Source organism: Protopterus annectens, chromosome 3.part0, assembly GCF_019279795.1.
Source record: "Protopterus annectens isolate FY-2018-M chromosome 3.part0, PAN1.0, whole genome shotgun sequence".
NCBI classification, from domain to species: Eukaryota; Metazoa; Chordata; order Ceratodontiformes; family Protopteridae; genus Protopterus; species Protopterus annectens.
The window spans coordinates 1,374,619,674-1,374,691,762 of record NC_056731.1 but is presented as its reverse complement, the minus strand read 5'-3'; positions in this window follow the sequence as shown (position 1 = coordinate 1,374,691,762).

Here is a 72,089-nt window from a genome sequence, read left to right as displayed (position 1 = left end):
TGAGGTTTAGCTCACTAGAACACGTGGCCCGCAGTGACTTGGATTTTTTTAGGGGGAGCATTTCCATCAATTCTGAGTTGGACATGGTTTTTTAAGTCAGGCAGAGTTCACCTCTGAGTAAGCGATATGACACTGAGTACAGCCAGAGTTTTGTCAGTCGGGCTGCATAGGATATATGTTTGAGGCCAGTAATCCTCTTGGTGAGGTACTTTTGTGGTCTTTCCAGCGGTTGGAAGTGTCTTGTGAGGTACATTCCAAATGGGGCATTGTACTCTATGATCAGTCTGATGAGTGACGAGTAGAGGGGCACTATAACCTCTTTATTTCTAGATGCAAATCCTTTAGTAATTAGATGGGCCACATAGAAGGATTTCCTAACTACTTTGGCAATATGATTGTCAAAGGAGAGATTACTATCTACCTGGATCCCCAGATTTCTTATTTCCTCTTCTGTATTAAGGGGGCTGACACCTATGTGGTAATTTGTGGGTGTTTTGTTTTTCCCAAACGGGATGACTATGCATTTTTTGGCATTTAGCTTGAGGCCATGACTTTGACACCAGGTGTCCATCTCAGTAAGGCCCTTTTGGAGGATGTCCGTGTCAGCTGGAGAGTCAATTATGGCTCCCAGTTTGCAGTCATCGGGTTAGTCATAGTCCTCCTGTGTTTGGCTGTACTTCTGAGAAGTATATGCCGAACAGTAGGGGTCCCAGGACAGACCCTTGCAGGACACCACTTGTGGCTGGTTTAGAGTCGGACCTGGAGCCCACTATTCTTACCGTGTGAGTTCTGTCTATAAGCCAGTTGGCAACCCATCTCGTGACGTAGGGGTTTATGTTCAGACTGGTGAGTTTTTCTGTAATACCTGAGTGGGGAATGGTGTCAAAAGCCTTGGCGAGGTCAAGGTAGGCTGTGTCAACCACCTTTCCCTCGTCTACGGCCTTGGTGACTGTCTCAAAGAAGTCAACCATGTTTAGTAGGCATGATCTGCCCTTAACAAAGCCGAACTTGGTTGGGTCAAGTGTTTGGAGGTTTCCAATGTCTTTGTTAATGAGTTCTATAATGATGCGCTCCATAGCCTTGCAGACCAGACTAGTCAGGCTTATGGGGTGATAGTTACCAGGGTCAGTTGTGGTCCCCCCTTTGTGGAGAGGAATAACCATTGTTGTGCGCCATTCTATGGGCATGTAGCCTGTGGAGAGGCTGAGATTGAACAGCGTGTTTAGGTGGGGGGTTAGTTCATTTGTGCAAGACGCAGCCTGGGACACCATCTGGTCCCAATTACGCTGTGTTTTTGGCTTTTGAAAGGGCTGTTTTCACCTGTGCGTCTGTGATTTCTGGGACACTACACTTTTCCAGTATTGTGGGCCCTTTTGGGAGTGAGAGGGAGGGTGAAGTTTGTACTGAATCTATCTGCCAGGATGTTGGCAATATCAGTAGGTTCAGTATATTTTGTTCAATTTTGCACTAGTTCAGTGCATATCTGCGAGTTGCCACTTAGATTCTTAACATAGCTAAAGAAGGTTTTGTGGTTATTTTTTGAATCCTTGGCTATTTTTCTTTCAAAGTTAGCCTTGGATGATTTTATGAGGGACCTTAGTTTCTTAATGGTACTGATCAGGGATATCTTTCCTCCTTGGGATTTGCTTTTTTTCTGAACTAGTTTCCTCCTTCTGTTGTATAGCCTGCTTGTGGCAGGGGTCCACCAAACTGGTTTCCTTCTCTTAGAGGAGTGAGTCTTGGTTTTTCTAGGGATGGCACGATCCATGCATCCTTGTAGGTGCTCATAGAGTGCATTTGTAAAGGTTTCTGCATCTTGGGCACCGTTATCCTTTAGCGTGGGGGCTGTGAAACTTACCATCTCTGTCTTAAAGAAGGTGAAGTTTGCTTTAGAAATGTTTTTTACTGTGGTTTCCTTAGTTGGAGTGGTGGGGGGGGGGGTGGACATCCAGAGTGATTAATTTATGGTCTGATCTAGCCAGTGACGGGTTGACCTCCGGTGTGGAACACCTGTCGCCCATTTTGGTGATGACCAGGTCCAATATGTTTTCACCTCTGGTAGGGGAGTTTACCAGCTGATCCAGGGTATTTGAATTGATGAATTCCAGGAAGTGCTGGGCCTGGTAGTTTGTACTCCAGTAGTTTTCCCAGTTAATGGTAGGGTAATTGAAATCATCGAATATCAGGGTGTTCGGTAGGACCTTCATGTTTTCCAGTTTCTCCAGAAAGGTGGAGTGGTGGTCCTGGGTCATGGAGGGTGATCTGTAGCAGGCCACAATTTGCATTGCAGATTTGCCCGATGTTAGTTGCACAAGGATGATCTCAGAGGTATCATGCTACGCCACTAACCTGGAGGTGTAGGTATCCTTGATGAATATGGATACACCCCCTCCTTTTGTGCTTCGGTCCATGTTCTGTGGCTGAAGCGTGCATTATGAGTTGTAGCCCGGTAGTGCTGGGGTGCTTTCTGGAGCCTTGAACCAAGTTTTAGTTACTGCACAGATGTCAATGTTCTCCATATTGAGGAGTGCTTTGAGTGCGTGCATTTTGAGATTTAAACTCCTAGAGTTGAGTAGCATAACCCCCAATTTTTTGTTAATTGTACTGTTTATGGAGGTGGGTTTGACTTTTGAGCCTTGCCTAGAAAAGGCACTATGGGGGCAGCAACAGCTTTAGCCAGTATTCAAAAGCCTAGGAGTGATAGGTGCAAGCTGTCTCTTGTGAAACAATGCGGCTTGTCGAGCATATCATCCCAGGCTGACAGACATTGGATCCCCTTTGAATGACACCGGAAGCTTAGCCAATTGTTGAAATTGATCATTTTTTTCTTTATACTGAGGTATCATTCTTGGTGAGGGCAGGATGCTACCCAGGGTCAGGGTCATACCAGCCTGGACTACATGATCAGAGAACTTTTCCATGTCTCTTTTCATGTAGTCCAAGGAGGTGCGTCTCAGGTCATTCACACCAACATGAACAATGACAGAGTCATATTTGTACTTGTTCTGGAGTGACCAGAGTGCTTGTGTTATGTGGCTGATTCTGGCTCCCGACAGGCAACTAACAGTAACCTTCTACTTGTTCAGCCTAGTGAGTGGGACATCAGTGTGCCTGACTATACAGTCACCTATTACTAGTGTGTTAGGTATGTTATTTCGCCTTAAGGGCTGTGATTGTGCAGCACACTGATTTTGTGTTTTATGTGTTGTCTGGTTTGTGATGGGAGGTGCAGGTTGTTTGGGTGTCTGCTTTGGAGGTCTCTGATGCTTTAGAAGGTTTTTATTTAGAGCCTCTGAGTATGATTTTGTGTATTTATGTGTATTTTTTGTCAGTGCTGTTTTAGTAGGTCTATGTGTGGCTGGAGGTGTGGTGCAAGTGTTAACCTTCTCCTCTTGACTGTCTGTTCCAGTCTTGGGTGAAGACAGCTTAGCCTCCAGTTTGGCTGTATAATTGCATCTCTCGCATATGTTAGTGTTTTGTGGTAGGAGTATAGGGTTGTCTGTGTACATGAAGCAGTTGTAACATTGCCTCAGGATACCCAGATTCACCAGCTGGACTGGAGAGTACACCTGAAATTGCCCTTTGATCATGACTGAATAGTAGGTGAGCTGCTTAGTCGCTTGGTTGGTGAGGGGTGAATAAAGAGCCTTTCCCTGCTGGGCAATCAAGTGTCAGGGTATATTAATGCTTGCTATTAGGTCTGAGCAAGTGCTGGGCTGTAGGATGCTTTTTGAGTGCTCAGGTTGAGAGTTACACTAGTTTCAAGGGAAAAACTGAAGAGGAGACTTAGTGGATCCGGGAATAATTTAACCGTAGATAACTGGCGTTGCCCGGCGCGTAAAACCGTGCAAATGCAGTTTTTATAGTAGGGAAATGAAAGAGATAGAAATGATCTTAAAATAGCCAACAAACTACTAACTTCTGGACTGGAACCACTCCTCCAGGGACAGATAGGCTGCTCAAAGCTCCCCTCTCTCACAGGTGAACAGAGAAACTTCCTTCTATCCAAGTAAGGTATGGGCAACTCAGAAACTAGTATCACAGCCCTGAATTCAGCACTAGCCTGAAAACTGGACTATACTGGCTTAGAAAGGAAGGAAACAAGAATTTTTTTAGTTTTTTTTTTTGAAAAGATAAGGCAAAAACAGTAACAAAAATACACTTAAAACAGCTTTAAACGACTACAAATGATCAGAAATGGCTATCACACTTTAGTGTGTAGCCTACAACAGTTAAACAAATTATTTAAACAAAAAATGACTTTTTAAAAGTGCAGGCAGTCAAAGAAGTACAATATGTGAAAAAAAACAAGTTGTAAATCACAATAAATGCTGGAAAATCTGGGTTTAGGTGGAAAACAGTTAAGTACAGCAAGAAAGTACAGAAAACTGATACTTAATCACTCCAAAGTCTCTCTTCTAAGCTAGAAGTCTTGTATCAGTTTAAGGCTTTCTAGTGCTACCCAGTAGGTTAGTTACAGGAAAGATGGGAAACAAGCGCAGATGTGGTCTTTTAAACTAAAAAGTTGAAAGAGATGGACAAACTGTCCAAATGGTCAATAAACTACCATTTCTGGGCCAAGAACCACTCCTCTCATGTTAGACAAGCTACCAAGTGCTTACCACTCCCACTGATAAGCTAGAAGGCTTTCCACCAACACAGAAAGGCTTGCGGGGCTCAGAACATTACCAACAGTTCTGGATACAGCAACTCTGTATCTGGATTAGGCTAGGTGGGAAATAAGTGCAAGTGCGGTTTTTAAACCAAAAAGTTAAAAGAGATGGAAAAAAACTGCCCAAATGGCCAGTAGCTACAATTTCTGGGCCAGGAACCACTCCTCTTGTGGTAGATAGGCTACCTAATGCTTACCAATCCCACTGATAAGCTAGAAGGCTTCACTCCAACACAGAAATGCTTGGGGGGCTCAGAAACTTACAAGGAGTCCTGGAATACAGCAAATCTGTACCTGGACTAGACTAGTTACAGGAAAGGTGGGGAACAAGTACAAAAATAGGCTTTTAAGCCAGCAAGTTGAAAGAGATGGAAAACTGCCCAAACGACCAAATAAACTACAATTTCCTGGCCAAAACTCACTCTTCCCATGGAGGACAGGCTACCTAGTGCTTATCACTCCCACTGATAAGCTAGAAGGCTTCTCTCCAACACAGAAAGGCTTGGGGGAGGGGGCTCAGAAGCTTACTAACAATCCTGGATACAGCAACTCTGTACCCAGACTAAGCTAGTTATAGGGAAGGCAGGAAACAGGCGCAAGTGCGTTTTTCAAACCAGAAAATTGAAAGAGATGACAGCCAATAGCTACAATTTCTGGGCCAGGGGCGACTCCTCTTGTGGTAGATAGGCTACCTGATGCTTACCACTCCCACTGATAAGCTAGAAGGCTTTCCTCCAACACAAAAAGGCTTGGGGAGCTCAGAAGCTTACAAAGAGTCCTGGATACAGCAACTGTTTTCCTGGACTAGACTAGTAACAGGAAAAGCAGGAAACAACCGTAAACACAGGCTTTTAAATCAGAAGGTTGAAAGAGATGGAAAAGCTTGCCAAACGGCCAATAAACTATAATTTCTGGGCCAGAAACCACTCCACCTGTGGTAGATAGGTTACCTAGTGCTCACCACTCCCACTAATAAGCTAGAAGGCTTCTGTCCAACACAGAAGGGCTTGGGGGACTCAGAAGCTTACCAACAGTCCTGGATACAGCAAATCTGTACCTGGACTACACTAGTTACAGGAAAGGTGGGGACCAAATGCAAAACAGGCTTTTAAACCAGAAAGTAGAAATAGATGGAAAATTGCCCAAATGGCCAATGAACTACAATTTCTGGACCAAAACCCACTCTTCCCATGGTAGATAGGCTACCTAGGGCTTACCACTCCCACTGATAAGCTAGAAGGCTTCCCTGCAATATAGAAAGGCTTGGGGGGCTCAGAAGCTTACCAACAGTCCTGGATACAGCAAGTCTGTATTTCAACTAGACTAGTTATAGGAAAGGCAGGAAACAAGCTTAGATTTTTATTTTCTTTTTTTCTTCTTTTTTACAGAAAAGCAGCTAAAACAGCAGTAAATACAATTCAAATTGCAGTGCAGGCCAGCACACCCGAGTGTGTAGCAATACTATGGCAAATACAGTTCAAATAAATGCAATTAAATTAACAAATGACTAAAAAAACAAGTGCAGAAGGCAGTAAATTATAAGGCTACTAACAAGCAGTAATAAGTGCAGAGTAAGAGCGACTGAACAGATAGCACGCAAAACAGCAACTAAGACAGTTACAGTAAGAGCAGCTGAATAATATATATATATATATATATATATATATATATATATATATATATATCTATATATAAAACTTATTTATTTATTTATTTATATTTTTTGAGGGAGGGAACAGAGCAAGATTAAGATGCTACAGGGGCTGTCCTTCCCAAATGCTATTTTTGTACACAGTAGGAGTGCCTGAAATCAGAATATGATCTCACTGCACTCAGTTGAGTGAGCAAATAAGATGGGCCCAGAAAGAGAATTCAGATACAAATCTACGAGTGGGACGGGCAATTTCAAAGCCACCAACATTAACACCAAAACAAGAACAGGGACGGTGGGTGGGGAACTAACTGTAGAGAGTCAGCCACAACTTCAGTTGAGTTAATATTCAGTGAGAAACACAAACAAATAAATTAAATACAGTACCATATGAAAAAGAGCAAATAAAAGTGTACTTAAATTCACTTATATGTCCAGCTGATTTCAGGTAGATCTTAGCTGGCCAAAGCTCAGAATATTAAGCAGAGATAACGTAAAATGTACCACTTATATAAGGCAGGACAGAATATCAGTGATGAGGTGAAACATCCAAACCCAACTATATATACCAACTCCAATATCACTGTACAGCTGTACAGTGGGGAAGAGAGTATTTACACATCTACTAATAATTTTGATGGAATGAATTTCCACAAGATGATTCCTTTGAAATATTAGTGTTTGCCAGTCAGTTCTCAGACAGATGACCTCTTGGGACATGTATTTTTTGCAAACTGAAGTATATCCCTTCACATACACACACACTTACTTGGCAACACTGAGAGTAGAACCCCTGTCTAGGTCTTTATTGCTACTAATGTGTTTGGCTTTAATTGCACACATGACACACCTTTTAGGATGAGGTGTGTCCTGAGTTTCTTGTTAAGTGAAGAAAATCACCATGCCTTGTACAGTATTGTAATGGGGGATGTACTGGTTGTTAATGAACAATACATACTATGACATACTGTCATATACACATTGACAAATACATAACAGTCAAAGCCACATCTGAGAGACCTGGGTTTATCAGTGCTAACTACCTTGTCAGTGAGTCCATTCTGTTACAGATAATTTGCACACAGCACATGCATCATTGGGTTGGATAGTGTAATCAGTTACCTGTATGGTTTATGGTGACAGTGGTCCTCATACAGTGGACCTTGGGACATGTACTGAGGGTACCATGGTGTAAAGACAGTATACCCAGCACCCACACCCCACATTGGATATTTTACTCACTGAAACCCATGAAAATCCTCTGACATACCCACAATCACACATTGACCAGGACTGCAATACAACCCCTTATCTATCTAATTAGTGCTACTACAGGGATATACATTTATTGCACATGCCACAGGGATAGTAGGGTGAGGGTTTGTCATGGCTCTCCTAATGTCAGCAACAACACTATCCCTTATAATGTATGGCAAGGAGTATTGTATTTGGAGAATGTAGCCTTAGAATGCTGTATCCTACAAATATACACACAAGCACACATACACACACTTGCCAGGGCTCAGAGGGTAACCCAATCCTATCTACCCATGTGTACAACAGTGTTATGTTGGTACTGCAAGCTCCAGGTAGCCCATAGGGTGAAGAGTGTAAAAAGGTACATTTAATGTCCATTACAGCAGCAGCCATTTCTAACTATGGCAATGAGGGGTGTAGTGGATGAGAAGGTCCTCAGGGTATTATCAACTACAACTTTGCAAACACACAGACACTGTTATTCTCAGTAATGCACACTAACACATTTGTCAGTACTGGAGTCCATAAGTGCAGGTGTTCCTAGGTGTGTACCAGGATAATGTCCATGGAGAGATGAGAAGAGTAGGGGATGTGGGTACAGTGGTATCATGCCATCTGACATTTGTCAGCAGGCCATCTATCAACTGATGCCACTTGAGTGATCCACAGGGTGACAGTTAAATGCAACATCCAATCATCTGGTTGTCTCTTGCAGAGGGCCAGTGAGGTGCTCCAACTGACATGTATGCAACATATATTGCATAACATGGCCTGTGTCTGGGTTCTAGACCAGTACCCAAGCATGGTCTGTTAACTGTGGTAGTCTAGTTGAGGTATCCATGACATGTGATGCATACAGGGTGGGGTTTTCTAGTTTTGGCATTCATAACACAGCTGGGCAGACATGTCAGTGTCAGTCAAGCATAGATTGCCTGTACGCAGCCAAGATGGATACATGCCATTTGAGCATCTGTACAGAGGACAGACAGAAATCAGCTAGCTCACAAGTTATGCATTAGGATGAATGTTTTGACAGATAAGACATCTGACACTGATAGGTTTGCCATTACTACATGACAGTAGCCCTCAATGACATGTCTTATACACATAGTGGTCTACAGTTAATATCCACATATCAGAACAATATCCAGTAGCAAATACTTAACAACACACAGCTCACACACCAAGAATGTGATAGGCAGTACTCAGAGTCCAGATTTGCATGCAGGGGTGTATGGTTCCAGTACTATAATCTGCAATCTACTCTTACTTGGGAAAGCACTGTTAACAGAAGTAACGTAATAATACAATACATGCAAGTGTGACTGCATATAACCTGGGATACTACCCATGTATGAAACACATACAAAGAGAAAAGATTGCTGTCCTAGCCATATGTATTCAGGTGTCCCATACAGTATACTCACATGCCTTGCTAATATAATGACAGCACATAGAAGCATGTTATGTACATGGAATTAAATACACTTATTAAATATGTCTTTACCCTGCTATTTTATCAGTCTGGAATGTAATCACTGGTTTCCAAGGCTAAGCTATGCTTAGCAGTAATAAGTATTGCTTAAATGTGAATGCTAAGCAGATGTGCGCAGTGGTAAGCCAAGCCTACACAGTGTAAGCGTATTTTCGTTTAACTGTACATTAGCACCGCTTACCGTCACGCAAACCTGCTTAAAGCTGCTCAAAACTGCCTTAACCACTCTGTATCAAACAGTCCTTGTTCTGCCTAGCAACAAAATAAACAGCCCTTGCAAGTCTTGAATCCAGGACCCTGTACACTATAGTCACAGCAGTTAACCACTAAGCCATCACAACTGTGAAGATGTTGGTTGTTTTTTCAAATATATGTCAGTACACATACTGAATAGTAGTGAACAACTGCTTTGAATTTTACAATTGTTTAGTACTTGTTAGTGAAAATAGTGTTGAATCAGTATGTTCTTATATCTAAATATACACATATCAGATAAATAAGGTGCGATACATCTGGGAAGGTATATACAACACTCATGTTTACATATAAGGATATGGATAACACTGTCATGCCAGATTTTAAATAATGTAGAATAGCCATATCCACACAAACCCTGTTAAACCAACATTACTTCAGATGTAGAACACCAATACTTCCATTCTGTCCCCATGTCTGGAACATCCCCCTCCTGTTTGTTGGCCTGTCTCCACAGTGTATGTTGTAAGAGGTATTTCCAGCTACCCTCTGTGATGCTATTTGTCAAACACCCACATGAAGTCCTGCTAGAGTGAAGGAAAATGGCCAACACCCTCATGAAGTGCTTAGATATAGGAGTGTTTTTCCATGCAAATGGCTATAGGAATGATACCACAGCTGTTCCACATGCAATTAACAAGTAGGGGACTGCAATTCATACACAGGCCATCAGCTGATCATGAGCATTACTTACAAAACTCAAGCTCCTGCCTATGCAAAACAGATGTACTTTTCCGCATCCACCAGAGAGGGAGAAAGAGAGAGAGAGAGAGACAGAGACAAAGTAAAAAAGGAAGGGAGTAAGAGAGTAATAACCAAGCATGTCTGTGTATGATCCATGGGCGGAGAGTGGTATCTGGGTATTATAACGGTTGCCTATATTGTTTACTAATCCATACTGTGACACAGGAATTGCACATGGCTGTACACATTTATGGCTGAGGATTGTCTACAACAACCTCTACAGTGTTTGAAAACTGTTGGCCTTGTAATGTGGACAATGGGACATATAGGTCCTCAATATAATGATGTAGCAAAACCCACACTGCAATGGATCCTGTCATTACACAAACACCCACACAGGATACTGATGTCACACACACAAACACACACTTACCAGTACTGAGTTTCAAACCCCTACCTGACTATATATTGCTATTAGTGTTATGCAGTTATTGCACGTGCTATGGAGCTTATATGCTGGAAACTGTCCAAAGGTATCTTTGAAGGTGAGTAACATCAGCAATAGTGCTAAAGAAGTGGTAAGGGAAGTGTAGTAAGTGTGAATGTCCACAAAAGAATGTGTTAATGAAGACACACACACACTCTATCAGGGAAACACACACATTATCACAGTTGGCAGAATCAGGTTTAGAACTCCTACCTAACTAGCTTGCTACACTACAGTATTACCCAGTTATCGCAAGCGCCACAGAGCTTATATGGCTGAAGCATGGCCAAAGGGTTATTTCAAGGTGAATGACATGAGTAGACGTGCTAAAGTAGGGCAATGGGAGGTGTAGTAAGTGTGAATGGCTTCAAAATCATTAATCTCCACACACACACACACACACACACACACACACACACACACACACACACACACACACACACACACACACACACACACACACACACACACACACACACACACACACACTGCAGCACACACAGACACACACACACAAACAGACACACACACACACACACACACACACACACACACACACACACACACACACACACACACACACACACACTTGCCAGTACTGAGATGCATAACTTCATTGCTTCACAGGTGTGTAGTAGGTGAATGGGCCTGAAGGCTGTACAAGGCTAGGCAAAGGGAACACTTTGGCATCAGGCCACATGATAATAGTCTCCAGTGTGGCTCAAGGGTGTAGACCCTGGAGTGGTCCCCACAAGTGGGTATTGTATTCACCATCTACTCATCTGGGTTACTATTGTGGGTGGCCAGTGATGTGCAGTGCTTCCCATGTATGTGATCTATATTCCATAACATGGACAGTGTCTGGGTTGTGCACATGTCCCACATGCATGTTCTTTGATGTGTGGAAGTGTACTTGAGGTCTCTGGGGCATGTTGTGTGGACAGATTATCTTCTGATGTAGCATTCCTGACCTCATTTGGTGAGACCTAGCTATAGAACTGAGGTCATGCTTGCACCTACTTTGACAGCATGCTACAGGTATTCAGTGGAGTTAGTGACATCTGTCCATACAGGGCATGTGCATAAGGCATGGTATTCCCTTTGTGGGTTACATTTGCAGACTCTACAGTTGTTGCAGGTGACCAGTGGGGAAAATAGCAAAAGGGCCACTGTAAGCATTTATTTGCCTACTGCAGGGATGGAACAGGGTGCCATGTCCTTTTACTTGCTTGATAACACACAGTCAGGAGATGTAACACATCACATTACTTTCTGATGTCAGCGGCACTGTTGTGGTCAACAGTCATGTAGTCCACTGCAATCACACCGTGGTTACTATCTCTGAAGCAATATGCAGGAAACTACCAATAAAGCGGTTGTTGCCTAGTCAAGTGTGTTTGTGTATGAGACATGGGTGGAGAGTATTCTCTGAGTAATAGAAGGGTTGCCTATATTGTTCACCAATCCATAATGTCACATGTAGGGCTATGGATGGTCTACACCAGCCTCTCTGGTGTTTGACATCTGTTGTTCTTGTAAGGTGGACATTGTGACATATACTAGGTCCCCAACATAATAATTTAGCAAAACCCACCGCACAATGCATCCTGTTATTACACAATCACAACAACCTCCACACAGGATACTGATGACAGACACATACTTGCCAGTGCTGATATTCAAACCCCTACCTAGCTATGTATTGCTACTATAGTGTACCGCATTTATCGCACACACCACGGAGCTTATAGGATAGATGCTGTCCTAAGGTACTTCTAAGGTGAGGAATATCACCAGCCCTTGTAAATACTGGCATTGGGTGATGTAATGGGTGGGAGATCCCAAAAATAATTTTACCCTAAACACACATTTACATTTGCCAGGGGTGAGGTTCAAACCTCTAACAATCTTTATGGACCATTATGTTATGCATTTACCACATGCACCACTGACTGACTTGGTTTAGGGTTGGCAACAGGTATGTCTAAGGTGGATGATATCTGCAGGGCTGCTAAAGCCAGGCTCCGAGATGTGTACTGGGAGTAAATGGGGCCAAAATCTTTGAGGTGCACTCCTACATATGTACACAAACAAACACTTGCCACAGATGAGATTTAAACCCATACCTGTGTAGTTACTGCTACTACATTGTTCCACATTTATGGCATTCACCATGGAGCGTACATGTTGGAGAGCTCTCTGCAGGTATCTTTGAAGATGACTAACATCAGCAGCAGTGCTAAATGAGGGGTAAGGGGAGAGTAGTAAGTGTGAATGTCCATAATATCAGTTATTACCAAGGACACACACACTCTCATACACACAGTTGCCATGTCTGGAATTAGAACTCCTACCTAACTAGTATGTTACACTATAGCATTATGCAGTTATCGCACGCACCACAGAGCTTATAGGGCTGGCCCTTCTCCAAAGGGGTATTTCAAGGTGACTGACATCAGCAGGCTTATTAAAGTAGGGCAATGGGAGGTGTAGTGACTGTGAATGGCCTCAAAATCATTAATCTCTACACACGCATAGTTTCACAGTTGCCATGCCTGGGATGAGAACTCCTTTCTAACTAGCATGTTACACTATAGCATTACACAGTTATCACATGTGCCACGGAGCTTATAGGGCTGTTTCTTTGTCCAAAGGGGTATTTCAAGGTGACTGACATCAGCAGGCTTGCTAAAGTAGGCCAATGGGAGATGTAGTGACTGTGAATGGCCTCAAAATCATTAATCTCCCCACATATTTTCACAGTTGCCATCTCTGGGATTAGAGCTCCTACCTAATTAGTATGTTACACTATAGCATTGCGCAGTTATAGCATGCTCCATGGAGCTTATAGGGTTGGCTCTTAACCAAAGGGGTAGTTCAAGGTGACTGACACACACACACACACACACACACACACACACACACACACACACACACACACACACACACACACACACACACACACACAGTTTCACAGTTGACATGTTTGGGATTAGAACTCCTACCTAACTAGTATGTTACACTATCACATTACATAGTTATCACAAGTGCCATGGAGCTTATGTGGCTGAGACTTGGCCAGAGGGTTATTTCAAGGTGACTGACATCAGCATGGGTGCTGACATGGGCAATGGGAAGTGCAGTGTGTGTCAATGGGCCATAAACCATTTCTCTGGAAACACACACACAGCACTCAGTCACACACAACTTTACATTTGACAGGACTGGGTATACAAATGCTAGATGAATACTGTTTTGTACTGTCATGTTACACAATTATCACAAGCACCACATACGCTATAGGGCTGAGGGCTACCAAAAGCAAATGTGTACAGTGATTGACATTGGCACTTCATGTGATATTGGCCAATTGGATGTGTGGTGGGTGGGACAGGCCTCATGATGGAAATCTCTTTTTTACTGTCTGTCTCTCTCTCTTCCCCACATCTCTATGTGTATGTTTGACCTATTATAGTGTGCTGGTCTTGGATATGTGTGAGGTATTCCTATCCAAAGTGTGTGCAAAGCATGAATGGTGTGCAGTGTGGTGTGTGTTCACAGACATCTGCAACTGACAGATATGTATAGTCCACTGTTGTTGTCAGACATGGGCTTCATTTCTCTAAGTGTAGGAGCATGCCTAGTATGACCTTCTGTATTTCTTTGTCAGACATGGGCTTCATTTCTGTAAGTGTAGGTACATGCCCAGTATAACCTTCTATATTGAGTGTATGAATCCATTCCAGGTAGGTTGTACTCCAGTGCAGGATTTTGTGTTCTACACCTACAGCTGGCAACCTGTTTCTGCAGGATATATGTAGATTGGTTGACAATATGGAGTCACAAAGGTGAAAGATAGTGGGATACTGTATCTATTGTGTCTGTGCTGCTTGTGTTACATGGATGGTATTAGCAGAGATATTCAGACATATGTACTGTTTTACACTGTGATGTATTATGTCATCAACTACTGACAGATATGCTTATTTGTTCACAGTTATTTCCTGGGAAATACAAGATGAATGAAGCTGTGTCCAGTATTGTGGTCTGCAGACTACATATTCTTCCACACTCATGCCATTCTAGAGGGGTAGCTGCAGACACTTGCTGATGGGTCTGTGTAAATGGTCCAGCACCTTGGTACTGTGGTGGCTGAGGATCCCCTGCTTGTACATCTATTGACATAACAGAATGGCCATATCCTGCTGTGGCCATACCTCTCAGCTGTACAGATTCACCCAGGTGACCCAGAGCCAGGGCTTATATAGCTGGTCAATTCCCCCTCACATTGTGATTTAGAAGCAGGTTTGTAGTCCCCCATTACTGGGTTTGCAGGCAGGAGTAGTATGGGCACACATCAGAGTTTCAGACATCACATACTCCATGGCGTCCATGCTTCTACACCCCCCCACTCTGTTATTCTATCCTCTTCCTAACATTATTTGAGCGATATATGAGAAGTATCCCTATAGTTGCCCCTTCATCCCAGTGGTATTTAGGGGTTGGTCCACAGGTCAGGCAGTAGGACATGGTGGGCATGCTACTGGGATTGGTCGACATGGCCTTGCATTTGTTTTCTGTGGACTGTGTTATGTTGTTAGTTGGGACCCCATGAGATAACATACATTGGCAGTATGGGTGAGGCACAGGCCTTTGACAGAGGACTGTAGGGCATTTGGTAGTGATGCAGGCCATCTGTAGCAGGCCAGTGCATTCTGTCACTCCTACAGTCCCAGGCTGCGAGCCACTGGATTCCCCTGGGGTGACAGGGTAATTGTGCGAGGTCTTAATGGCAATAGTTTCTGTCCATATTAATTTACTTTATTTATTTATTTATTTTATTTATTTTACATTTGTTTACCGGGCTAGTCCAACTGGATATATTTCCATTTTCAGCAGAGGCCCGGGGAGAAATGCTCCACATTAAAGTTAATACAAACAAGTCATTACATAAAGAAAGCAAGTAGTTAGTAAGAATACAAACAGAAATAAGATTCAATCTAAAATATACTAGTAGGAAATTTATACTAGGAAGGACATTTACTTTTATTTACAGTATAAGAATAGGGGAGTTATACTTTAGTAAAACATTCATGAAGAGTATAATTGCATAAGCAATTATAAACCATACAACCATACAACGTTCTAAATTAATTTGTGTCAGAGGCTAATTAACAAAGGTGTTTTTGAGATAGTCTTCTGAAGGGAGTGAGTAAACAGAGGTAAGAGAGGGTGTATAAGATTAGTCGGGATTGATGCATGGGCATAGCCAGAGTGTTTTTAGATGTTGTTTGAGCTTTTGTTTAAAGAGGAACGGTGATGATGTAATAGTTAGAGTGGTAGGTAGTAGAGTCCAGTATTTACCTATGGTGTTGGAGAATAGAGAATCACCTGCAATGTTATTGGACTTAGCTTCACAAGAAGTTTATTAGAGGAGCATAGTGAATTTAGATTAGAATAGGGAGAAATAAGGTCAGAAAGTATAGGGGTATTTTTTGGTTGGTGAAATATCCTGTGAACAAAGGTAAGTTGGGAGAGTAATAGTGTATTTTTCAGTTCTAGCCAGTTTAGTTGTAGTAGATTCTGGCAGTGGTGAGTTCTAGATGGGTTTCCAGTAGCAAATCTAGCAATGATATTGTATGCATTTGCTAGTTTAGTAAGGTTATTTTTCTTTAAGCTAGTGTATATGGGTGAGGCATAAAGAAGAGTAGAAGTAAGATGAGAGTGAGCGAGTGTAATTTTGGCCTGTGGAGTTAGAAAGGTTTTAATTCTATATAAGAAGCTAAGTTTTCTGTTTACGGTTTTAATAGTATTATTAATGTGGTTATCAAAGGTGAGGTTATTGTCAATTATAATACCTAACAGTTTAGTGGTAGAGTCAGGGACTATATGTGTACCATTATTGGAAGTAATAGTGAAGTCTAAGAGGGGGGACTTACTATTAGGTCTAAAAAGCAGGAGTTTGGTTTTATTGGCATTCAAAAGTAGGCAGCGTTTCAAGAACCATGCCTCAACTGTGCTAAATATGTTCTGTGTTAGGGTTTGTAGTTCAGAGGAGGTATTTGCAGAGCATATGAGTGTTGAGTCGTCTGCATATTGAATACATGTAGCTTGAGGTATTGCTACATGTAAGTCATTTATGAATAAAGAGAAAAGGAGAGGACCTAGGATGGAACCTTGTGGTACTCCAAGAGAGACTGGCAGAAGGGATGAAAGTGTATTTTCCCAGAGAACAGCCTGTTGCCTGTTACTAAGGTAGGAAGTAAACCATTGAACAGCTTTGGTATCTATAGAGAGAGATTTAAGGGTTTTTAAGAGCATATGGTGGTTTACCATGACAAAGGCTTTTGACAGGTCTATGAAGAGTGCAGATGATAGGATACTATTACTGCGGTTTCTATTGATACACTCGGTAAAGGATAGGAGAGCTGTGGTAGTGCTATGAAATGACCTAAAGCCATGTTGGCAGTTGGCTAGTAAGTTATATTGAGTTAAGTGGTGCTTTAGCTGATGATGAATACATTTCTCCATAATTTTTGCTAAGGGTGATAGGAGTGCTATAGGTCTGTAGTTAGAATACTCGTTTGAGCTGCCTCCTTTATGTAATGGGATTATGTGGGAAATTTTCCAGATAGCAGGGATGGTTCCTTCATTGATGGTTCTGTTTATAAGGAGAGATATAGGATAAGCTACTGCTTCTGCTGCTTTTTGTAGGTATTCAGATGGTAACTGATCTGCAGATGGGGTACAGGGTTTGAGTTTTTGGATGAGTTTTAGGATATAGGAAGTAGAGATAGGTTGTAGTTGAAATATGGGGAGATTGGCAGGTATAGAGGTTGGGGGGGTAAGATTTGTCTATAGTAAGTTGACTTGCTAATGAATTAATGGTGTCTGTGAAAAAGGAATTAAAGGCATTGGCAGTTTGGTATGAGGTATTCATTTCGGCCCCTGAGGGGGAAGGTGTACTAGAGTGGCCTGGGTGTAGGAGCGAATTTAAGGTTGACCAGAACCTTTTGGGGTTGTTATGATGAGTTTGCTGTAGTTTACAGTAATAGTTCTTTTTATCTGTAAAAGCAGCTTTTTTGTGTTATTTCTTAACTGTCTAAAGGTTTGATGGTCTGAAATAGTTTTTGTAGTTCTCCATTTAGCCCAAGATTTATTCCTAAGTAGTATTTTATGTCTTGTCTCTTTGGACAGCCAGGGGGCAGGTTTAGATTTAACTCTGACAGATCGTTTTGGAGCATGTTGGTCAAGGATTGATAGGAATTTGGTATTGAAGTAATTGATAGCATCTTCAAGGGTTAGGGTTTTTAGAAGATTCCAGTTACAGGCTTTTAGTTCATTTTGGAATAGTAATGGGTTAAAGTGTTTATTGCTGCGTGAGACCCTGTAGGTAGGGGTGTAATTAATGTCACTTTTTTGTCTTGTGATGTAAGTTAAGGAATGATCACTTACATCATCAAGCAAAGTTCCTACTGTATATGTTTGTTGCAGTTTGTTAGTAAGAATCCAGTCTAAAATACTTTCTTTGTTATTGGGTTTATTGATTCTTGTGGGATTATTGATTGTCTGAGTAAAGCCATGAAGATTTATATGAGATGAAGGATTATTTGTATTGACAGTGGACCAATCACAATTAAAGTCACCTAAAATGATAGTTTCTTGTGGGTAAGAAGAAGATATACAACTAAGGATATTCTCAATTTTAGTGTAATTATTGCCAGGAGGTAGGTAGATACAGATGATATATATTGATTTATTAGGGTTTAGTTGTAGTTTAGAAATGAGGATTTCAGCTTTATCATCATTTAATGGGTTGATAGGATGTGAGGAGATTTTTAGTTCATTTTTAAACAGAAGTGCTACTCCTCCACCCTTACATTTTAAGCGGTCAATTCTCAAAATGTTATATCCAGGGGGAAGTATTGCATTGTCTTTAGTACCAGGTTTCAGCCATGTTTCAGTAAGACAGAGAATGTCAAAGGAGTGAGTATCCAGGAGGGCATGGAGATGGGCAATCTTATTATTAATACTTTGGATATTGAGATGTCCAATGAGTAAGGCATTAGGAACAGTGGTTAATGTAGGTGGGATAGAATGTGAGATATTAGAAGTTATGTCAGTAGAGTTATTAGTTGGTCCTGGGTTAGGGTGGATGTCACCATCACTAAGGATTGGTATTTTTAGTTCTAGTGATGGTTTGCATGAAAAGTTGGTTAGGTATTTTAGCCTCCTTATGTTTGGATTGTTGAAGTTAATGTGTGTATGTCTATGGTATTTGGGTAGTAAGTAGTTGGGGTTGCTTATAATGTTTGCATGAGTAAAAGTATAACTAGGATTTTGGAAGGCTGTTTGTCTAGCAGGTAGTAAAGTGGAAATAATTAGTTCTTTCATTTCATAAGAGGTAAGGAGATAGCTGAAGGTTAAGCATAGAGAGCATATGTATGTGAATATTAGTTTAGTTAGTATAGTTTTAGATATGAGCGACATATTGCTAAGAAGAGTTTTAAGTCCTAGGAGGTAGGGTTAGTATGTAAAAAGCAAGTTAAAGTATAGGATAGGTAATAGTTTTCCTGAGTAGAGTAGATAAGAGCATAAGTGAAAGGTAGATGTTAGGAGAAAGGGTAATGATAGAGTAAAATTAAGAGGGATGGGTGGGGTTATAGTAATTAAGAGAGAGATAATAGATAAGGTAGTTAAGGAGGGACGAGAAGGAGTTATATTAATAAGCAGTTACAGGGGATAGGATGGCTCAGGGAGGGGGTGTGGTTAGGGAAGTATAAGTGTAAGGACACTGGGGGTGGGCGGGATATGGGGGTAGGGTAGGGGGGCGTAGCGGGGCAGAACTAATCAGTAGATTGTGTGGAGCCAATCAGACCTTCCAGAGAGCTTGTCTCCGAAGTATATCAGGCAGATAAGGAGCACCTTATTGTGGAAGATTTATGAGAGTAAATTTAGGCAAACCAGTTTGCTTTAAAGGTAATAAAAAACAGTTTACTTATAATCTGTGAATCAGTGACTGCTATATTCGCTTAATAGATAAAACTTGGTTACAAAAAATAAGGTTAATTTAACAGAGATGAAGAACAAACCTTAATCCATTGTTCTGGATGCTGGCAAGGTGCTGCTTTACAGCTAGGGACACACCTGCATGGGACACCTCTTCAGCATGCTGCATTCTGTGAGTATTCCCATACAGAAGTGGTCATACTGCACTCATCCCCAACAGCAGGAATATGACCTGTGATAAACCTGTGGCTGATGATGGGGTGAGCTGAGTGCATGTGTGATATGGAAGCTTCTTGTTGCTGACTCACAGATATACCTGGGCCATTCCCCTTATGCTGTCTTGTGCTGGGACATAGGCAGTCTCTCATTACTTCATAACTGTGCCTTTTGTGGTCTGCCAGTGATTGGCCAGACTACATCAGTATGCCATACTACACAGACAACTAATGTGCTACTAACCTGTATGTACAATTCCAAAGGTGTGTGCAGTTGACAGATAAATTTTATGTACTCTGTCTAGGGTACTTCCACCTGTGTACTGTGTTTTGTCTGGGCCCACATTCATGACATGTCCATCTTTCAGATGGTGACAGATATTGACATCTGAACAGTGTGTATGGATGACTGCTGAATTGGGTCTTGCTGGGCTGCATTGTGGTTGGCACTGCAGTTGTCATAACATGGCCCTGTTATTGACCGTACTGGCCATAGGCCACCGAGACACAACCCTCCATGCCTACATGCTGACCACTTCCACGTAATATACAACACACAACAACCTAGCACACAGACCCCTGCATATTGCACACATGCAACAATCTATCCTGTAAATTGGGCCAGCTCAGGTAATCTCTGCTCCACTGTTATTAAACCCACATGTACATGTTACTGCATTTTTAAATAGGATTGTGGGGGGAGGGCACACCTGACAACTGTAAACATTTGCTATGACTGTACTGGTATTTCAGGTACTCTATTGGGTTCCATTTTGTTTTGTATTCTGACCTATCATGCAAACTAGAGGCATATCAGTAGAGTACAGATCTTAAGTTTTATTGACCTACATCTCAGTTTCAGACTTCTTACCCTTCAAAACTAACATACAACTGCCTGACCTGTTGTAGTCTGTCTGTGTAGGTCTGGAGGGGGGGCTGTTCTCCATTGCCATCAATTGGAGACCTTAGCACAGCCTTTCTTTATGGTCATCTTTACCTGTCCTGCTGGCTGAGGCTGTTGTTGGGTATGTGAGCCTCAATGACATGCATGTGTGTGTGTCCTATGGACACGCATTTGGGCCACCACATGTACTGCAGTGGGATTTGTCACCTTGTCTAGTACTGGCTACTTTGTTGACACCAGTATTTGTTATGGATTTCATGCTACCCGTATAGGCGTTCAGTATCTGCTGCCATCCCATTCAGTCACCCGATTCCCTTTCATGCTCACATCCCTACCATAGATACAACTAGCAGAACATACTACTCCATTTAGCAATTGATAGGAAGTGTGACTTACCTTGTGGCTGTGCCAGTATTGAGGATAGTGCTGGAGGGCTGACCATGTTAGAAGCACATAGTACACTCCCTATGCATGGTAAAGCACAGGTAGTGTCATGTTTGGCATCCCTTTTACTGTAAGTGTGAGTCAGAGAGAGGTGTCATTCCCTGGGTTCCTACCATGTCAGTGTATGTGCTATGCATTGCCTCTTTGCCAAAGCCTGGGCATACTGGACACACCTCCTTCTGTCTACATGGGCAGGCTCAGGTTGTTCCTCCTCCGAGTCACTCTGTGCCTGTGCTGGCCTTGGCAATGGTGGGGGGCTGTGTGGCCCTGCCCCATGCTGTTCCTGCTCCAGCTGTTTCCGCAGGATCATATTGTGTAATATGGCACATACAATGAAAATCTGTGTACATGTAGCTGGAGAGTACTGCAATACTCCACTGGATGTGTCCAGGCACTGGAACTGTGACTTGAGCATCCCAAACACATGCTTTGTTATGATTCTGGTCTGTGCGTGTGCCTCATTATGGAGTTCTTGTTTGTGTGTGTGTCTGTATTTCTGATGGGTGTCATCAGCCACGGCTCCAGTGCATAACCAGCACCCCCCACTAGATGGCCATATGGGATGTCCCCACTGGCAAATCTCTGGTACAGCTGTGTCATATGTCAGATGTGGGAGTTGTGATAGCTTCCAGGGCTGCCAGCACACACATTCATGATAATAACCTGGGCATTACACATGACCTGGCATTTGATGGAGGGGAAGCCCTTGCGGTTCATGTAGACCCTACCCCGCTCACTAGGTGATGCTTTGATGTGTATGTGCATGTAGTCTATAGCACCCACTTCCTCAGGTTATTCTGCTATTTGGTGGAAGAGGTGCATATTGCTGGTCAATGCCTCATGGGTGTTGAGGAAATATATGTGCTCACCCGCATGTGCTGACATGGCATCCAGGAACTGGTGGAGTACCCTGAATGCTGATGCCTTTGAGATCTCCATAATATCCCCAGTTGGCCTTTGGAAGGTACCTGTGGCTAGTATTCTTAAGCCTACACATACCTTGGTATCCACTGGGATGGGTTCCACTCTGTTGGCTCTGTGTGAGGTGTGGCCGGCACAGCTCAACAATTTGCTGTAGGATGTCTCTGTCCACCCTATAGCACTCCACTAGCTCCAGCTCATGTAGCCCCTGGTAGGTTACCCTGGGTCTGTACACTCTTCTCCTTCTCCTCACTGTAGGTTGGTCATCAGCACTATCCTCACCACCCTCAGCCTCTTCCACATATTGATGTATGAGAGCAACTGCAGCTGCTATCATTTTGTTAGTTTTGTCAGGTAAAATTTCCCCATATGTGTACACCGGTGGCATAGAGTTTGTGGGAAAAACAAGAGTGAAAGGTGTTTGCATAGTTTATAGTAGTGTGCTGGACTGGGCTGTTGCCTGTGTAATTGGCTGATTCTGGTACATTTCACCTGCCAGCTATGCTAGTTCTTCTTAATTGCCTAACTACTGCTGTTCCCCTTTCCATTGCCTTCCTGTTTAAGCCCCGAGGCATGCCGTACATACCCAGTGCTCAGATGTGAACAGAGCTGCTATTTTCTGTGTTTTTTTTGCTTGTTTAAAACCCGGTGCGCAGCGCACACACCCATTTAGGCAATGTAAACAGTGCTAGGCAGCCACAGACACACACCCCTTCCTAAGCTCTGCTTAGCTAAAGGCAAACATGTGCCACAGAGTTCCAATAAGCTTACAGCATGCATGACACTCCCCCTTATGAGGTCATCTACCTCTTATGCTTATACCGTGGTGTTGCTGCACCTACACGGTTGGGTGCAAGCTAACACTGAGGGGAAATCTGTGATTCAGTATCATTCCCCTCATTTGCATAAAACTGACTTCTAATGTATGGTTACAAAACTGACAGCCCTAGCGACCACTATTCCATGGTATTGTTGTCTTATGTATGCCATTGACTATTATGGCAGAATGCTAATTTTGGTTTAAAATCTTATTTCCAACTTTTTTCATTATTTCCGGGCCGATCCCATTTGCCCACCGCTGCCCTACGCTTAAATGGCTGAAATCGACCAAAAAAGTTATTTTTTATAATTCTACAACTATTTCCCATGCCAATGGCAATATATTTGGCCATTAGCATGCCTACTATATTGAATGCATGCTTTCTTTGGAGCTGTCATCCCTCCATTTTGTAATTTGCAGAAATGTATTCAGTTAGTAGCCGAATACATTTCTGCAGGTTACACTATTCTTGTGCAGACACCTGCCTGCTTCCTGGATCGTTAATTCACCTCATTTACATGGTTTTCACCAGCAAAAGGGGTAGTTATCATACAGGAGCTGTTTCTAAGCAGGTATAGTGTAGGAGTGCTCGTGCACATCCCGGGAGCTCGTTCCTGGATCGCTCGTCGGCCATATTGCTTGCAGCAGCTCTTGCACTATTCCTGCACTCCATGCAGAGCTTGCTGAATCCCAGGGTTTATCTACTCATAGGCTATATATCTGTTGTTAGAATGACTAAAATTGCCTATAATGATGTAACTCTAAAGAATTGTCCAGATGTGAAGTATATCTTGTAACCTAGTTTTTATTCAATCAACTTAATTTTGTATAGTATTCCACATGTTGCTTGTATTGTTTGTGGACTATACTGTATTTGGGTTGTATCGTATGTGGAGCTGTTCTCCCCAGGTCTCCACAGAAATGGGTTCTGTAGACCCAGATGGACTACCCTGGTAAAAAATGTCAAATAAATGGACAAATAAATAAATAAATAAATGCTGCAAATGTACAGCTGACAGCAATGGATATATTGTTGTGCTCTCTTTATTCTTTCAGTTTCATCCTAGTTTGACTTCAGAGGCTTTACAGAAGGTGCCTGTCTACCCAAAGGCAGTCACCTTCTGTGTAATGTGTTTGCATTTTGGGGTTAGGGCTGAGGCTGCATTCTGTGTAGATGTATGACAACAACTTGATGACTATGGACATTTGCCATTTCACTTCCATCCCATTTTAACACCAGAGGGCTACACAGGAAGGAGCTATCTTTTTTTGGTTAAGGAGGAAATCAGTCATCCCAAGTATGATTTATGTGTCCTCACAAGCATTTTCTTCTCAGTTCTATGTGTAACTACTATTCAGTTTATTGGTAACTATTGTGTCATCATCCTGGAACAGTAAGCTTTGTACATAACTTATTCTTCCTTGAAACTTTGATTTTTGTTTAGACCATTATTGGACCAAAGTTGGTGGGGGAAAATCCCTAAAAATGCACCTCAGGGTATTTAGAACCCCCATAACTTCTGGTGGCCTTGTGACCCCCATAACTTAAGCTTAATTAAATTATTTTCTTGATAGTTTTTATAGTACACTCTTGGTTATTTAGGATGTGTAAAAAGGGTGTAGGAAAATTAGACAAGTGAGACAAAGTTTAGTAAAGCAAAAATATTCTGGATTGTGTTAGGAGCCAAGAATGGGAGAAAAACAGTGGAGTACAGTATGCCTAGGTGACAACAGTTAGGAGGGGTAGGGAGTGCCATAGAACACTTTGCCGAAGGCTTCATATTAGTTAAGGCTGCCCATAAAGTCACTGTGTGTGGCATTTAAAAAGTAATGCTTTTTAGTGTGGCTTGCTAAAAGGGTGTGGCCACCATGAGGCAAGGAGTGTGTTTTCATTCTGCAGGGGGTGGCTTATTTGTCAGGAAATGAAAGGAGGAAAAGGTGGCAACAACAATTGTTTAGAAAATATATTTTGATGCAAAACCTGTTGTTCTATTAACTTTTTAATTGAATTAGAGCAATATTTAAAAATGCCCCTCATTTTGATCCTTTGTCCTCCCAGTATTTTTAAGAAAAGTTGAAAGTGTGCTGCTGTTTGTTTGCTAGCACCTGCTAAGTGGCAGTTCATGCCTTTTTTTCTTTTTTTCTGCAACTAGTAGCACATAGAGTAAAATAAAGCTCCTTGTACTGCAAATTATTATCAGCTCTTCATTTGGACATCAGTTGTTATAATGGTTAAGGTCTTCACCTCTGATGCGCAAGGTTTGATCCTGATTTCCAGCCAATGCCTGCTTGGCATTTGTATGTTATCCTTGCATCTCTAGGGGGTTATTCCCACCTCTCAAAAACATGCTGAGTATTTTCATCTCAAACTCTCCAATGAATGGAGCTCTGAGCAGCAGCACAGACTCTACATGGTGCTCTATAGGAGGAAGAGTTGTATAGACTAACCGCTTTGTGCATCTACTGCGGTGCATAGAATCCTCAAGATAGGAGAACACAGATCACAGACTACTTGCTGAGGCAGGGCTAGTCACTTGACAGTGTAAAATATGGCTCTAGCTGATTCAGTCATGTTGACAAGTTCCCCAGTCATTACCCTTTATTATGTGATCTCAACATAGGTACGACGAAACTGATCTCTCAGGCTTTGCTCTTGAGTTGTATTTCTTGACATTCTTGTCTCGAACACATGATAAGCCTTTCTGTTCATAGACCTTATCATAATCATCTATATCGTGTATGTTTAGATAAACAGATATAGACATACATACACATCGGTCAAATAAATAAATACAGATCTCATCATCCCATAGATTCTGTAGTTATGGTAAGTAACTAAAATAATATTATGAAAAACAGTGAGATTATAAAATCGCTATTCCTCAAGCCCATCACTGAACCTTTAGAGATATTTACTAGATAATTTACTAACCAACACCTGTTTATTGCTAAGTTAATGTAGTTCTGTATTTTGAAGGTATCTTGGTTAGGTGTTAAAAATTATATCACCTTAATGAACATAAGAAAATTTAACAAGCTCATATTATAGCAAATGGGGAGTCATGAGAAAATATAATAAATAAGACGGACTCAAAAATTGCCTCCTGCCTCATGCTTAGATTTAAAGGGTACATTCAATTCAATTTTAATTATTTAATAGATGCAGTTTAAGTATGCTTAAATAGACAATGGTTTGGATTCTATTAAGTTTGCATAACTTTGCACAATCCATCAAATTCAACCCAAGATTTACGGATAACCAAGAAATATGCAAAAATGCTGCAGTCCACAAAGAATTCCTCAGCACAAGTCAGACATAAGCAGTGATGTTAGCACAACCACAGTCATGTCAAATATGTATTTCAATAAAAGTTGTTCTTAAAGTAATATAAGTATGTGCATTACCAGTGCACATCTACAGAAGGCATACAATCCCAAAAGAGTTTTCATTAATACGTGGAAAGTACTAAATGAAGACAAATGGGCATTAGCCATTATTTCTGAAAAGTGACAAATATCTGCAATCGCATATAAGTATTGTTGTAATATGTGGACTGACATATATACAGGAGAAGTCAGAGGGGCATGGGAATTTTTTTGGAGGGAACAGTCCCTATTTTTTGGAGAATATAAGGAATGAAGAAGACATGGAAAGAGGAGGTGGGTAAAACACAAAGTACAAACATATACCAAATATCATAAGATATGACAGACAAAGGTTGGAAATACACTTAAAGGACAAGTAAGGTACACAGACAGCACACATATAGACTATACAACATGGGTGAAGGAAAATGACAAATAGGGCAGGAATGCAAACCCGATATGGTGCAATGTAAAAAAAAAAAAATAAAATATATATATATATATATATATATATATATATATATATATATATATATATATATATACCAATGCATAATTCATTGCTGATATTTTGCAGACTGTGTGACAGTCATACCAGAACGGGAATGACCAACGGTAGGTGTGTATGTTTCAGAACACAAAATGAGGAGTGCCATTATTACAGCCCACAATGGATGTTGAATCCAGTCATCCACTAGGCCATCAGCAGTAGAAGTGTAAGCCAAGCAACAGCCAGGATGAGCAAATGCAGGGAAGGAAATGCAGGAACAGACAAGTGGAAGGCATACTAGAACTTCTAACCCTGCATGTAAAAGGCAAACAATTAAGCACAGTGCCAAACAGCAGTCCCACATCAAAAGGTTAATGTGGCTTTGTAATAAACAAATATATTTACACACCACAAACACAGGCGAAATTGGATCTATATGTCAAAGACACATGCCCTGCCAGGGATAACACATGCATTCAAGTATACAATGTCGATTTGTGACATGCAATGGCATTACATAAACAAACAGAACGAAGGCTCATTACACATACCCACATCAATGACATGCAGTATTAAGTAAATGGTGACATATATATATATATATATATATATATATGATCATTGAAAGCTAGGAATGCAAGCCTATGCATAGCCAGGAAGCATAAATATCTGTGGGTAGTACGCAACATGCAAGTACAACATAAACACTGATGAAATGTACTCAGTTTTCACCACCTTGTGTGCATATGCTTTGCTTGTGTGTGATACCACTAATCATGGCACAAGGTCATATTGCACCAGTACACCTACATTACAATGACAATACATTACAGAAAGGTAAATATACACATAACATATGCCATGTATATGTGAAACATATAGGCCAAAGCTGTAAGTGGGAAGGGAGATGAACAACATAGGCCCACATCAGTGAGGAAATGATGGCAAGAGAAATTAGGCACGGAATAAAGAAGGGCAACCATAGCTAAAGACACACTGTGCAGATGTCCACAGCACAAGATGGACTACAACTCCTTGCAAGGTACAATGAAGCAAATGGCCAGTGGCTACACATTTGCATAGTACATTGAGGATGGGTATAAACATGTTGGTGTACAAATGACACAAACAACTAGTAATGTGCAACAGTTAAACAGCAAATGACATGGGTACACAACAAAAGCAGGTTTGAATGTCGCATACCTATATATACAGCCATGTAAATGTAATACAAGGTGACATAATAAAATTTATTGATATAAATGTCACCATACATGTGTAGGACTGATGAAAGGACAGTCCTGTGTATACAAGTACAGCACAACAAAAGGGAATAAGTGTATTTATCCAGTTTCATATTGTATACAAGTACAGCACAACAAAAGGGAATAAGTGTATTTATCCAGTTTCATATTACAAGGGCTGTTGTGTGACACTCATATTATGGCCATACACAGTTATATCCATGTAAATCAGTGCATATGTACTACAAATGCATACACAAGGACAGATATGCTGACTCATGTATACATGTCCTTGTATAACGTATGTTCAAAAAGACTGCCTAGTGCCATAAGCAAGATACAGACAAAAAAAAAAGGAGTTATGAATGATGCTAAACAAAAACATCACCTCCATGTATTCACTATGGGACCAGTAAATGTCAATGCAGTATGTGAAGGATATATGTTCATATGTACCTGTCAGAGTACTGTACAATAACATGGCACTATAATTGCTGGCACATGGCACATGCAAGGTCATTGTGCCAGTGGGACAGCATGACCCAACAATGTTACATAAGTTTCAAAACCAAGGGCATGTCATGTTGTTGTCCAGATATATGATGGCAACAATCAGTACAGAAATGGGTGCAATACATACACATGGATAATGTGCAAATAAACACAATGGATAATGTGCAAATAAACACACTTCACTGACATCACTGTGTTGTGTGAAAAGAACAGGAATAATGTAGCACATGAGTTGCTGTCATCCCTCATAATTATATACAACAGGAACAACACAAACAGAACAATTGTGCCCCATTCACATTATTCAAACCGCAACAGTCATATCTGTCACATACAGGGCCAGAGTGTACCGGACATAACAACATTATGCTGGACTGCATGCATAAGAGTACACAGATACATACAGAATGATGGACTAGTACCCCTGCCCATATGGCACAATGTATGCAGTAATGACAGCATGTGATGATCATGTAAATAATAATAGTAATACGTGTCATTTGCTAATATGTGTCATACTGCAGTAGCAAGATAAAAGCCTAATATGACCTGATATGTGCAATCAGCATTATGATATATGACAGAAAAGCATGGCAGCAGTATGGGATGTCTGCACAATTGTGCCTAGATCATAAAAAAATTGAAAATACCATGGTGATAGCATTACAAAAGTGGATCACACAGACAATTCTTACATTCATTAGGGATCACTCAGATGGGATTGAACATCAAAAAAGATCTCTCTACCAATTTCCCAAGGAGGTTGTGATGTTATAAGGTAGTGCCCTCTCTGCCAGGGAGAGTAGGGCAGTACATGTGTACATATGCCAGCATAGTTAGCTGGGGTTTTGTAAAGAATTTTATGTTATTTGACTATCATACTGATTTGTACAGATGTTTGAGTTAAAAATATATTTGTAAAGTTACTTGTGTTAAAAACGCATCAACAGTAGGTACTGCTGGACAGAAAGAATGTATGCATGTATATTAGGTTGTATTGTTGTAAGTGATCAAATGTGTATATTTTATCAGACAATCCTGGAATGGTGGAACGTTTGAAATTGTGTTATAGCTTTCAGATGCTGCTACTGATCTTACCAAAGTTCTGTGTATGTATTGTACCAGAGTCAGGTGACCAGAGATGATGTCATCCTCTAACCAGCATCTGGTTTCTTTGGAACTCTTGCTGCAGCACTTTAGAATCTGACAGGAAAGATTGCTCACAGGATATATATCTCACGCATCCACATAGACAAAGAGAGACATCATCTGGCTTTTGCTGTGGTAAGACACTCAGCACACATCAGCTTGGCTTACTTTAGTAAATAGTCAGGGAGCAGTAATTCTTTACTTAGTCAGGGACATTTAGTGAGAATAGTTTAATATAGTTTTCAGCATTTTTATGTAATTGAAACTGTTGTTTATTGTATTCAGTATTCTCCTGTTTTCTGTTTTATTATCATTAAATATTTCACTAACTTTTATTGTGGCTGGTCCTTTTGAGAATAGTTTTAACATTTTGAGAGTACTTATGCTTGTTTTAGTGGCACTGTGGCCGCTCCTGAAAGCCTTGCTGCTTTAGTCACACCCTACCATTAGTATTAGTATTAATTTTGTACAGTATAATTAGGTACCCTTTGTAAGAGTCTTTGGGTAGCTGACTGGAAGCAGCGTGACTACCTCAGATTCTGGGCAAAAAGGAGCACACCTAATAAATCTGTGCCAGCTTTTCCCAGGTGAGTGTGTGTGTGTGTGTGTGTGTGTGTGTGTGTGTGTGTGTGTGTGTGTGTGTGTGTGTGTGTGTGTGTGAAACTTAAATATCCAAGTGTGTGTGTCACCTACTGGAAACAGGGACACAGAGCTCCAAAGTGGTAAATGTGGAGTTTTGTGTGGGTCTGGAGAGAGAAGGAGAGTCCATCCTTAAGTCTGGAGCCCACTTCCTGTGTGCTCTTAAGGGAAACTGTGCTTGGTGAAGGGAGCTGCATCTGAAAATACTGTGGATATCCATCTTTGCTTTTAGTGACTGTCCCTCTTCAGAGTCAGTAGTGAGGATTTAATTTCCTTGATATCTGGCCCAGAGTAGGGACCCATCACATATTGGAGGCATCTGGGTGGGATATTAATTGAACTTCAGTAGCTGGTGGGCAGTTGTCACTGAAGGTTTGTGTACTCACAGCAGCCCCAAGGTAAACATACAGAGTTTCATTTTCAGAATAGTTTTATTCATTTTTGTTAGTTTAGTTTAGTCAGGGAAAACAGGCAAATATATCAGCAGAGGATTAAAGCAAGCTGACAAAGAACCTGTTGGCCAAGGTGTGTGAAGCCAAAGGACTGGTGCATGCCAACCTGACTAAAGAGGAAATAATTTCAGCCTTGGTCACAGCTGCAGCACTGACCAGCAACCTGAAAGACAACCAGTCTGGTGATGGGGATGTGCAGTCTTCAGAAACAGGACAGTTCACCTCTTCCTCAGAGGACTTAAAAATCCATCTGTTGTTATGGAGACTTGAACTGGAGGCCAAACGTTTGGAAATAGAATCAACAGAGAGACTGCAGCATTTGGAGGCTGAAGAAAAGGCAAAAGATGGAGTTAGAATCAGCAGAGAGACTGTGGCATTTGGAGAATGAAGAGAATGAGGAACTGCGGCATTAGGAGGTTGAAGAAAAAGCAAAACAGATGCAGTTAGACTCACCAGAGAGATCATGGTATTTGGAGACTGAAGAGAGATGGCAGTGTTTGGAGGTCAAAGAAAATGATAAACAGTGCCACCATGAGATTAAGATGCTGATTCTTCAGCAGGGTCATGGAGGTAATGGAGAAGGGAATAATCAAATCCCAGAAGCAATAAAGATTAGTAAATTTCTTCCACGGTTTACAGACAGTGATGATTTTGATAGTTTTATTCATGTATTTGAAAGGGTACGTAAACAGTATAATGTTGACCAAGGGCTCTGGGTATGGTACTTGACCCCCTTACTCCATGGTAAAACTTTAATGGCTGTTTTTAAATTGTCTGATGCTGATTGTTTAACCTGTGATAAAGTAAAACAATGCTTATTAGAATGTTTTAAGTTAACACCTGAAGCTTACAGAAAAAATGTTATGTGAGCATAGAAGCAAAGCAGATGAAAGTGAATGTGATTGCTGACTAAGCACGTATTTTCATAGGTGGGTGATTGGGTGTTAGAGCACAACTTTTGAAAGGCTGGCAGACCTTTTGGGGAGGGAACAAGACCTTAGCACCTTGCCTGAGGACATGAGAATCTGGTTGGCAGACCAGGAGTGTCACTCTGCAGATGAGCTGGGGAGAAAATGTGATCTGTACTTAGCAAGCAGGGCATCACTGAACAAGAAGAAGACACCCAGTGCTGCACATGATTATATGGGAACCACCCCAACAGAGTGCACCAATAACAGAGTAAGCCACTAGTTCAGGTACATGGCCAGGACCAAGGCTAGATGTTTTAAATGTAACCAGAGGGGCCATGTAGCATACAAAGGTCCACTGAGGCAAAGTTGGAAACAAAAGGTGAAGGAGCCAGCAAGTGGGAATAACAGTATACCAGTGGGAAATTGTCTGGAGACAACAGGGGTACCAAATTATCTCAGTAGTTTGTAGCCTATCTTTGTGGATGGAAGACAGGCCACTGCTAAGAGAGACACAACCTCTGACATAACCATTGTAAAGCCTGCAGTGGTTAAAGAGGAACAGTACTTGCTTGGGCAGTCCACTCCAGTCAGAGCTCTAGGAAAGACCCTATTCCAAATACCTTTGGCTAGGTTTCACCTAGATTGAGATGGTGAAAAATGAAACAAGCAGGCAGGTGTGTTTGAGGATATTCCTGTAGATGTCTTGATAAGGAATGGTTTTGATAATGCACTACCTTGTGTGCATTCAGTTACGCAAAGTCAGGCTTGCAGACAGGCATGTGGGTCAGCTAGCCTTGGGGAGACCCATATAGACCCCACACCTGAAGCTGGGGCTGGTGAGGTGGCTATTTTAGGGAGGGAGCTGCTCTGTATCAGTAACCCCGAAGGTGAGCCACAGATGCTGGTAGGCACTGATGTTCCCATGGACAGGGTGACTGCAATGGCAGAGGTGAGTGATAGTGCCCAGGATGACAGTAGGGAAATGCTGTCAGAAGAGACTGGGCTTCTGGTGGAAGGGGATCTGGGAAGAGTCACAAAGGTAGACTTGAGACAGGTTCAGCTTTTGGACCCTACATTATGAGGCTTGAGAGAGGTAGCTAAGGAGGCACCTGATTCTCAATGAAAAGGGGAGTCTGTGTACTGGAACAAATGCTTACTGTATAGAGATTGGACCCCTGAGGGAGGGCTAGAGGGTGAGGTAATGCAGCAGTTGGTAGTGCCTATAGCCTACTGTCTGGTACTTCTAGCTATAGCCCATGACATTGCTTTTGCAGGTCATATGCGCATAAAGCATACCAAGAGATGTACTATGCAAAGCTTTTATTGGACGGGGATTGCAAAAGATGTAACAGAGTATTGCAGGATCTGTGAGCAGTACCAAAAGGTAGGCAAGGCAGGAGACAAGGTCAAGGCTCCTTTGATGCCTTTGCCTATGATTGAGGAGCTATTTCAGAGGGTAGCTATGGATATTGTGGGGCCTCTGAATACCCAAAGTTCTACATGGAAGAAATATATCCTGGTGGTAGTAAAATATGCTACTAGATATCCTGAGGCAGTGGCTCTGTCCTCTATCATGGCAGAGAAGGTGGCAAATGCTTTGTTAAAGATTTTCAGCAGGTTAGGTTTCCTGAGAGAAATACTGACTGACTGACAGAAGTGCCAATTTCATGTAAGACTTGCTGGCTTATCTGTGGAAGTGCTGCCAGGCTGAAGCACCTAAAAACCACTGCGTACTACCACCAGATTGCTGGCCCTGAGTTGAGATCCATCACAGAGGACCTATGCCATACCCTGAAAGATGTTACCCATCATGCTCATCTGCTTTTGTAAAATGTCTGTCATTACCTCCCAAAATGTCTTGAAAATCATCTGCCTGGCATGGTGGTGGATGTCGTTTATGCTGGACCACAGGAACCATGGCACTTAGAAGTCTCAGTCTGTCATTGTTACAATCATTGTACATAATATATGCAAAATGTGTTGTGCAATGTGAACTGGTGACATCTAAAACATAAATGACTAATAGAATAAAACAAAAGCAATACTGTTTAGTACACATTTCCTGCAATTCAGGAATGAGTTTGGAATAATATTCAGTCTGGCTAATGAGGTGGGATTTGAACAACAAAACTATGTAATCCAGAGCCAGTTCCAGCTCTAGGTGACCTAGGCAGTTGCCTGGGGCCTGCTGGCTCGGGGGGGGGGGGGGCTGATACAACATTTAGTTTTAATTAAAAAATTTGAAAAATACAGAATTCTTCTTTAAGGATGCACTGTGCATCTGTGATTTGTGCATCTGTGGTCTGAGAGATCTCAAGCTGGAACTTAACTTTCAAGGCTAAGGCTGCCATTCCAGAGAAGAACTGATGATTTGATTTTCGTGTGGAACTTCCATCATACTGAGCTGAATGGAGGAGGGGCACAGCCACAACTCTGTGCTGAGATTTCTGATGACTAGAGGCTTCTGAACTTCTTAAAAACATAAGGTGCCTGTTTTCTTGCTTATTTTTCCTATTTACTACTTATTCCTATCATTTATTGCACTTTTTATTGTCTGCTGCCAACTTTTTTACTGTATTTTATTACTATAAACAAACTGCACTGTTGTACTGCAAGTGTTTGCCTTACTGGGCCTGTTAAATAGTTTTAGTTACTGTTTTCACTGTTTGTAAAGTTTTTTAGCCATTTTCACTGTTTGAAATATATTAACTAGATTTTTCTCCATTTGTTAAGCATCTGTTTGTTTGTTCTGCAAGAAGTGTATCATACAACTGATTTGCTTGTAGTCAAAAGCATTCTTTAGAGTCTCCTTGCTCTTTTTTTGTTTAAAACTTTTATTTAGTATCTCACTGCTGTTTTTCTGCTGTGGTAGACATTTCTGTAGTGTTTCTGCTTAAAATAATGTAGCTAGTAACTCTGGCATAGTCCAGATTCAGTGTTACTGTTTCTGGGCCTGGCTGTTTGTTTGTAGTGGCTATTTGTGATGAGCACATTTCCAGGCTATCTTGGATTAGAAGAGGCCCTTCTGCACTCTAGTGAGATGATGGTGCTGATTGGCCCCTGGCTGGTAAAGGTTCGCTGGTCTAGGGCTTGGAGTAAACAGCTTATGCTTTTTTTTTAGCTTTTTTTTAAAGTTGTTTTAGGTTTTAACCCTCTGGTATTTAATCCCCAACCCTTGAGTGGGTTTCTGCTTGTTTGCTCAGTCCACCATGCACTGCTGCGTAACTTTGCGCCACAGTCAGACAGATAATTTCAACAATATTTCCTTTAGATACAGCTGTATCCCAACAGTGTAGTTCCTCATCTTTAGCACATTTCCGGGCAAAGAGGCTAGATTTCTGTGCTACTATAATCTTCTATTTTTTTGTGGTATTTAAACCCCGCATTTGAGCTGGTTTGGGCTTGTTTGTACATCATGCATCACAGCTGCACTGTTTTTAACCCATTGCAAGGTATACCAGCTACAAAGTTTCCCTTAGTAGCACTTGTGTGATCACCTAGAAGTACTCCTCTTGACCTTTCACCATTTACCCCCTTAGCTATCTCTGGCCTCTCTCCCTCATATTCTGACAAATATGGATGAACAATCGCTACGGTTTCTCTTGCCCTTCTGGGCATCCTGATACAGTGTAGCAAGTGCCTGGTGTACACAGACAACCCTGTATTATTACCACCAAGGAACACAATTTGTGAGAGATGCAACTACATTAAGAATCTAGAGTCTATGCTCTCTGTCTCACAAGCCAGCATATCTCCACTGAGAAGGCTATTAATACAAAGACACCTCAAACACAACCTACACCTACACAATACACACGCATATATGCGGAGGTCCTCAACAAAAGCATACCAAAACAAAAGAGACCTAAGAGGCAAAAACACACACAAACTCCACTGCCCACCACACCACACACCACACATAGTCCACACATCTGTGTCTCACAGCCACTAAGGCCTAAACATAAATCGAACATATCAGTCATAGGAGACTCCATTGTAAGACACATAGATGTGCCCCTCACCAGGTTGGATAAGGAGTAAGTCATGGTTAATTGTTTGTCAGGTGCCAGAATCCACCATATTTATTTATTTATTTATTTACATTTGTTTAGCAGGAAATTCCACTGGACACAGGTCCTTTTTCAGTGGAGGCCTGGGGAGAAAAGCTCCAGAGTACAATAAATGAGCAGCAGAGTACATGAAGAATAATTGAATATACATACAATAGCAGATAATACATATTGCAGCAAACATTAGGTATACATCCAATATGAAACCTAGTAATGAACAGATATACCAATATCTCACTAAAGGTTAGGAATAAAGGTAGGATATATATAAAGGTAGTACTAAGCTCAAACAGATACTGTTCTAAACTCATATACCTAAATGTTATATACAAATATTGCACTAAACTCAAGCAGATATAAAGCAGAAGCTCCACATGAAGGTGAAACAAGCTAGAAGGACTAATGGAATGGAAGGGGAAGATAGAGGAGTAAGAGAGGAGACTGAAGGAGTAGTATATGTGGTAGTGAGAGGAAGCTAGGTGTAAGTCAGTTGGATATGTATTTGGAATTGAGATGAAGTGAGGTAGTTAAGCATGTTATAACAGGTCTGAGAGATTGAGTGAGGAGGGAAGGGGAGGGTAAAGGGTGAGCCAGAGCCTGCAGAGGAAGGACTGCAATGATCAGATGGTGTGAGGCACAGTGGCTAGGGAAGGGGAGAAGAAGGGGGGGGGTAAAAGGAGGGTTACTAGTCGGGATTGGTGCATGGGCATAACCAGAGACTTTTTAAGTGAGTTTTTAGTTTAGTGAAGTGATTGGAAGAAGGTAGTGTGGTTATAGAGGGGAAAGATTGTTCCATAATCTGGATATGATGCAGCAGAATAGTGCTTCTCCTGCTGAGTTCTTGGGTTTGGTCACTAGAAGTAGATTTTTGCTGCTGGAGGGTAGAGGTCTAGTGGAGCAGAGTAGGGCTGGAGAAGGTTTTGAAGGGATGAGACTTTAAGAAGCTGGTTTACTAACTTGTGGGCAAGGGAGAGTTGATTCAGATGAAGAAATTGAGGGAATTCAAGCCAGTCAAGTTCTCTAAGTGAGATACAGTGGTGGCTGTGATAAGATGCACCAGTGGCAAACTTAGCAATTTTATTGTAGCAAGTCTTGAGCATGGTTAGGTCTGTTTGTGTAAGGTAGGTAAGTACAGGAGAGGAGTAGAGTAAAGTGGAGATTAGGCAGGAATTGGCAGCAGAAATTCTGGCTGTCTTGGTGAGGAATTGTTTGTTTCTGTACAATGCACCTTGTTTTTTGTGAACCTTTTTATGGTAAGAGAAATGTGAGTGTCAAATCTGAGATTGTTATCAATCTCAACACCAAGTAGTTTGATGTGTTCTGTTGGGGAGATGACGGTATTGTCTTTGGCTAGAATATTAAAGTGGGGGATAATTGGGTTAGATTTAGTGGGTTGGAAGATAAGGAGTTTAGTCTTGCTCGGGTTGAGTAATAATGGGAAATTAGATAGCCAGTTTTCTACAGATCATCCATATCATCCATGAACTCAAGTCTCTCAACAACAGATGCTGTTATGACTCTGTCATAGTCCATTTGGTGTGAATGACTTGAGACGTACCACCCTGGACTATATGAAGAGAGACATGATCAAGCTCACTGAATATGTGACTCAGGCAGGTATGTTCCTAGCCTTAACCAGCATTCTACCATCATACAGATTGATGCGTCTATACAAACAGAAAATGATTGACTTTAACAATTGGCTTAGTTTCTGGTGTCATTCCAAGGGGATCCAGTACCTGACAGCCTGGGACGACATGATTAACAGACCATGATGCTTTGCCAGAGATCTCTACATCTGTCTCCCTTGGGCTTCAGGCCTCTCGCAAAGTCTCCTATCTCACCCATAGTGCCTTTTTTAGACAATGCCATGAAATCAAAACTACCAACATAAAAATTTCATCAAAATGCAAATTAAAGGTCATGCTGTTAAATGTTAGGGGTCTAAACATGAAGCTGCACTCATTGCAAGAATTCTTAACCCTGGAAGATGCTGACATTTGTGCAGTCACAGAAACCTTGTTCAAAGCTGTGGAGAGCACCCCAGCCATACCAGGTTACTCATCCTATCATACATTCAGACCCCAAACCATGGACAGCAAAGCAAAAAGGAGGTGGAGCTGCATTATATATTAAAGACATGCACACCTCCAGGCTCGTCAAATAATATGATGTACAGGAGACACTCCAGGTGCAGTTAACCATTGAAAAGACCCCTATTCCAATCATAGTTAGCTACAGGCCCCCAACTTTGACTCAAGATGCCCGCTCCACCTATCTGGACCTCTTCGAATCTATCAAGATTCAACCCTTTACCCTGATCTAGGGCAACTTTAACTATCCAACCATAGATTGAAAGAACTACTCATGCCAAAAGACAAATGCCCAGAAATTTCTTGATTTCATTAATGCAAATGCTTTGGATCAGCTTGTCGACACCCCCACAGGAGGTGATAATATCTTGAACATGGTATTAACCAACATGAATAACCACTGCAGCATACCTACAGTGTCATCCTCGCTGATAAGATCCAACCACAAAGTGGTTACTTTTGAAGTCACCCCCCCCCCCGCCCCACTAGGATAAACAAAAAAACTTTTCCAAAGCTGATTACAGCACCCTCCCCCTCCATAGGAACTGGCACATATGTCCACACACCAATGTACTATACAAGCATTTATATAGCTGCATGGAATCAGGAATACCCAACAGGACAAAATTCTCCTCCTCAAGGAAGAGTAAATCTGTCTGGTGGACATCTGCAATAAATAAACTCTATAATAAAAGGAAAAAAGATGCTGTCCAGGACCAAGAAGAAGCAAGGTGCCTAATTGGAAGTAATTTCTCCTTAGCCTGAACAACAAATTAAGAGCACTAGTGAAATCCTCCAAAGCAAACGTCAAGTCCAAACTGACCACATCTACTAAAGACAACCATAAGACATTCTTCATATATGTCCACAATTTCAAAGGAAGCATCCAGATCTGTTCAGAACTGGTGGTAAAGCATACCACATACATAAATGCCGTAGATATAGCCAACCTGCTGGCCGACAGGTTCAGTGAAAACTTCACCCCTCTGTCCCCCCCTTTAATAAATCAGGACATCCTCAGTACCTGCCCCCCCTCCCTTATCTCTAGGAAGCAAGTCATCACTGCCCTCTCAAAGGCAAAAAATACAGCCTCCATGGGACCAGATAACATCCCAGGCTGCATCCTACATGAAGTCAGGCAGGAACCTGCAGCACTAATAGGGACCCTGTTAAACCAAAACCTGAGTACCGGCTTCATCCCAGCCTAGTGGAAGATATCTATTCTCATCCCTTTGCATAAAGGTGGAGCATCCACCGGTCCAGGAAATTATTGACCCATCAGCCTAACCAGCCTGATTTACAAGGCCATGGAAAGGATTGGAATGGACCTCATTAACAAGGTCATTGGAAACCTCCAAACACTCAGTCCCACACAGTTTGGTTTCATCAAGGGGAGGTCATGCTTGTTAAATTTGGTTGACTTCTTTGAGACAGCAGCCAAAGCCATACAAGAGGTGAAGATGGTGCACACTGCCTATCTTGACCTGGCAAAAGTCTCCACGAGATAGGATTTGAACCCGTGTCAATACAAATTATGACAAGTAAGGACCATACATATAATCAATGTGCCTCAACTCCAGTACTGTAATAACTGTGTTGCCATAGTTACATGAACATCCAAACACAGCTAAGAATTCTATCTCAAGCACATAGGATAAATTTTAGTTAGCATCCAACTCAGTGTCAGACAGCATCACAAATGTGATCATCATGATAAGGTATACAATACAACTACTGACATTTATACAGAAACAAGGCAGTAATCAACAGCATTTGAAAATGGCCTCTTACGCAGTCATGACTACATATTACCACAAGAAAAATGTAAACGCTATGCTTTCTTAATGTTGACTATAGTCCACTGAGTATAATCACAACTACTACTGTATGATTCAGCATCAGAAAGTATCCATAAATCAGTCACTGAACATACAACTTGTAGACAATTTCATAAGTCATCGATCTCTGCAAACATGCCTCAGATGCTGCAAGTTATTCTGCATTAACTTCAAATATATGTTGATTCTGTCCATATCTGTAGTTCACCAGGGCTAGTTTGTTTGTAACGATACAACTGCATATGGGGAAAGAGGTGCTAGTTAAAATACGATTGTACACATATGCATACATATTGTGGAAGTCTACTCCCTCATTTATTTAATTGACAGATTGTAATGCAGATAATTTCACTCAACATATGCATGTAAACATGTTGCATTTGTTTTACATAGTGTGATGTGAACATATGTATGTGATAATAGCACTGTATTCTACTGAAGCAATGTAAGAAGGTGACAGCTTACCTTTGGAAACTAGCTATCAGTCTGCTATATCCCTGAGTGAAGTTAACTAAGACCACACATATTTCAAGCACCATTTCTTCCATACATAATTAATTAGGTTCATTAGCATTCAATGGTTTGGAATTCTGTTTGTGAACACCCATGTTAAGTTCTCGATTTGCAGCACATTAAGCAATTGCTTGTGGTAAGTGTACAGTGCTCAGTGCAATTGTCCAATAGGTATCAATAAATGGGAACATCTGTAACATGTGCCTGATGTCCTCCAATTGTCTGCTACCGTTCTATATATGCACCAAGTTTTAAATGTAATATGGAACATAGTCTTAACATACAATTGCTACCTGTGAACTGAGTGAGGCCTCAGCATTTTTTGGAAGGCGTTTTTTCTTCAATGTACAACTACTTCAGTGAAGATAATAACTGAAAAGAGGCTTCAGTGTGTCCAGGTGCTAAACTAGACAGACAGGGAGATGATGCAGATGTTCACAGTTTATGCCGGATGTGAGCAGAAGATGCAAGTGCACCCCAGGAACATTGCAACGATTGATATCTGGAAAGAGATTGAGAGGGAGCACTACTAACATACTGGGATTTACTGGACTGGCATGTAGGTCCACCACTGCTATGGTGAGCTACATCTGAGGGTTACAGAGGATCTTTGCAGGAAGAGCTCGGACGTTAGCCACCTGCCACCAAATGCCTGCAGTAGGTTAAATACTCTGCACCTTAACACCTACATTATCATATATGTATATAGTAAGCATATATGTTTATGTGATGCATTGTATTTTCAAGTGTATTCCATGAGTATCTGTATTAATAATAGCAATGTACATGAAGTAAATTTTGTTCTACTCAGTAAATTTAACATTTGCATAGTGACAGATTCTGACATTATCTGCGACTATACTGAGCCAGTGTAAACATCATATAGGACTGTTGATTATAACTGTATATTAATATGGACTTTAAACAAACTAGTTTTATTGCTATTCCATAATATCTTCTGTCATGAACACCTCCTGTGTGTCACACGTTTGCCTGTGTGGTCCTCTTTGGTGATGTACCTTGCAGAGAGAATTTCTTTGGTGATATTTCTTTGTATACCTCCAGATGTGTTCCTTGCTGATTGTTGTGTATATCTTTTTATAGATATATCATACGCTACTGTTGTGCATAATGTTCAATGGGGTCAGCTAATGGTTTTTTACCATTAGTCCTGCTCTATGCTGCTGTTGTGGGACAACATGTGAACATTACTGTTTAGTCTGTTTACATTTGTATGTACAGTAGACTCTCTCTTATCAAGCCACTCTTTAACCAGCCTCCTCTTTAACCAGCCATCAAATTTCTAGCATAACCCCAGCAAAATGCAACAGAGAAAAACAGCATTTCTGCCTCCTGTAGGCTAAATAATGATAGACATTTGAGTTTTAGATGTCATAGTCTTTAGAAAAATGCATATTAACACAAATCCTGTTGTTCTAGTTGATTTATAACCCATAAATGGTATTTTGCATATGTTTTCCAATTAACCAGCCATTAATTTATCCAGCCTAAGGTCCAGCGCCAGCAAGACAGGATAAAAGGGAGTTTACTGTATGGCTTAGCATGATTCAATGGTGTGTTTCAGATACTGCTTTGTTGCCTAGGACATATGGCCACATCTTCTAATGCCCACACCTATTTCCTTTCACTGTTTGCCCTCCTGATCATCCAGTGACAGCTCTCATAGCTCAGCATCAGAAATCTGGGGTTCTTTGGGTAGGTCACTAACACCTGTGGCTGGCAGGCCACCATGTTTTGATGTTATCATATTGTGAAGCAGGGCACACATGGTGCCCATCTGTGATGCCTTTTCTGGTGTGCATTGTAGTGCACTCTGGATGTGGCCAGACATCTGAATGTTGCTTTCAGCATGCCAAACATATGCTGGATGGTGTTTTGGGTGATGTGTTGTCTGTATTCTTGGCAGGGGTTGATGTGGCTCTTTATGGTGTCATTAGCCAATGCTTCAGTGGACAACCACAGTCACCTATTTTCAGGGTGATTGGAAGGAATATCTGATCTTCTTGCTTCTCGTGATGATATGTGGCTAATGCTTACTGTTTAGTGGTGGTCAGGTACTTACCTAGTAGAAACCCCTCTGATATTTCATCATGTTGGAAAGCAGACCTCAGGGCACTTTCCCTTCATATTGATGTGTCATGCACACTATCAGGTCTGTTGCCAAGATATTAGTAATGAGGCTATCGTAAGAGCACACCACCTGATGACTGATGGCCACCCCTTTCTATTGATGTATTGTTCAGCATCAGGCACAGCTGGAGTTTTGATTAGGATGTGAGTGAAGTCAATTGCATTGAGGACATGGGAGACATTGGCTATAGCATTGAACTGTTTCATGAGATTTCAGCACTCCATGGCTATTGTTGGGAAATGTATATATTCATTCAACTTGGTGCACATTAATGCTGGGTACTGTGAAAGAATGTGAGTGGCAGCTGTCTGAGACACTCTTACTGCATCTCCCATATGTAGTTGAAATGTCCCAGAGGCCAGTATACTTATAGTCAGGCACTTTTGCTTCTACCAGTACTGGACTACCCCAAAGGCTATAACCATACATGTGTGGTGCACACAACCTGCATCAGATGTCTGTCTAATCCATATCTATTATTATTTCCTGTGCAGACAGCTGGCTTAACCATAGCCTGGCATTATGCCTGGCTCTCAGCCTTCTGGGATCCCTTTCCAGATCATCATCTATTATGACTTTCAGTACTCCAGCCTGCTGTAATGCATTAAATGCCAGTTGCATTTATTTTTTTAAGTTAGGTTTGAGGAATCTGCAGGATCACTAGTAATACGAAGGATATAGAAGCATTAAAATTAAGCACGTATGACCTCTGCTGAGTGCTTTCAGAAAGTTGTCGAGAAGTATTGTGTTGCATTTAAATTGTGTTGGGTGCACCCATTGTGTTTTGGAATCCAGCAGGCATGCACAGAGTCCAATGTTATAATATACTGCTGAATAGATAATTACTTGGTCTAGGTTCAGCATATGTTATGAAATCCTTTCCACCTCTGATACTTTGATGTCTTCCTTTGGCATGCTGTGCTGTTTGCAACGTTTTTTTGGAATCCTTTCCATTATCATATCCAATTAATAACACACAATAATAGGAATAGCAGAGTTAGTTTGCAATATTAGTGAATAATGTCATTATGGGTAATGCTGTCACATGCTTTAATCTCATAAAGAATACCCAGGGTGATAGTATTAACTGATTTAACTGAGTTAGTAGTTCATAAATGTTCAACAGTTTGCCAAAATAAGAACTGCAAGGCATAAACACAGGATGTAAGATGTAAAAATGGCTACTGATGTCACTTAGGCACAAGAGATTAAATATCTTCTTCTTCTTTTAGCTGTTCCCGTTAGGGATCACCACAGTGGATCATTTGTTTCCATTTCTTCCTGTCCTCTGCATCTTGCTCCGTCACACCAACCACCTGCATGCCCTCTCTCATGACATTCATAAACCTTATCTTAGGCCTTCCTCTTTTCTTCTTACCTGGCAGCTCCATCCTTAACATCTTTTTCACAATATACCCAGCATCCCCCCTCAGCACATGTCCTAACCAATGCAATCTCATCTCTCTGGCTTTGTCTCCAAACTGTCCAACCTGAGCTGACCCTCTAATATACTGATTCCTAATCCTGTCCATCCACGTCATACCCAATGCAAATCTTAACATCTTTAACTCTGCCAGCTCCAGCTCTGACTCCTGCCTTTTTGTCAATGCCACCATCTCCAAACCATATAACATAGCTGATCTCACTACCCTCTTGTAGAACTTCCCTTTCACTCTTATTGATACCTGTCTGTCACAAATCACTCCTGACACTCTTCTCCACCCACTCCACCATGCCTGTACTCTCTTCTTCAGCTCTCTTCAACACTCACCATTACTCTGAACTGTTGATCCCAAATATTTAAACTCATCCACATTCACCAGTTCTACTTCCTGCATCCTCACCATTCCTCTATCCTCCCTGTCATTCAAACACATATATTCTGTCTTAGTCCTGCTGACCTTCATTCCTCTCCTCTCAAGACCAATCTTCACCTCTCCAGGGTCTCCTCAACCTGTTCCCTACTCTTACTACAGATCACAATGTCATCCGCTAACATCATAGTCCATGGGGCTCCTTTCTGAACTCGTCTGTCAACCTGTCCATTACCATTGCAAATAAGAAAGGGTTCAGAGCTGATTCTTGATATAATCCCACCTCCACCTGAAATGCATCCATCACTCCTACCACAGACCTCACATTGTCACACTGCCCTCATACATATCCAGTGCAGCAAGAGATTAAATATACAGTGCTCAATTGTATTGGTCTTGGTGCTGCTCCTACAAGATCTTTCTATAATTGTTTTAATTGATTTTTTCCTTGACTGTGCACCCTTTTTATTGTTCTGTCTAAATGTGCAACTAAGTATATATTTTGGACATTTTCATTCGATTTTATGGCCATTTGTTGTACCCTGAAAAGAAACCCTTTTTCGCAGAATACTCAAATAAATAAATAGATAATAAATAAACTAACAAGCAAATGCATTCAAAATGCTATCCAAGCTAAGTGCAGAAGATACAGTATTGCCAGTGATAATTACAGCCTTTCAAATTCTATGGATATAAATATAAAATATATATTTTATTGTTTTGCAGTCACTCAAAATACTTCATTCCAAAGCTTGGTTGAATTGCTAGATTGATACATTTAGAATTTTGCAAGCTTTGTTCAGACTGAATTTGTTGAATTTCAAAGTCTGTCTTCTGATATTTCCATTAGTTCTTTTCTTTCATTTATGTAAAATAGGCTTTTATTACATCATGATTTGTCCTTACATAATGTCTGCTAGTATACCTTGCCTTGGCAATATTCATGTTAATATTTAAAGACATAGATTAGCAGAATATTTCTATAAAAAAATACTAGGGCTTAGGAATGTCTTGAACAAATTCCATTTCAAATTGCTAACCAAGCATATTCCACTTCAAGGCAGTCCCTCCAAGAAATTCTCAGATGTTCATTTGGCACTAGCAGTAAAGTGGTCAGTGTCATGATCATTCCAAAACAACAGGAGTCAATTCCATACATAAAGGAATTTGAATCCAGCAGCATTTTAGCTACAAAACTTATGATGTGCATACCTCAGAAGAGTGCATGGATATGCTTTGGTTTTATTCAAAATTTTTAGGCATCCCTCTTGTTTGTCCATAAAATATGCGTGCATTTATTATGGCCCATTGCTTCAGAACCTATTTGTTCACAGCTGTAAGACTGAAACTGGAAGTTATTACATTTTTATGTACCACCTTCATGCCCCCTACAGACACAAATACTAATGCAACTAGCTAAGACGTTAGCAAACTAAAGTTTATGCACTTTTAGCTTCACAAACCCAAATGGATGAAGTTCAAGAGACCAGGCATCAATAAAATTATCAAATAATCCATCCCTACATTCTCAGCCATGAAAACTCTCATTTCGTCCTGTCCTAATTCAGTCCTCCATTCAGATGACCTTGCAGCCTGACTTTTCTCCTGTATTGTCAGAGTGGCTCTCTTACCACTTCTCATGTACTGTACCATCACCATTTCTACCAACTTTTACTGGAGTTCAGGCACATAGATCTTAAATCACTGTGCAGGTGTGCACTGTGAAAAAGTATGCTACCCTGTCAAACGATAACCATTACATTTTTTTAACTTCACTAAGGTGGTTTACTGACTGTATATTTTCACTAAAATTCTGTTTGCAGTACCATGAACTTTACATTGATATGCTATACTGTATTGTCACATATGTTCTTCTGAGCAACAAAGACTGTAACATTATAACCAGAGATTTCTTCCCAGCCCCAGCCCCCCCCCCCTCCACCAAAGCAGGTAATAACCAATAGGTTTAATGGATATCACCTGGTTACAACAACAAAATTAAATAAGTACATTTATATAAACAACTATATACATAAATAAATAAATAAATAAATAAATAAATAAATAAATAAATAAAGTTAAATAAATGCATTTCAAGCTAAGAAATAGATAGCTATTCTGGCACATAGCACAATACTCCAATTTGGCATGGTCCCATCACCAAGCAAATAAAAATAACACTCTTTGAAGAGCAAACAAAAAACTCTGTTCCTTGATCTTGTGCTCCAAATGTAAGGAACAAGTCACTGAAGAAGGCCCCCCCCCCCCAAAAAAAAAAACATAAAAAGTATTCTATCCACTCTTTTTGTCTTCACTTGCTGAAACATCCATTAAGTGCATTAGGTCTTTAAGTCATAAAATAGTTCATGATGACAGAAATAAAATGAAAATGGGACTCTTGAAATGTGTGTTTGGGGTAAACATGTCTTAAGAAGTCAAATATCTGTTTGACCTTCTTAAAGCAGCATGGTCTCAGGTCTATCCTTCCAGACTCCACTCCTCATTTGTAAATTGAGGAGCAAAAAAAAAATGAAAAAAAAAACTTAGTTTATGCCTTACATGGAGCACTAACGCACATCAGTTCAGACTAAAATAATAAAAAAGAAAAAACTTTCCTTTAATTTAAAAAATTAAAGTTAGCAGTTGTTCCTGTTCATAACACACAGAATGCACTACAGTTCAAAACACAAATGCAATATCGGCACTAAGACCCAGTCACGCAACCTAACACTTTGTGCCTGGTTTGGCTGCCCCCTTCTCTCCACCATATCTATGCTTCTGATTTCAGGTATAACAACAAGTAATGGGATCTGAAACTGAACAGCATATCAACACACTCCTTTTTTAATAGGCTAGAATATAACTTTCATCACCTTTGCTCTTAATGTACTTTGCAAAAACATTACAGCTACACCTAATATCGTGTTACAGATCATTATAGTTCCAAGAAAAAATATTATTTTGCCTCCATTGTAAATTCAAAATACTCCACAGATTAGAATCTGAACATATAGTTTACCTTTTATGTTACATAAATGATGCTTTTATTTGATATTGCTCATAGAAGTAGAGCTAATACATTAATGGCCTGAATGATTTTTATTAATATGAAAGATTTTAGTACCTCAGTTTTTTTTCCTTTGTTGCAGGAAAATATGGAATGACATGTTTTTTCAGGCAGACTGACAGACAAAAATAACACTTTTTAATAAGGATACCTACCATACAAGTCTGCATAGGTGATTGGATGTTTACATTTCTTGTTATTAGCAGATTTTTGTCCTTAATAGTTATGTTTTAAACATTGTGACTGGTTATTTACATTTATTTTTATAGCAAATGTGTTACTTTTACTAGTTATGTTTTAAACATTGTTTTGGCTGGCATGTACACCTGCAAGGACCCCCCCCAAGCAACTATAGTTTTGTCTCTCGCCACTGGGTGGCACAACTAACAATATACTTGATGTATCTTATCCCAAATAAATCTCCCTCCACATTGAATACTTGTAAAGTAAGGCTTATACCATTTACTTGGTGTATTTTGTCCCCAGATAGATTTCCTTCCTTTGTTTTACTTACACACCAAGGTCATAAAAGTAGTGCTTTTGCAACTGTCTGCTTGCACTCCTAACTTTCTGCCTCTACCTCTCCCTTGCCTTCACTTACCTTACAGCTCCAAGACTTCTATTTCTCATACTGATTGTTTTTCTTTGCACTATTCTGTGAGGGGGGAAGCCCGTTCTTCTACCCTACCCCCATTCCCACCAACCCCTGCATCACCTGGACTTATACCAACACTAACCACTCCCCTAACTTCCCCAAATCAAGAATCACTCTCCATCCACCAATCACACCTAAATTAGCCAATACATTATTTGTAATACTCCTCCTTCTCCTCACACAACTTAATTGCAGCCGTCCTTAATCCCTCTACTCCCACACTACACCTACACCCCTCTGTCCCTACATCTTCATCACACCATCCAGATAACCTAACATTTAAAAAGAATACACACTATGCTCTTTCCCCTGCTCACTATACCCTACTGCTATCAGCATACTATCTAACATCCTACACTCACCTACAGATACATGTCCATAGCCCCACACTACATTATACTAATACCATCCACTCCTCACTCTCCTACCTTGTCATCTACTCCCAACTCTACAATCACACACGTATTGCATACTTCCACTTCAAGCATGTAGTTGTCAGTAATACCACTAACCACTTCAGCAAACACCTTCACATACTCTCTAAATTGTCACACAAACCTGCATGTATATTATCACAGATTCTCCGTAGTGGTGATATACAATCCTGGGCCACATACTGCACAACATACCATCTTGGCTACCATTCCACCCATTCCTCACATTAAAACTACAGAACTTTTCATTTTTAACATGAACCTTAGAAGCCTAGTTAACAAAATCACATCATGCAGTCATTGCACAATACTCACCAGACATTTTTATAGCAACAGAAACTTGGTTAGAACCCCATATAAGAGACCCAGATATACTCCCACAAGGTTATAGCATACACAGGTTAGACAGGATAAGAAAGAAAGGTGGTGGGGTTGCAGTCTTCTACAAAGATAACATAAGCATAGACTACCTACCCATCAAATACCCTTATGATAACAGCTTTGAAGTCCTAGTAACATGGCTCAGAATCAACCCAAAGAAAAAAATTACCATAATAGCCACTTACATAATTCCCAACAATACTCCCACTGCCATTGAGGAACTCAAAGCTTGGACAGCCTCAACCTACACCTATGAAACCATTATCACAGGTGACTTCAACTTAGACTGGAACACTTGCACTGGTGATAACCCCTCCACCTTCATAAATCTACATGGTTTCTCTCAACCAATCCAGTTTCCCACTCAAATAGATAAACATAACAAAAGGGAATCTATCTTAGACTGGTCACTTATTAACAGTACCACCCACAATTATCTTTCCGGATGCCTTGCAAATAATTTAAGTGACTATAGACCTACCTCCTTAAGCCATCATCAGCTCAACCCACCCAGAACCATAGTTTACAAAGTCGTACGAAATACCAAAAACTTCTCCAATGAAGCATTCTTAGATATGCTCAATAAATGCAACTGGACACCATTCCATCATCTCCAACTTGACCATAACATACTTTAATAACACATTTCTAGCTATTCTAAATAGCTTAGCACCAACTCGTACATGTCATTTTAAAAATAAGAGATTGTCCTGGATATCAAAAGAAACCATTAGACTTCAAAAACTAAGGGACAAAACCTGGTTTCAATTCCAGAAAACAAAAGACAATAAAACCCTGCTATGATACCAGCAGCTCCTTAATCAAACAAAAAAACAACTCAAACTAGACAAAAACATATTATACATCTATGCAAAACAATATGAAAACAATCCCACAAAGTTCTGGCAAGCAATTAACTTGTTCCTCCACCCAGATAAAGCTACAACCCCAGAACCAACAACCAGTAATCAAAGCATGAGTATTGCCTCACAAATCAACACTTACTTTATAAACGTTATCCTTTCTTTAATTACAGGGAACAATTCCACCCCACTATCTCTTCCACCTACTGTGGAAACTAACAACTCTTTTGACCTCAAACCTGTCCCAACTAACACCATAAGAACAGCGCTGGAAAACAACTGAAACCTTCTTCCTTAGCAGCTGACCAATTCCCCAGTGAGTACCTCAAACTTTCAGCTGATGCCATAGCTCTGCCTGTTTCCATTCTGTAAATAAGTCTATAGCAGAACAATATGTCCCAAAATTATGGAAAATTTCTTATATCATCCCTCTACATAAAGGAGGAACATGAACAGAATTAAACAATTACAAACCCATAGCTATCCTTTCCCCCATCTTAGAATTCTGTAAAAATGTATCCACACTCAATTACTATAATACCTGTTATCTCACAACCTTATCTCTCCCTCCCAACATGGTTTCAAACTGAAACACATGACCACCACAGCCCTAATTAATTTCTCTAACACCATCAACCAACTGAGAAATTCAAACCAGTGAATAGCATCAATCTTCGTAGACATGTCAAAAGCATTTGACACTGTCTCCCATCAGAAACTCCTTAGTACTTTTGCCTCACTAAGCCTATCAAAGACTTCCCTCTCCTGGTTCCTAAGCTAGCTTTGTGACAGTCAATAAACAGTACAATGGAAATCCAAACATTCATCACTTCTGCCTGTCTCAGTTGGAGACCCCCAAGGGTCCATACTAGGACCCCTTCTTTTCACCATCTTCTCCAATGATCTAGCCTCATTCACAACACATACTAAAGTATGGGGATGAATCAACTTTAATCTGCTCAGCAGATACCTTACCAGACCTCCAAATAGTAGCCCAACAAGCCTTTAATGATATAGAAACATATCTAAGTAAATCACAACTAATCCTCAACCCCAAAAAGACACAGTCAATGCTATTTACCAGTAGCAAACATTCACAGACAACACCTCCTTTTACCATTCTCTCAGCAAACAACACAGTTATCCAGCCAGTTAAGCATACAAAACTCCTTGGAGTGACAATCAACAACAAACTCAGATTTGACCAACACATAGCCATCACAATTAAGAAAGTTCACATCAGACTTGTTTCACTGTAAAGAAGCAAGCCATTCCTCACTGACAATACCAGACTAGCCATATCCAGAACCTTACTCCTCTCTACACTCCTATATGCTTTCCCCCCCTTTACCAACTTAAAAAAATCAGACAATCAAATTGACAACTTGCTACAACAAAACAGCCTGCTTTGCAGCCAACCTTCCCCACCAAACCCACCATTGTATTGCTCTACAAAAATTAAATTGGCTGGAGCTACCAAACCTTCTCCAGCTCTACCAACTTAAATTCACACACAGTATCATCTTCCATCCTGACAGTTGCCCATCCCTCAATAAACTTGTTGTTTTCTACTCATGCCCACAAAGTCTAAGATCTGCAAACAGAAACTTTCTCACAGTAAACAAAGCTAACAACACTCACGGTAAAGCCCTATTCTCAAATCAAATAGCCAAATTATTGAACTCTCTACCCCACACCCTCCAAACACACCTGAATCTACAAATTTCAAACAACTACTATTTAAACCTCTATCCAAGAACCGGCATTGCTCCTGCGCCACACCTGACTGACAGGATATCTATAAATCTCTCAACACACTGTCCACTCCTTACCTCATTTTCTCTCTCTCCTCGGTGTTTATTACTACTCAAAAAAAAAATATATAAATATATATATATATATATATATATATATATATATATATATATATATATATAAAGGAAACCCGTATCTACTAGAAAACTGTATTGAATACTACTTTGTATAGACTGACTAGATGATGTGTATTCTCCATTTTACTGCATGTATATTGCTGTACTATCTAATTATTGTATTTTGCTTATATTTCTGTGGAACTTTTCTCCCCGGGCCTCCGCTGAAAATGGGCTTCTGGCCCAGTCGGACTTAGGTTCATAGGTTTATAGGTTGGTACTAGGCTATCGGCCTTAGGGCCTATATGAGCCTAACCATAACAATTCCCTGGCTATTTTTTCCCACAGTATTTACTTTCCTGGACCCCTGTCTATCAGGGAGACTGATGTGATCCCCTTTCTCAGTAAACAAATATAAATGCATAAATAAATAAATAAATATTAGTTTATTGTGTTTCTTAGCCTCACTTTGGATGATTCACCTATAGATAAGAAAGCAGTGTGCTAAATAATTCATGATAGCAGGAAATACTTGCCAAACTTTAAAAAATCTAATTTTGTTAATGTATTTTTCTCATCTCTTATTTTCTCTTCCCCAACTGTTTGCTTAGTTCTTATACCTTTTTCTCAGCAAGAATTTATAATTTAAACTTATTTTGCTGGATTCCAAAAAGAAAAGTACGGAGAGTGCAGTGCGCCGAAGAAAGATGTTTGTGTATTAGTGGCAGATATGATTCCTTAATGGACATAAATATAAGAGCAAGTAATCACTTATTCAGGTTTCTATTATAACAACGAAATGGCTGAAGATCAAAAGGCCTAAAACGTGAAAATGCCATTCATCGATGTGTTTTTTGTGAAATTGCAGTACAATGAAGATCAGAAAATTTGCCCTTTCCTCACTGTAGTGCAATCTCGGTATATATAATTGGGGGTGTGGGTGTGGGGGGCATCCCCACAAAAGCAACTTCGAGGTATGGCATTTTCGGCTTTTCGGTCGTTCGTCATTTGGTCATTATGATGTTATAATAGAAACCTGCTTATTCAGTGTAGGAAAATTGATGACTATGTACATGCCTGCTGGATTCCAAAACATAGTGAGTGTGCCTAACAACAATGTGACAGACTAGTGCATCAAAAGTTTTATAGAGGCATTTGGAGGAGGCCGTCTGTGCTCACTCTGTCTTTTACTTATTCCCACAAATTTGTAAGGAATACTGCATATTCCACAAATTATTATTTAATGAAATACAATGCAATCTACATTCAATTAATTCAAACAGGTTGGGGTACTAAACGTAAAAACACATGCATTTATGATTAAGTGAGCACTTTCTCGACCAAGGGTCACTTCATCAGACCATTAGATTAAAACACAATACAGATTCAAAGTTCCTTTTATTTGTTTGCTTGGAATACTCATTGTTTATGTGGTGAACCATTTATCCTTTGGGCTAATTGTTTTTTACAATAGTAATGAACACATCTGAACAGCTACAGAGGAACATTCAATGCAGGACCACTTTATGTAAGATACATCATAAAAGAAGAGCACACTGGCATATGTGTGTCATCACATCAACAACGAACACATAAATACAAAAAACAAAAATGACCAAGCTGTTCAAACACCAACAGTTTAATACTGATCTGGTACCTCGGCCATGCGCTTTTTCAGGATAATTCAACTGTAAAACAGTGTGACATAAATACAAGATCAAAATATCAATTATTCAGTGATACCATTCTATTTAAATTAATTTAATTTAATTTAACTTGTTTTAAATTTTTTATTTAACCTCTTTATCAAAAGTTATCCTTCTACCAAACATTTATTTCTAAATTAAGTCCCCTAGGGTACAATTCTCCAAAGATTAAAATCATTTTCTTTTCCAATGCATTTAATTTCTGAACAAAATTACCCCCTAGGAAGAAACAACTGTGCTAGTACACTTAAAGAAAAGAACAGTCTGTAAACCCTGATGAACTTTATGAAATTGTTCAGCTATAGAATTTTTAAACTTTTTATTCCAAATATTGCCCAAGTGCTCCAATATATGGATATTAAACTTTCCTTTTCGTCTGACTCACATACCACTTGGGGATATTACACATACAATCTACTATATATACTACCCCACAAGACTCATAATTAAATCTGTCATTACCACAGAAAATGTAGGCTTGTGCATTGGTTGAGAATGCATCGTAATCTGCAGAATCTAATTGCAGGCATGGTATAATAACACTGAGATGCATCACGCATGTCATAGGCATGCATAACAATGTTGTACACATACTATGCAGCATATGACAGCAGCAATACTGACAACATGGTAAGGGCCATCAGATGTGAATTCAGTAATAGGAGTTTAGAGTGAATTTACATGTTATTTCCCAAGAGATAAAAACTGGGTTAGGCTAGACAGAATTTACATTTCACAGGAATGTGTGCATTTAATTGAAGGTCTTGATACTCACCCAATAACTATTTCAGATCATGCCCCAGTAATAGCTAAAATAAAAGCACAGGGTAATAAAATAAAAATGAGACATTAGCACTTTCCCATCTATCTGTTGAAAAGAGAGGTATTTAAGAAAAGGGTAGTAGAGATTATTCACGAGGTGTCAGAGAGGAAGAAATTTCTTCTGAAAATATAGCTAGAGAGTGGGATAAAATTAAGTTGGAGTTTAAAAATAGGGTGGAAATAAAAGAAAGGGAGCTATGATTAAGAAGTTACAAGAAATATTGGGAGGGACTGATACGTGTTAAAGTATTGCAGAATAGGGGAATCTCAAAGAACAAGAAGTGGATCAACTGCAGAATGCTAGATAGATAATAAGGGATTACCTTGATAATATGTACAAGTTTTAAAAAGTTGCTATTAAGCAACTGTTTTTTTTTTTTTGATAATAGCACTAGAGCACAAATCCTTTTCCACAACAACTCCTGTAGAGGTATTAGAAATATTTCAAAAATTCTATGAAAGTCTTATAAAGCAGAGAAATATGAAAATCAAGAAAAGATACAAACTGAAATGTTTATGGAAGAATTAAATATGCAAAGATTAGAAGTAGATGAGGTTCTATTACTAACGGTTAGGACAGGAGGAGATGAGATAAAAATAGTGATGTATAACCAATCTACAGGAAAGTCCCCAGGAATAGATAGTATTCCTGTGGAAGTTTGGCAGCTAGGAGGAAAGAAAATTATAAAGATCTGGAAGATTTTGTTTAACAGTATTTTAACAGGAAGAAAGCAGTGGTAGCTGTAATACCAAAAGAGGGTAAAGATCCATCACATCCAGCTTCATACAGGCCCATTTCAATACTAAACCCTACTTATAAAGTGTTCATGTCTATAATGGCTAAAAGAATGGCAAAAGTAATGCCAAAACTGTTAAATATGGTTCAATATTGTTTTCTGGAGGGGAGGCAAACACTTGACAGCATTAACAGAACACTGATGATCCCAAGGGAAGCTTAATATAAGAAAATACCATTGTTGTTGGTGGGTCTTGATGCAGAGAAAACATTTGACAGAGTAAGCTTTGCTTTATGAACAGGGCAATAGAAGCATTTGCATTTCCTGAAAAAATTATAAGGTTGATTAGGAGGATATGTGAGGGATCAGAAGTGAAAATTAAAGTGGATGGGGTCCTCTCTGATAATTTCTGCTTGATCAGAGGAACCAGACAGGGGTGTCATCTTTCCCCTTTATTATTTGCATTATATTTAGAACTATTGGCAAAGAAAATAAGGGACTCCGAAATTCAAGGATATAACTGGTATTGTAGTCAAGAAAAGCTGGCTTTATTTGCAGATGATATTATTTTATACCTGACAAAACTAGAAAGAGAGATTACAGTGTTGTGGAACATTTCTGACAGTTTCAGATCTTTTTAGGATACAAAATTAATGAAGCTAATACAAAGGCAATAGCGGTAAATTATGTAACTATACACAAACTGGTTCAGGAATATCCATATTTATGGGGACATGATAAAATGAATTATTTAGGAATAGGGATTAAAATGATTCTAGTGTGACAGCTAAGGATATGTGGAAAGAGACTAAACAAAAGATAATACAAAAACTGAGAAAATAGCTTTGTTATGTGGATATGGATAATAAGATACAAGCAGTTAAAATGTTTTTAGTCACTTAGTCTTATACACAGGTCAGGCATATTTTTATCAATTAGAGGAGAAGTTGTGGATAGCAATTAATAAAGAGCTAAAGGACTTTCGCTGGAAGGGGACTATGACAAGAGTCAACTGAGATAAGCTGATTATTCCAATAGAATAGGGTGGACTGTGTTTACCCAATTTGAATGGGTATTTCAGAGCTACACAGTTAAGGCTCCTATACATACCACAATCAAAAAACTATATTTCAAAGTGGAAAGGGATGATGATGAAACAGGGGGGAGCTCAAAAACAAGGAAAGACTGGGATTTTGGATGAAGGCCTTTAAGGAGAATAAGAGTAATCATACAGACTATTATATCCATAAATTAGCAGAAAGTATTCTAAGAACTAAGCCAACATGAGATTGTAGAAAGGAGATTCTTCTTATACCAATGACTGCAATTAGGGATATAGACATTAGGCAAGGGGGGGGCTGGAATCCATTGGAGAAAACTGGCAAGGGGACCAAGGTATTGGGAGCAAATAATTAAAGAGGGAAAGATGAAGGAATGGGAAGACACCAATAATTTATTTGGACTGCAGGTTAGAGAATGCCTTCCCTATCAGGGATTGATATCAGAGTATAGGCAAAGAAAAATAAATATGAGGGTCTTATATGAAAGACCAGCACTGGTAAAGTTTTTAATAGAATCCAGAACAGAAGTTGCCATTAAAAAATGAATAATTAACAGAGTATATAAAATATTGCATGATAACTATAAGAGTCAATCAGAGGAGGTTAGAAAGGATTGGGAAGAGAGACTGGATAAGCAATTCACAAAGAAACAATGGGAGGATATATGTATATCTCCCAAATATGCATCAAAATCTAGAAGATTTAAGATTTTTCTCTGGAAATGTTTGCATAGATATTTCTATACCCCAAGTAGACTCCAGGGAAGTTTTCCTCAGGCAGATAGCAAGTGTTAGAGGTGTGATGGGGAAGAAAGGGGCAACTGGAAACATATTTTCTGGGAGTGTGGTGAATTGGTGGACTTTAAGGATTCCCTGCAAGATGCACTGTTGGAGATGCTGGGTGGGAAAATTGGTCTGATGAGGGAGAGGATTTTTCTCAGCTATAATATAGAATCAGAATTGCCTAGGCATGATAAGGCCTTTCTGTGTCTAATAATGGTGGCTGTCAAAAAAGCAATTACTAGAAAATGGAAATCAAAATCTAAACCAACTATACTAGAAGTAGTGAATAAGTAACAAATATAAAACAACTGGAATTGAGATCTTTAGAAAAGGGTAGGAACAATCTACATAGGAAAAAAATGGAAATTGTGGGAACAACACATACAAGGGAGGAATGAAGTTTAAAATGCAGCAGGACTTAAATGAGCTATATAATGCTTGACTAAAAAATATTGGGTAGATGATAAGTGATGTATAATACTTGCAAGTGGGAGTGTGCCAGTATGGTTTGTTATGTAAAATGCATGCAGCTACAATTGTGTTGGTGTGGTTTGTTTTCATTTGCATAAATGAATGATTGTCTATGTAGTAAGTGATGGTTTAATAAAGATCTAGCTTGTTTAAAAAAGGCAGGAATTGAATAATTTATGTGATGTTGCTTAGGTTATATGATGTAAAGCAATAATGTTAAGTAAAATGTTTGTTATGTTAATTACAGTGTGATTACTTTTACATGAATGCACATTTGCCTATGTCACAAGTGATAATTCAATAAAGGTGTTTGGAAAAAAAATATGGCAAGAACCATAAAAAAAGCCACATACCTGACAGGTCACATACAAATAGTACGGAACATGCCTGACCTGAAATGTCACACATAAGGCAATACTATAATGCACAGGCTTTTGTAATACTATGCGTCACCAAATTTACAAATATGTTCAGTTCTGCAAAGCATCAATGACAGGCACTACACAGCCATGGAACATGCATCATTATTTGGGATGTGGCAACATAGGTATAAATGTGTGTGTAAGCAGATAGTTATGGAAAGGCACACATGGGATGACTCTCCCCGCTGGAGGTAATCTGCTCAGTACAGTCCGGGCACATAACATCCAGTTCATACTATGGCACTGCTCTAGTACCACAGTAACAAGGTTTTCAACAGAGTGTGCAACAGATGCCATGCTAACATGCTGTGCAGCTAGTGCTGCCATGACCTCTCTATGTATGTGCTCCTGACCTTTATGTAACACACACAACTGGTGTGCTACATGATCAATAGCATGTGCAAGTGCACACAGGTTAGTGCCATGATATCACTTTAAATGTTCATGTGCTTGTGACAATAAGCATACACCTTCTGACATGAGCCCATGCACATCAGCTACACACCCACATTCAGTTTGATGGACACTATCAGTCCATTGTGGGGAAGAGCACCACCACTTCCAGCCTCAACATGGGACAGTGAGTCATGGTCATCATAATGTCCAATAGCTGATGCTCCTACATCATTAGAATGGTTGGCTAAAATATCTTCCCAATCAGAGGTTATACCAAGATACACCTGACTGTCCCCTTTCAGGATGGACAATGAGCCCAATGCAGTGTTCTATGTGCCACTGGCTATACTATCAGAATAAGACATGTCACATCCCACCTCAGGATCAGTGGACAGGCTACAGGAGCAGGCAGGAAGTAGACATGCTGTAAATATAGACAGATGGGATGTCATATACATATGCATCATGTATCATTGAAAATGATGCACACCACACAGCAAATTAGAAACACACATATTTGATGGCTGGCAGTGTTACCTAGACTGTAAGTGTCTCATGCAGGTGAACAAGAAAACATTAGTCATAATGGTCAAAGTTACATTTAAAAACATAGTATTATAGCAACTATATAGACTGCCTTCCGGAGTCTGTTTTCCCTAAACGGGGAATGGATCATCTTGTGTAGTGCAGAATTTGCAGGTTACAGTGGAACACAAGCAATAGCTGAGTACACACCTCAGTCATAATAGCAGGCAGAGGCAGACAAAGGCTATTAATCATCCTGACTACAGAAACATGTACCCGATGTGTGTAGCTGTCTGGCTGGTGTTTTTGGCCCTGTGCAAGTGAACAACACAAATTAATCATAAAGATCACAGTGGTACTTAACAACATTGCAGCATATAGACCACCTTACTGGGTCTGTCCTCCCTAGATAGGGTACAGATCATCCCGTGTAGTGTGGAAACTATAGCTCATAGTATAACACATGCATCTGCTGAGTATACATGTCAGTCTTAACAGCAGAGGCAGGCTGAGGCAGGCTTGGCTATTGATCATACTAACTGATGACAGAAACAAGTACTTGACTTGTGCTGCTGTCCAGCTGTTGTTGATAACCCTGTGCATGTGAAAAAACAGCAATACATATGGTGCTAACATTGCTACCTAAGCAATGTTTGTTAACAAACTTACTAGGTCTTTGGCATGGTTGTGCCGCTGTGACATTCTTAAAAAAAGGTAAGATGTGTGAATGAATGTCTGAAAATGACAAATGGATTATGCTGCGATGTTTGTGAATGGTGGACATATCTGTACATCCTGAAATACCTCCCTCAATCCATCCCCTGGTTATAAGATAATCTGGCAGGTGTTAAGATGGGAGGCAAGGAAGATTGTCATCTCACCCGGGGAGTTAATAATGATGACCCATTTCCAGCAGCATTTCTGTCCTTTGCATAGTCTTGGAGTCTGTTGGCTGCATGGAGGATCATGTCAGAAGAAGTGATTAAAAGACTGCCTGGAGTGGTGCACTACCCACAGAATTCACCATGTTGGTAATGTCCCTCACTACTTGATTTGTCCAGAATGTATCACACATCCATCCAAGCAAATTTTGGCCATGTTGCCGCAGTGCTTCAAGAATAATTTTATTTTCCCTATAAGCAAAGTAGTCATGATGATTCCTGCTTGAGATTGGAAGAAAATATGATTTGCATGTATCAGGTGGCATACCTATTGACAGATCAGCCTTTAAAGCATATGTTGATGTAATACCCCCATATACATTATAATGCTATACAAAGCAAACTTGACATGTATCAATCGCTGTGTGTATATGTTATTACATGTAAAACCTGCGCAACAATACAATGTAGTAACCCCACTTATCATCTTAAGACATGTCATACACATAAATTTGGTATTAGAACCCAAGTCTGTGGAAATGCTGATAACTAAGAGCCACTCACATAACCACTACACTACCACTTCAGCAGTAAAAAAAGTTGTTTATTCACTGTCATATGCATAGGCATCTACAGCTTCTAAGTAAACATCGGCCATGTGGGAAATGTCACAGATGTCACTGAAGTCAGTAAGAAAGATCAGCACAATCATGTCATGTATGCTAATATAAAGAACATATGTAGCTGTATGTGTGAATGTGTGAAACAGCAAATCAGAAGAACAGCAGCATATAGAAATGAACATTTTAGTAGGAATGGCTAGATGTGAACCCAACAACCAAGTTACTTGCTAATGCATCTTGAGGTTCCTCCCACTCTCATTGAATGATGTAACTGTTTCCAATGTAGGGATAATAACTGCAAATACTACTTTAGGTGTACAATTTGTAGACACTCCCGTAAATCATTGTTATCCATAAATAGTAATATAGATGTACAGGTGAAACAGCATTACTGATGGATATGGGCAGATTCTATCTGTAGCTGCAGTTTACCATGGCTGGTGTGCATGTACCCATTTATATGAATATAAGGAACACCTCCATGGTAATGATGGACCTGTATCCATATGTATGCATACTGGGGAAGGCTACCCCTAACCTTTATGTAACTGACATATTGTGCGCAGACACTTTCAAGTTAAAAACTACATGAAATGTGTGTTACAAGGTACACACAGGACACTACTAATACAGCAGAGTAATATGGGACACAGTAATTTAAAAGAGCAGTACAAGCAGCTAACCTCCTGACAACTTATCTTATAGTTCTAAGTTTTATTTAGGCAGCTATACCTAACAGTGAGGATAGATCAGCCCAAACAGCTATTACGTCCTTTAACCATACATACTAAATGAGGCTCACTGACATCCAGTGTTTTGGAATCATAGCAGCGAATATCCATTCAAGTTCTTGAATCTCAGCATATTGACCAATTGCACAGGGTAAGTGTACAGTACTCCACAGAAAAACTCAACAGTTAACATTGCATGGGAACATCTGGAACATATGCCTAATGCCCACCGATAGATTGCTACCAACCTAAGTGTGCCACTTTTAAAATGTGATAATGATACATTTTGTTATCATACCATTACTACCTGCAAAATGAGTGCAACTTTACTGAGCAATTTTCTGAAGGCATTTTTCTTCACCATTTTGACCAGTTTCAAGGAAATGCTGATTGAGAGGAGGCTGCTCAACCTTAAATGTGTATTAATAACAATCCATATGCATTACTTATTGTCTGGGTTAGAAAAATATGTGACCAATGCAGGGAGCCATGCATTTCATTTCAGTGAGTATTGTAAACATACTTGATGTACAGAAAATGTTCATAAGGCATCCCTTGACTGTGGTGTAGAAGAATTACCATCGTAGGTAAGCTTCAAACCCCACATAAGTCCTTAAATTCCTGTAATTCCGAGCTTGGTATTTATTAGGCATTTAAGCACATTTCTTTTTACTTGCAACTTATGTACGGTTATCTCTGTATTGTATAATCTTTTCCACTTATGCCACATATATTGACATTTTTGTGAATGTCTACGATTTCTGATTGTGCGATGTTGAATGAGGCCACTATCTGTCAAACAACACAGGTCAGCAGATACCCTTTATTTTTATTTTTACATGTCAAAATATACATACTCACACACACCCCTCTCTGTCTCACATCTTTCTATGCATATGTAAGTATAAACAGAAATATCCATATGTATATCCATATAATACACACACACACACACACACACACACACACACACACACACACACACACACACACACACACACACACACACACACACACACACTCTCATATATATATATACATATATATATATATATATATATATATATATATATATATATATATATAGATAGATAGATAGATATAGATATGTCTGTATCTTTCCTCTCTCTCTCTCTCTCTATATATATATATATATATATATATATGTATGTATATATATATATATATATATATATATATATATATATATATATATATATATATATATATATATATATATATATATATATATATATATATATATATATATATATATATATATATATATATATACATATATATATATATATATATATATATATATATATATATATATATATATAGTTAAGCAATAACATACATTAACCCTGACTTACATTACTTTGCGTATATTTATATTTGAATGTCTGCATTGATTTATATATACGTCAAGATATCTAAATTCTTCAAATGCATATATTAACAATAACATTAATATGTGCAGTGGTGTGTAAACGTGTCCGCATATGCAGTGTTTATCCATTTCCTGTGCTGTACCTTATTTGACATTAGTTAAACATATCATATATTACTGAGGGGAACATGATAACACTGTATGTGCATGTGGCACTAAACTTATTTCTTCATTCTTCTGATGTTATATTGGGTCTGCCTCACATGTTATCCACAAGTCATTTTGTAAACTATTATGCATGGTCACATGCTAGTCTACGTCATGCTTTAACTATGTAATCACAGATCAAAAATGTTGACTATCTGTAACTTATTCTCAGTTAGTATTGAACAGGTTGACGGGCAGGTAGGGTTCTGGACTCTGGTCTAGACATAGATGAATGCTGTAGGTTTGAATCTAGCTTCTCCTCATTTGTATTAAGTTATCCTAGTGTTTAAAATGCACCTGCATTCTCTAATCAACATCTTTCTGTACAAACTGTTACCTAGGCTTGTATGACACTATTTAATTATGCAGCTGCACAGAGTTAATGTAATATTAACTGACATCTAACCAGAATCATTGTTGTCAGTTAATATTTCTTATAGTTTTATTCATACAAATGCTGAGGAAAAAGTAAGGAATCATACCCTCTGTATCAAAAGGAAGCACAGACCTGGTGAGCAGAGAGGGTTGAGATGTATGTGTTATCATTTTCAGCCTTATTATTTCCCCTGCATGACCAATAATATGTCTCTATCTCCATTTTGAGATTTGTATTCAGATGGCATCCATGCATGCACATTTGATCTCAGGCTTCCCATAATGCATCAACAAGGCATACATTCTACGTGTTAATTTAGTGTGTATAACTTTTGCTGTGCACATGATTTTGTGTGCCCTGCATTAATGCATGACATTAAAAATTTGAGCGGTTATATTGAGGTTAGATGATGCTTGTTGACATAAATTTAATAAAAGTCATTTATTGATTGATTGATTGTTCGATTGACATTTTATTACCGGAAAATCTGACTGGGTAGAAGCTCATTTTCAGCAGAGGTCTGGGGAGAAAAGTTTCAAATTATTACAAAACATTTTAAGAACAATAATTGTACAATGTTCAAAAATAAAACAAAATCATCTGTAGTTTAAGTGATTATAACAAATCATTGATAATATACAAACATTGGTTAAGAATTGATACAACTCATATGATAATCATTTAATATTTATAGAAATTTTAAACAGTTTGTATAGAAATTAAAGGTAAGATAGTCTAATACAAACAGGAATTTCAATATTAAGTCAAGGGAGAAACAAGCTTATGGTATATTTAGAGAGAAAGTCAGGGAAGAAAATTCAGAATAAGGAGTTATAAGGAATGAAAAGGTACTTGTTCACATTTAAGAATATAGCTTATCCTGGTTTTGAGAAAGAACAGTCAGATTTTAGCTAGAAACTCTCTGAGAGTCATTTTGAAAGATGGGGCGGGGGGAGTGTTGACCTGATGGATACTGGTAAGGAGTTCTAAGTCTCAGTAACCTTGCACAAGTACAGATAGTGCCAGGCAGATTTGTTAGGTTTGTAGACAGATGTTTTTGATCAATGGATTGCAATGACCAACCTGAAACATAGAGGTACTGAATGTTTTTTAGAGCTGGACAGACAGATAGATGCTGGATAATTTTATAGGTGGTAAGAAGCTCGGTGTATGTTAGTTGATGAAGCAGTTCTCATCAATTTAGGCTTTTTAGCACTATGTAGCGGTGGGTTCTGAAAGGGGTGTTTGCTGCAAATTTAGCAACTTTATTACATCATTGTTCAAGTTTTAATTTTTGTGAAGCCTGGAAGATAGCAAGGATGGGAACACCATAAACTGTGAGGACGAGATAAATAGTGGCAGGTGTAGTTTTAGTTGCATCGGTAAGAAAGTTTTTGGCTCTGTAAAGCATCCCTAGTTTTTGATGAATTTTTCTTATGCAAGTTTGTATACGCAGGTCAAATGTAAGCTTATCATCCACTATCACCTCTGATATAATTTCCTGTGAGAACTGACTTCAATGGTTGTATTATTGAGAAAGGACTTTAAATTTTGTTTTTTTCATGCGAGAGGGATTTGGGGAAAAGGTAGTAGTTTTGTCCTTTTTGCGTTGAGCATGAGCTGTGAGTTATGAAGCCATGTTTCAGTAGCTGTTAAGGCTTCCTGACTAATTTTTTGCAGGTGTACCATGTTTTTAGATATGCAAATGAGAGTGGAATCATCTGCATATTGTATTAGGTGGACTGTTGTGTGGATGTATAGAGGGTGTTGGTGAAAATGTTAAAAAGGAGGGGACCAAAGATAGAGCCTTGTGGTACACCGATGATGACTGGGAGGTAAGGAGAAAGTGTGTTGTGCCATTTTACTGACTGATACCTATTGCACAGGTAGCTTTTGTACCATAGAAGGGTGGGCTGAGAGAGACCTAGTAAGGGCATTTGAAGTAGAAGTTTGCTGTGAAAACCAGTATCAAAAGCTTTAGACATGTCTAGAAATAAGGAAGAGTCTAGTTTGCTGTTACCTCTAGCTTTATTGACAGTATCTATATAAGTTAAACAAGCAGTGCTAGTACTATGGGAAGGAAGGAAATCATGTTGTGTAGAGGATAGGATTTCTTCCTGCAGGAGATACTCTAGCAATTGTTTTTGAATACATTTTTCAAGAGTTTTGGCAAGGGGAGATAAGATTGCTATAGGTCTTAAGTTATTAATGTCTGTTGAATTTTCTCCTTTGTGCAAAAGGATAATGTGTGATTTTTTCCAGAGACAGGGAATGTGGGATTCCTAGATTGACCGAATTATAAGGATTGAGACAGGATCGAGAATGCTATTAGCTACTTTTTTAGGTACTCACTTGGAAGGTCATCAGCTGAAGAAGAGCAGTGTGTTTGTTTAAGAATAGTTTTATATAGTATGTGGGCACAGGTCTGAGGGTGAAAGTGGATGTGGTGATATGTGCCTGTTGGGCAGTGTTGTAATTAGATGTTGGGGAATCCTTGGTTAGAAATGCTATACTATCTATATAAACTAAGAGTTGAACTGTATTGCAGTTTTGAGTGGTGAGGAGGGGTTTGGGTTGAATTTATGGATGGGATGTAAGATTTCTTTAATGGATGTCCAAAATTTTTTAAGGTTGTGTTTAATATTATTCTTAAAGTTGTAGTATAGTTTTTGTCTTCATTTATTTCATTTTTAGTATGCAAAGTATTCTTAAGGTTTCAAGATACTGAGGTGTTTTATATTTTTGCCATTCTTTCCATGCTTTTTCTTTAGCCTGTATTAACATTTTATTCTTTTTGGATAACCAAATTGCATTATTTTTTTTCAGTCTCTTCCTTCTAGGAGGTGCAAGGCCAATTAGGATGTTTAGAAAAGTTGTATTAAATTCATTTACAGCATTGTCTAAGGGAATGATTTTTAAGAAGTTCCAGTTAATAGATGATAATGTAGTAATACACATTTCTGGATTAAATTTGGAAAGATTGAGTGTTGTTTTATAAATATGTTGTTTAACTGAATATGTGAGATGTCTGATCATATAGATTGGGAGATGATCACTGAGAGATTCTCACATTGTACCTGTGATGGTGTATTTACTAGGGTTGGATACTAGAATCCAGTTTAATTGGGAATTTGATGTCTTGTTAAAATATGTGGGGCTATTAATTAGTTGTATGAAACCATATACATTCATGCTAGATGTAGAGGAGTTAGAGTTTATGTCCAACCAATTAACATTGACATCACCTAGTAGTATTTCTTCTTGCAGAAATGTTATGGATATCCAATATAAGACATTTCCAGCATAGTGTTCTCATCAGGAAGGATGTAAAGGACAGTAATACAGATTTGTTTATAACAGTTTATTTTCAGGAAAGCAATAAGAAGCTCTGATGAACTGAATTTTGGTGTTGGTTTTCTGTAAGGGGAAATCTGATAGGTGTCGGGAAATATTAACAAAATTCCACCTCCTTTCCTCTTTATACAGTCACTATGGATATCATTTATGCTGGGTTTAAGCCAAGTTTCAGCTACAGCAAGAGCATCAGGCTTATGTTGGCTAATCCAGGCATGTAGTTTAGCAGTTGTATTTCTTATGCTTCTAACATTTATTGCAGCAAAAATTAGACCGCCAGGGTTGGGGACTGACTTTTGTTGGGTTAGAGAAGAGTGTTGAAGAGAATTATCTTTGTGTTGATTGTGCTAGGTAGGCCAGGATTAGGGTGTATATCTCCTCCTAGAAGGATTTTAATATATTGTGGAATTATGTATACTTGTGCTTTGGAAAGGATTCTTTGCACTTAATTTTGTTTTGGTTTGAGTTGAAGTGCAGTTAATCAGTCTATATTTGTATTAAAGGTGAGGGGCAATATTAAATTGATTTGGTGCGATGTGTGGAGAGTGTAAAGAGGAAGTATGGATAGGTGGTTGGGACAGAGATGGAGAGATGTTGAGACATATTATTGAGTCACGGTAGGAAGAAAGATGGCACAGCAGGAGGAGAAGAATAGAGGATAAGCTGAAGAGTAGCATAATTAAGTACAAGAATCTGTATTTTATAGATGTCAGGTAGTGGGAAGTAGCAATGAAGAAGGAAACATAAGGTTGCAGGGCAGTAGAAGATTCAGTGAGGGTGGGTTCTGAAAGCTGGGAGAAGATAGGTAAGGAGAGAAATATTTTCTATGAAACAGGAGAGTTAGGTTGTCCTGGTATCTTCTCTGGAATGTAAGGAATAGAGGGGTATGAAAGGTGAGAGTATAATCATGTAGTCAAAATAAGAAGAAATGAGGGTTTATTTGAAAAAAGTAAAAATATACAATGTAGAATAGATAAGCACTATTAGGGAGGGTTGTGACTATGAATGGATACAGTGCAAAGCAGTATGGGAGGGAGAAAATAGTTGGGAATGGGGCTAAAAATTAAATGAAGATAGGGAAGTAGGAAACAAGAAGCAGAAGTGTAAGTATAGAAGTAGTAAGGTCATTTGAGGAGGGTCTTTGAATAAGAGTCAGAAGTGAAATGTTTATTTAGGAAGTATACTATTAGAGTAAGATGGCATGGGTGGGAATTAGGAGTAGAGTAGGGAGTGAAGCAAAGTTGAGCAGAGTGTGCTTCCCACCCTCAGGTCAAATTATAACTATGAGCAAACAGTTTATATCCAGTACAACACAATTAACAAAGAGATCTAACATTAAACAGGTTTTCTGTCATTTTCTGAGGCTAAATTACTGACATATGCAACATAGTCGACTGGCCAAGAAAAGTTGGACAAAGGTCAACTTAGTAAGAGGTCCTTAGAGTGCCCATGTTATTTCACAGACACTTTAAATCACAGAGCTGGCATATATTTGACTGATTAAAGTTAATAGGCAGCAAGGTTCTTCATGATAAATATACTTTACATTATACAATGACAAAATTCTCAGTAAACTTGTAGGGGTAGGGTCTTGTGGCAGAACTTCTGCAGTATCGAGGTCAGATGTAGTGACAGTAGACTATTATACAATGACAAAATCTTTAGTAAAACTATAGGTGTAGGGCCTTATGCCAGAGGTCCTGCAGTAGTGAGGTCAAATGTAGTGACCGTAACCTATTAAACAATGACAAAATTCTCAGTTAACTTGTAGGAGTAGGGCTTTGTGGCAGTCTCCTGCCATATCGAGATTAATTGTAGTGACCACATACTCTGCTCTATAATGGAAATTAGTGACTGAGTGCCATTTGTGTTTAACTTCTACAGTGCTTAAGATATGAATACCTTACTTACAGGTTGTGTACGTTTGCTGTATTGTTTTTTTCTTGCTCGTGTCATACAGTGAATAACTTGATTGTATGATAGGATTTCTCAGCTCATTTCATGGTGTGCATAACTTACCTATTTATTTATTGAAGGGGGTGTCTGCTGTCACATGGTATCAGTGATGTTGTCAGAGTTTGTAATGCTTTTTAATTGTTGAGTTCCACTCTTCTTGTACTGATGTTTAGGTGGCATAAGTAAGGTTGTTAATTCACTACCTTATATAAATGTTTGCACCCTACTGTCTTTCACGCCAGTTTTTGCAGTGTTGTGTTCTGTACAGTTTATATCCACTATGATCATATTCTACTGAAGGATGGCAGCTACATCTGTCAGTGTAATGCTCCTTGGTTCAGTGATACTTATATGATTTAACAACAAATTTATAAATTTTACATGTCTGTTATGTACATACAGCACAGTAAGGCCATGCTGGCTTTTGAAATGGCAACATGTAAAGCTGTGACCTATATATTAATTTCCCATTTTGATGTAAGTACCTTCTGATGTTATACGTATGTTTCTCATAAAGCATATGTCTCAGCTGTCCAAATTATCCCGAAATATCCAGATTTTCACCTCATATTTTTGGCCTGTTCCTCATAAAATTTGTGTTTTTTGGAAAATCATTGAGGATTGCAGTCAGTAAATAATGAGAGGCATTTGAGTTTCAGATTTCATAAACTTTAGAAAATACATGCCAAAGCAAAAGCTATTATTCTAGCAACTTTCTAAGTGCATGACAGCAGTCTTTAAAATCTGTTTCTATTTTTGGGTCTTTGTCCCCTTTATTTTTGCTTTTGTTCTGATCTCTTGTGCTGAGGTTGAAAGGTATGCCGTAAAGCAATGTTAAACTAATTTGCATAAATATCCCAACACTGTACTTGAGTGTGCTTATATGGTGCTTTTCATAAAATCACATATATGCAGCTGGTTATCTTCACATGTATTAGAAGTTGCACATATTACTGTTTTATTATTTTGGGTTACTGTTGTAATGACTTCTCAGGATATATGTGTGTGTTAATCATTGTAAACAAAGTCTCTCTATGTAGTTGTCATTATTTTTTGGTAGTTTTACTCACAGCCTGCAAAGAGTTTCTTTTCGTATTTGTAATAGTATTTGTTGCTGTAGACATGTAGCACTCCTGAGTGTTGTCCAGACATATTGTATAATGCTTCAGACAAGTATACACATGTAACAGTAGATGTTATCCTGATCTCCCATGTGCTTTATTTCAGTTAATATCACTGTAATTTGGTTTACCATTTTGATAGCCACACTCACTCATTAATGTGAGTCAACCTAGATTATTGCTATCTATGTGCTGCAATTGTGTCTTTGATGCAAACGCCCTCACTTCAGGCATGTGATGAGTACTACTTGATACATTTTGCTTTGTGTTTGGTAATCATCCTTACAGGACAATAATGTGACTTTTACTCTTGCAGTTCATCCTTGCAGTACAATAATGTTAGGTAGACAATCATTACAGACATCCTGTATAGGAATTGTTGATGTTGTTCATTGCACATCATATACTTGATTTTGTCATTTTTTTTGCGCACATGTCAACTAATAATACTCATTAGATGGTTCAGCTGTCATTGTTCACTAATGTTTGCATACCTTACTACATATTGTAATTATATACTGTTATGCAGAAGTTATACTTCTGACTATAATATTCCTTGCCACGTGAATTGCATATATATATATATATATATATATATATATATATATATATATATATATATATTTCTTCTCTTATCTTCATTACATCTTCAAGATTATCTGGCTAGTATTTTTTAGTTTTTCCTTTCTTGTCTTATCTTCACTACATTTTCAAGATTATCTCTACTCAACGTACTATATGAACAACAGTCATATGTTACTACCTGCTATACTTCTGATTGGATGTCCAAACCACCATGCTTATGTAAATATCTTATGCAATCATATGTTATTATCTGCTATATTGTATAACTGTATGTCTAAACCACAATGCCCATGTAAATATCTTATGTATAGTATGATAGCAATTGTTCTGGAGTTTTTCTCCCTGGGCCTGAAAACGGACAGCTCTGTCCAGTTAGATCTCCCTGGTAAACAAATGTAAAATAAATAAATAAATAAATATAATTGTCAATTTGTAAGATTAAAACAGCAGAGGCAAGTTTAGGGGTGATATGCAAATCATTGTCTCTAGAGGGAGAGGTGGTACCTGGAGGAGGGGGAGAGGAGGTTTGAGGACCATGGAGAACTTAATAGACAATGCATCAATAGTGAATCGATCTTATGTGGAACAGACTCCTCAGAGCAGGGGACAGGGCAGGGGACATCCATGACAGAATAACATTCAATATTGGTATTAATTCGCTTCCCTCTTTGACAATGATTTGCATCTCACCCCTGAACTTGCCTCTGCTGTTTCAATCTTACAAATTGACAATTGTCAAATAAATCCCTAATGGTCATTAACAGGGATTCACTTTCATACCATCCCAGTGGGCTAAGTTAGCAAACCTCCTTTTAGAATTCCATTTATACCTTAGGAAATTGAATCTGAAAATTTTCTTTACAGAAGTATCGGAGGACTTTTCAGAAAAGGATACTGTAACAGTGCCTAAAAGAAAAAGTCTTTTTAACCCCACCTATGCGACTTTACAGACATTCCAAATAGTCTGTGAGATGGATTTCAGAAAACTACTCAAGACTGACTGCATTTTCAAATGGTATAATTATCCCCCTCTGAGATGCATGCTTTACAAAGCCTTGAAAAGGACAGAATGTTTTGCATTATGTGAGCAGATAAAGGCACAGGCATTGTGCTGATGGAACAATCACAATACATTTCCATTCTGGAATCGGACTTATGCAACAGCAACTACTACCATAAAGTTGATCTGGAGACTGCTACATGTAAGTTTAAATATATAGACAAAACATTAAAAGGCTTGCTTAAAAACAACTTTATTGATGAGGGAGAATTTGACTTCATGCATGTCCACAACCCCAGCTTAGGTCACTTTTTTGGTATTCCTAAGATACACAAAGACCGTTTAAACCCACCTTTTATGGCACATTGTACCGAACAAGAAAACCAAAACAGAGAAAATCTCTGAATTCATTGACTTTCTCTTGAATCCTATAGTGCAAAAAACTTCCTACTATCTCTGGGACTCATGGGCTTTTTTGGATGAGCTCCATAGGCATCCTCCCATCGCTGAAAATACCATGCTAGTCACTTTGGATATTGGGGCCTTATATACAAATATTCCCCATGAAGACGGGATGATCCATGTTTGGCTTTTTCTTTCAGCTGTTAGAGAGAAGTTATTTTATTTACACACACAAACACACACACACACACACACACACACACACACACACACACACACACACACACACACACACACACACACACATATATATATGTGTGTGTGTGTGTGTGTGGGTGTGTGTGTGTATGTGTCTGTGTGTTTCTTTGTGTATGTGTGTGTGTGTGTGTGTACAGGCCATTTTATATGCTTTTCTGAGATGTACTCTGATGTTTCATTGCTCTGTTTTGTTACATTTCCAATATGCATATTATTACTGATACACTTTCCAAAACAACTCTGATAACAGACACTGCACTGTTACACAACATGCATGATGTATATTTCTACATGAGAAGATAATGATATTGTCTGATACACTTTATTGAATTATATGACTGCATTACATATGATATGAATGTATTGAAAATGGGTTTTCCATAGCAATCAGACTTACAAGTTTGTAATATGTTATTGTTGGCTATATTACACATTGTAGTTAGTAAGATGGATTAATGCTCACCTTAGTAACACATCACATGCATAAAATGTCAGTACTATACACAATCTATGATACAATTATATCATTATACATAGTGCTGATTTTTTACTGTTAATGTTCTTTAGGAATATTTAAGGATGTTCAGTTATAGTCATGTTACAGTGTGCGGGACCCATGAAAACCTACTCATCCACCATAGAAGATTTTGATATATGCAACCACTTCTAGTAGAGTCTGAGTCAAAGGACCAGGGGAGACACCAGGATCATGATGACAATGATGAGGGACAGGACCAGCATGGGCAATCATTTCTGCAGACCAACAGTGACAGCAACAAAGACCTCTACCATTCCTGCCTGAAGACCTGAGGGACAAGACCTGCAATGTTGTCACTGATATATTCCAGATGCAGATGAGGGATGATGATGGGCACGTTCTTCCAAGACATGACATGGTCCATGCACTACAGTTGTGACTTCTTTTGGGAGGTGAGAAGGGAGATCATTCAA